This window comes from Zootoca vivipara, chromosome 6, assembly GCF_963506605.1.
Source record: "Zootoca vivipara chromosome 6, rZooViv1.1, whole genome shotgun sequence".
Taxonomy (NCBI): domain Eukaryota; kingdom Metazoa; phylum Chordata; class Lepidosauria; order Squamata; family Lacertidae; genus Zootoca; species Zootoca vivipara.
The window spans coordinates 76,280,130-76,341,077 of record NC_083281.1 but is presented as its reverse complement, the minus strand read 5'-3'; the positions used below and the strand labels follow the sequence as shown (position 1 = coordinate 76,341,077).

The following is a 60,948-nucleotide window of genomic DNA, read 5'->3' as shown; positions in this document are numbered from 1 at the left end:
GCTACATTTTAATTTTAATTTTAATGTATGGTATTTAATCTTGATCTTAAGTTGAATTTTAATCAGTTGTTTTATATTAAGCCTTGGAAATCTCAGGCCAGGAAGTGCACACAAGCTGGCAGGGGATGTTTTGAACTTCATTCAACAAACATGCAGGGTTTGTAAAACTGAAGAGCTTTACATGGAACTGGATGATTCAGTGGCTGGACTTGAAATTCCTGAATAGGAATTATGCCACCGTCAAGATCCATGAAATTGCTGTTGGTATTCTGATTGATATCACATCTACATGGAGGTCTGTGGTCTAATTGGGAAATAGTTCATCGACCAACCTACAACCGGCTGTGTATAGATACCACTGGTGGAGTTAAACAGCAGCCAATGGTGACAGTTTAGGCTCAGTGTTTGCATCTCCCTCTTTGGAACGGAGAAATGGAGCTTCTTCAGAGCCTCCTGCTGGGGTTGATTGGAGTTATAGGGATTCCTTCCCTGTTTCTTCTCTCCTGGGTGATTTATTATGATCTTTCCAGGAGTAAAATTCCATCTGGATTTGACAGTCCATTAAAACTTCGAGGTCTTCACTGTTTTCCATAATGGCATTCACTGTGGTAAGTTGGGGACTGGATGAGCCATTAGTTGAGCCAGCAGGTCCTTATTATGTTCTTATGGGAAAGGTGATTTAGAAATGATTATATTATTATTATTATTATTATTATTATTATTATTATTATTATTATGTATCTGTAGGTACCCGGCAAAAACATTTCTGTATCTTTTAAAGGTGTTATTGATTTGCTTTGTTCTTGCTTTCATTGTGTATTTTGGGTTTTTATCTTTTTTGTTGTTGTTGCTGTGAACCACCCTGAGATCCTTTCATGAAGGGCAGTATATTTAATTAATAATAATAACAGTTTATGTATTTAAGTTATTAATATACTGTTTAATCTAACATGCATAATGAAATCAGTAAAATCAATGAATTCACTTGATGATGATGTGATGAAGATATTATCTAATTCAACAAGGGCTTCCTTTAAGCCAGGGGTCAGCAAACTTTTTCAGCAGTGGGCCGGTCCACTGTCCCTCAGACTTGTGGGGGGCCAGACTTGTGGGGGGGCGGCGGCGATTGGGCCGCATCCGGGCCCCGGGCCTTAGTTTGCCTTAAGCCTATAGTGGGACACACATAGAGAGAAATATATTGCACAGTCAGGCAGAGTCCCCCCTAGCCCCCAGGGCAGCCCCGAGCGGAATAATGACACAAGGCCACATTTTATGGGATTAAAATTGGCCACAACTTTATAAAAATTCAGATGTAGGAAGACCTTGGTGCAGGCATTGGGCGTATATCCCTCCCAGCCCCCAGCCGGGGGTGGGGTGATCTTCAGGGTTATCCAGCATGTGTGGGGGTTGGGCTAACTCTGGAGAACATATGTTCAAGCAGATAGCCCGCCCCCCTCGATCGCCGCCGCTGGAAGGGGAGGGCAATAACTGCCAATTGGCATCACCAAATGCCCCCCCGGCGCCCCGTTTATGGGAACCCTGTTATTGCCGCCGCAATAGGGCGGGGGTTCACCGCCCCCATGTCCCTCCCCTTTATGTGAATGATTAAAGGATTCCGCCCAAAGCCTGCATCCGCCAAAGTTGTGACGGATTGCTACGGGAAAGGCGAAACCTGCCAATGCAGGGAAATTCCTTTCCAGCCCTTTAACAGCAGCCGGTCGTAGCAGCGCCTGCGTGTGTGTACACCTGTGGAAGTAAAAACCTGTAAATCAAGCATAGAATTAGGGAGTGGAGGGTGGGAAAGCTCTGAATCCGTCGGCTGCTTCCCAGGAATGGCTCCTCTTCTTTGTGTGCAGGTAAGCCTACCTGAACCTACCTGGTCAATCCCCCTGGCACGCCTCCCCTTGGCTGGATTGGTCGGCTAACTGAGTGGGCGGCGACTCCAGCCTCCGGCCTCAGGTAGGCAGTGCCAGCTTCCAAACTCACAGAACTGCCTCAGGGATCCCAGGGGGGCTGCACGCGACTGCGCAAATTGCGCCTCCCCTTTCATGTTGGGGAAACGGTCATTATTCACACTAAGCCATGTTTTGTTTACATCCTGGTTTCTTCAGGAAAGCACATATTGCCTCATAGGCAAGAAGCAGATTGTGGATTGTATCTCCAAAGCTTAGCTTGTTTCCCAGCTTCTTTTGCCTCTGTAGCTTGGCGGGTGTTTGGGTTGGCATGACCAATTCTAAGCTGACCAATTGAAATTATTGGACATGGTTAACATGGGCTCCTTCTACTTTAAATAGGACTTAGTTGGATACCACCCCTGGTGAATAGGCTTCAAACGTGGGCACTACTGGTATTTTCATGAGACTTTTCCTTGGCCCAACAGGGGAAGTGTCTTGAACTGCTGGGTGTCTGCAGACAGGTTGCTGTTATCTGCTTCCTCATGAATTTCTGGAATGCAAGAGTGGATCCCAGCCTCTCTGCCAAAGATCTGCATTTCGACGAGGTGCCTGTGAGGGTTTATCAGCCCAAAACGCCATCTGCTGGCCCAAGGAAAGTATTTGTGTTCTTTCATGGAGGTGCTGGGATGTTTGGAAGCATCGGTAAGAGATTAAGGATGTGAGCCTATGAACAAACAGGCCAAACCCTACGCCAAAGGATAAATGGACATAAATCTGACATCAGGAACCAGAAGACAGAAAAACCAGTAGGAGAACACTTCAGTCTCCCAGGACATTCTATACAAGATCTCAAAGTAGCTGTCTTACTACAAAAGAATTTCAGAAATAGACTGGAAAGAGAAGTTGCTGAATTACAACTTATCACCAAGCTCAAAACCATGGAGGGACCTGGTTTGAACAGAGACACTGGATTCTTATCTCATTATACATGATAAAGCGATCTCCAGCCATCTCATTGTCTCAACCCTTGCCTTTTCATGCAAAACCATTTGCAGTCGTTTTCGGTCATCAACAGCTACCGGTATCAGTCAGTCAATCACCCACTTCCACCACCCTTCTGAGTGATACCCCCTCCCCTCCCCACCCCTTCTCTACATAAGCGCCTGGGGACTCCTATTTCAGTGTATCTGAAGAAGTGTGCATGCACACGAAAGCTCCTACCAAAATAAAAACTTAGTTGGTCTTTAAGGTGCTACTGAAGGATTTTTTTAAAATTTTACTTCGACCCAGACCAACACGGCTACCTACCTGTAACCAGCCTATGAACACTTATCTAGAGTGAACTCAAGTAAGCCCATAGAAATGTTGTGAAACCTCAATTGTCAAACCTCCAGTCAAAGAGAGCCCACCACTTTCCCTGTCAAACAACTCTTACCATCAGAAAGTTATTCCTAATCTTTAGTTGGAATCTCCATTCTGGGTAGAAGTGTTTAAAATATCATTGTAAGAGAGGTTTACAGGGCTGAAATACAAGAGTGTTGATGGTAGTTCCTGAAGAGACAAGGGGCACACGTGTGCTTTGAATTTGCATATGTTAATTTATACACATGGACCCTCTTGTTGTCATGGCTTCCCATGGCTTCTAGTTGTCAATGGTCAGGGATCCGGGGAGCTGCACTCCAGCAAGCAGCCCCTGGGGGAGGGACAGAGGCCCCCCACTGCTGATACTGACTCATTCATTTCATAAAATTCCAATAACACTTGATTTCACAGAACCTCAAAGAGGTTCACAAATATGTATATAATAGGTAGCTGTTCCTGATCACTCTGCTTACCAAACCAGCCACCTTCCCACCCCCAGCGACCCCCTCTTTTGCACCTGACCAAATCCCACACTCACCCACCACACACACATGTGCTAATTTATCTGCATACTGTGACAAAAGTCCTCTACTTTCCGTCTTTATTGTACAACCTACTTCTCAGTTTGTGTAAGGCTTTAATGGGGATGTCCTGAGGTAAAGTTCACCTCCCACTATCCCAGTTATTCTCCTTATAAACCCCCTCACAACGCTTGCGGTTTAAAGTTTAAATGAAAGTACTCTTCCAGCCCAAAACGTAGCCCAGTGTCTTTTTAAGCTCTGAGGTGGATATGAGACTATTCCTAGTGTACACACCAGTAAGGGGTTCTCCTCTCTTGAGCTTTCCCCACTCCAAAGCTTTCCTCCCTCCTGAGGAAACTTTGTGTCACCCTTGAACCAGTCTCCCTCTTCCTCCTCCTCTCGGTGCACTCAAGGGACAACAACCTATCTTTCCTGCCTTAGATAAGGGGTTTTGTCCTTTTAATGAGTATCCCCACCAGATGAGCAATAGATACCTCTGCTGGAAAGATCACACAGACGATGGTACAGATGGAACTTTAATTTAACCTTTAACGTCTTATTGTTGTAAGCCAAAAATGGCTTATCTTCTGAGTTAGCCAATAAAACTCAGAGACAAGAGGAGTTAGGAGTCCATTATGTTTATTGCAAAGCAATAAGGTTACAGTCGAATCTTTTCGCAAAACTGCAACCCCGCCCAAAGGTTGGGCAGGAATTTATAACATTTCAGACAAAGGATTTTGATTTAACCAATCACATAAAGCATTACATCATTTAATATTTTAATATTCATTATTATCTCATTTCATATTCAATACGTATGTCATTACCTAATCTAATACGCATGCGCAATAAGCATTGCTAACTAGGCCAAGGATTGCTAACTAGGCCTTTGATTCTCAATAATATGTTACATTGTGAGATAGTATGCGTGTTGGGAACCTGTGTTACGTGTACTATGTAACAATTTGTGTTCTAGCTTATGAATCACAAATCTTTGTGATTTGCGTGTTAGCTGACCTTCTGTTCTGGTAAAAGAACGGCATCTTGCTAGATCATCAGTTTCTTAAAGCAACAAGTTCCCATAATTCACTATTATAAGCATATTCTAGGATTTATAGGGATTTACATTATCACCTTAATTGGGGCCCTTTGGGCCCCTGCTACATTATGAACTTAACGGTTGCATTCAAGGTTCATGTGTACAAGCATGTGGTTTCAATGGAACTGTTCTTGTTAAACATATAACTTCAAACCTCACCCATTCCTCACCTAACACTACTCTATAAACCTATTCTACCATCACCCAAGCTCACACTCCCCTGCTTCATCTCCCTCACTCTCCCAACTGTCAACTGTCACTGTTGTTGTTTAGTCGTTTAGTCGTGTCCGACTCTTCGTGACCCCATGGACCATAGCACGCCAGGCACTCCTGTCTTGCACTGCCTCCCGCAGTTTGGTCAAACTCATGTTCGTAGCTTCGAGAACACTGTCCAACCATCTTGTCCTCTGACGTCCCCTTCTCCTAGTGCCCTCAATCTTTCCCAACATCAGGGTCTTTTCCAAGGATTCTTCTCTTCTCATGAGGTGGCCAAAGTATTGGAGCCTCAGCTTCACGATCTGTCCTTCCAGGGAGCACTCAGGGCTGATTTCCTTCAGAATGGATAGGTTTGATCTTCTTGCAGTCCATGGGACTCTCAAGAGTCTCCTCCAGCACCAAAATTCAAAAGCATCAATTCTTCGGCGATCAGCCTTCTTTATGGTCCAGCTCTCACTTCCATACATCACTACTGGGAAAACCATAGCTTTAACTATACGGACCTTTGTCGGCAAGGTGATGTCTCTGCTTTTTAAGATGCTGTCTTGGTTTGTCATTTTAAGATGCTGTCTAGGTTTGTCATTTTTAAGATGATGTCTAGGTTTGTCACTAACTGCCAGTTTTCTCCTCATAGAATGTTCGTAACCCCGCCCCCACAAGCATGTGATGTAACTCAGGGTAGGAGATGCATTAACCCTTATACATCCAGGCTGTGACCAAATATATCATCCTAGGGTTATTTCGTTACACATACATAGGTCAACTTTCCGAAACCCATAACCCAAAACTGGACCTCCGCCAGGTTTCCATCTCACAAAACCAATCACAAAACCAATCACAAAACCAATCACTGTCTAATAGCAGTGCCACTTTCAGAAACACAAAACAACAAACTTGTTATCGGAGTTCCCAAAATCGCAAAACAGCTCTGAAAAGAATTAACGAGCCTCTGGAAGATTTATGTACATTTGTTTACAGTTCAAAATCACAGAGCACAGCAAATACCTGTCATTCCCTGATATGAAGTGCTCAGTCTGAGTTTCCATTTCTCAGACAGCACAAAGGACGACAAGATCCAGTCCTTCCCCTTTTCCTCTCACTTAGCATTTTCACCTTCTCCTCCATCCTGCTGCAAGGAGAATTTGGGCGCCCTCCTGCCTCGCTGTCCAGCAAAGATTCCTCTGAGAGCTCTACCCTCCTTGGTTGCCTAGCTAGTAACCTCTTCCAGGGCAAACTCCCTGCCTTTGTTACTCTGACAGCTTCATAAGACTGAGAAGGAAGGGGGGCTAAGTAAACCCACCCTTGCCTTTCCTGAGGGTGCGATCTCTCATTCTCAGAGTCAGCCTCATTCTCAGAATCAGACCCCTCCCAAGCATCTGACCCTACTAGATCCCTGACGCTGTGCCCCATACCTCTTAAGGTCAGGAATTTTTGTGGTGTTGGGGGTGGGAGGTTGTAATTTGATTTGATTTGTTGTTATATGTGAACCTATTTAATTTGCATTTTGCGAAGCAATTTATAATGCAGCACTCTAGAAATGGGATGTGCACAATGCTTAAAAAGGCTTATGTCAGTGAATATCACATGTATCAATATCTTATGTAAGGGAAGATTACTTTGCAAAAATGTGCTTTTTAAGGCAAGATTGGAGGCAGCTGTCCTTCTGCATAGCAGTTGCTGGAAACCCTGGATGGGTAGAGAGCTGAAGGTAAGTGTGGAAAAATGAGAAAGGATTCACTCATCCCTGCCTGTGACTAATGGGAGTTGCAGTTTCACAGCATGTAGAGCAATGGAAGCCAAAGGTGTCACCCTTCGGGTTCTGCTGTGACTTATGTCCATGCAATAATAATAATAATAATAATAATAATAATAATAATAATAATAATAATAATAATTTATTTATACCCCGCCCATCTGGCCGGGTTCCGCCAGCCACTCTGGGCGGCTTCCAACAAAATATTAAAATACAGAAATCCATCAAACATTAAAAGCTTACCTAAACAGGGCTGCCTTGAGATGCCTTCTAAAGGTCTGATAATTGTTGTTCTCTTTGACCTCTGGTGGGAGGGCATTCCACAGGGTGGGTGCCACTACCGAGAAGGCCCTCTGCCTGGTTCCCTGTAACTTGGCTTCTCGTAGCGGGTCTTCTCTGAATGCATCTTAGATAGATACAATCAGCCCTGGGTTGTGAAACACCTTCTTTTCATTAGGTATATCTTTCACATAACTGCTTCCCAATTTTGAATTTCCCTCCTAGCTTGCTAGCATTCTACGAAGATGTCTGCAGCAAGATTGCCAAGGAGACTGATTCAGTGGTTGCGTCTGTTGGGTAAGTAAACACGACCACATGGCCTTTCTTAGGGAAAGAGTGTAGGGGCCCAGCATGCTGCTGTATTTGTTGGTGGCATCCCTTGCCATATTCCCTGCTGGCAGGGCCGTCTTAAGCACATCCAGTGCCATGGCATAAAGATCCCTCTGGCGCCCCTCCCTTTCCCAAAATTTAGAGCTTGGGGCCCAACTTGCTGACACCTCGCAGCCCCGGGAGCCGCCACCCACAGAAGACAACGCAGATGTGGTGGCCACAGCGCGGCTGGCCTTCTTAGCAGAACCTATAAAAACAATTAAAGGGAGAGGGAAGGGGGGTTGCTTAAGAGCCTCAAATACTCCTCTGTGCAGGGGGGAGGGAAAGAGGGGGCTCATGAAAGAAATGGTGAAATTGGCAAAAATATATAAAGGTAGCAATAACACATGCTGGAGGTGCCATGAAGAGGTGGGAACATTCATACATATTTGGTGGCAATGCAAAACAATCAAGAAATTCTGGGAGAAGATCTACATAGAAATGAAGAAAATATTGAAATACTCTTTTATCATGGGTTAATCTATCACTCCCAGTATAGGCAGGTGTTCCTTGGGAGGCGGAGCTTGAGGGGATTCTAAATGGCAGTTGGCAGTTGGGAGTGGGCAGTTGTGGGGAGTAGAGTGTTAGAGGAGCTGTATTAACAAGTCTGTGTTATATGAAAAGAAGATGATGAACGAAGAGTTTAAAGAAATGAAACCATAAATAAATATATATGTTCTCCAGTTAAATAAAGCTTTCATCTATGTTGTGTCAAATTGGATGTTCCTCCTTATTCCAGCAACATATTTGAACTCAAAAGGGTGGTGACTGAAGAGGGGAGATAAAACTAAGCCTGAGGAGCAGGTGGATAGTTTGCATCTCACAGTCACGCACAGAGGAGGCAAGTGGAGGGGAAAGAGTGCCTTGCAGAGGCTAAAGTGCTGAGGCAATAGCTGCTGAGCTGAACCTGAGTTGAGAGGGAAACCTTACTGAGGGCACAAGATTGTTCCTGTAACATTTGCCTGGAGTTTTTAAGGATACAGAGCCACGTTATTTGGAAAGCTGGAACTGTACTCTATGTACTAGCAAACCCATATAAAAAAACAGGGAGTTTATTTGGGAGAAAGAAGGAATAGTGGGTTGTTTGAACAATAACTGAATTCCTTCGGCACACTGCTAGTAATAGAGAAAGGGAGTACAGTATCGTCACACACCATTGCCACAATATGGGTGTATCCTGAGTCTTTTTAATGCCCTCCCAAGTAACTCTGGATTACACTTCACATGATGGACATGCAGATAAGGTAAGAACATAAAAGCAGCCCTGCTGGATCAGATAAAAAGCCTCTCCCAGGAGCAAGACAAACTCAGCTGCCCACTTCAGCAGAAAAATGTGTGTCAAAAGTGGGTGTATGTAGAAACATTTTACTTTTACTGACGGACCGACACTTGTTGTGCAACCTACTATTTTAAAAATAAATAAATAAATAAATACTGTATATTCCTGCGTATAAGACTACGTTTTAACCCAGGAAAATCTTCTCAAAAGTCGGGGGTTGTCTTATACGCCGGGTCGTATTTCTTATACGGCGAGTATATCCCAAACTCTATATTTTAACTGGAAAAGTTGGGGGTTGTCTTATACGCCCAGTCGTCTTATACACCGGAATATACGGTACTGTTTTAATTTCTTTTCATGGTATAGAACATCAGGTTTGAGAAAACAGTTGTTTACAACTGTAAAAAGAAATCACTTGTCCTGATAAATTTACAGATTTATTTTTTATTTTTTTAAATCATGCCACGTGTTAAGGTTTCGTTTGATTGCTCTTAGAAGATCACACCGCATTTCCCCATGAATGCTGGGCAGTTTCCTGCCACAGTCTGAGCAATTTCTGTATTCAATAAACATTTGCCATATGTTATAAAAGGAATATGGGTTGTGTTTGCCTTTTGCCCTTCTCGTCTGGCATGTTAGTTTCTCAGCCAATGCTATACTAGTGAAGCTTCTGCCAACCCTGTCAGGTGGGCACCACTGCCATTCTATAAGAGCAAGGGAGAAGTTTGTGATGAGCTCTGGCACCCCCTTTTCCTAGAAAAATGCAATTGATTAAACCCAGATTAAATCCTAACTCTCTGATGTAAGGCACCAAACATTTTAGATCAGAAGGAACATGGAATTTTAAGAAAGTGCTGTAGCTGTCAGTCACAAAATGAATGCCATGGAAGTGTAGCCAAAAAAGAAAGAAAAGAAAAAGGTCACCACATTTAAATGAACAGAAAATATAGAGTTGTATCCCATACTTTCCAACATTGCTCAGTTGAAAACAAAGGCCTTCTATTCTACAACAGTATCACCACTTGAGCATTTCCTCCAGGTAAAGCACAAAAATCATTAGAAAAAACAAACAAAACAGCAGTATTTTAAGCACAGAAATATTTGAATTTATGTACTGCATTGAGGGAAGCCTGCAGGAAAAAGAAAACCCCAAACCAATTATAACTAACTATACATGTGTTTGTGTATACGCAAACACAACATTAACAGTAAATACAACATCATAAAAATAAGCATTATTATAATATAAATGAGGACACACAGGTGAAAAGTCTTCATTACAAACAGTCATGAAACCCAGCACACAAATGCTCTTCTGTGGAATTGCTACCACTTTCAAATGGAGTTTTTAAACGACAAGTCTTAGAGAACATTTAAGCTACAACTGAAGGCCATAATGTGATAATAAACTTGGGTGTGTTGAGAAATGTGCCGTTTCTTGCCATCAAGCCTCTGTATGAAGCAGATTTTGCTTTGTGGATCAGATCACTGGTGGGTAACCAGTCTGTGCATTTGGAACTGTGCAAAAAAAAAAAAAAAACCACACAACATTCTTGGCTTGTTGTTGCTGCTGTTTAGTCGTTTAGTCGTGTCCGACTCTTCGTGACCCCATGGACCAGAGCACGCCAGGCACTCCTGTCTTCCACTGCCTCCCGCAGCTTGGTCAAACTCATGTTCGTAGCTTCGAGAACACTGTCCAATAACATTCCTGGCTACCTTTCTTAATTTCAGGTGTCTTAATTTAGTGAGGGAACAAATTTTGCTTGGTCCTGTTAAAGAACAGAATATACAAAACCCTTCTGTACAATCAGCCCAAGATCTACTGGTAGATATTGGCCTGCCATTCTTATTAACCTTGCTATATAGGGCACAGTTAGGTGGTTCCCTTAGGAACATTTAGAGCGGCTTCGCTTCACATGGCATAGCAGTTTTACATACCCTGCAACCGTCGTGAATTTCCCAGGACATTCTGGGAATTACAGAAGACACCCCGGCTTTTGACTGGATCCTGGAATGTCCTGTGTTTCTCGCTCAGCACTGCTGCCACTGAGCTCAGGGATGAGGATGAGTTTACAGCCGATGCTGGTGGAGCCACACTTTTCTGCAAATCAGCTGGTTTCTGCAATAATGCAGCCCTGAAAAACTCGTGTCCTGGTTTTCTCCAGTGGAAGGGTGCAGGGTATGGTTTTCTAGGCTTCCATATGTCCTTCTTACCTCCACAGCCTGTCCAGGCTTTACAGCATGGTTTCCACAATTTAACAGGAGACAGAATATTCCAGCAAACACTGATTAGATAAATGTTGCACCACCCAAATTTAATCCGTTGATATGATGGCATATTGATATGATGGCATAAATGAATGTTTCCTAATATCTGTTCAAGTTGGCGCCATATTATAATCTGATTTTATTGAAGGTTTATATTGTAGAACCAACAACTGTTTGACATCTTCAATCAAAGCGATCAAGTCACTAATCCTAAAGACACTTTGTACAAATAAATCCCATAATAATAAAGTTAATATTAGTCCACTTCACATATTAGAATATAAGGATGCAGCCACAGGAGTAACTAGGAACAGCAATTGTTTTCTGTAATATATGAACATGATAAAAACTCTATATGGTCATTTTCTACCCGTTCACCAACAAGCATTTACATTCAATGAAATAATTTGATCTCTAAACGATTCCCCTGCTGCCTTGAAGGCGAAACCCAAGGCACAATATTTTTGACAGACTGTAAATGAATTGAATAAATAAATAAACCCACACGTAGATAATCCCCCACCCTACCTCTCCTGACAACAACTCCCAGCAGCTTGATAGAGATGTTTAAATAGCATGAAACACCAAATTCCAGTTTCAGCAATTGTAAACAACTGTGTCATAAAATCTCTATATGACAAATTCCTACCCATTCACTGACAAGTATTCACCTACAATTAAATCATTTCATCTAAATGACACCCACTACCTGGAAGGCTAACCCCAAAGCGCAATATTGTTGACAGGTGGGAAATGAATTGAATAGATAAATTATTTTTAAGCAATCTTCATCCAAATATTTGCTATACAGTTCCCAATAATCTCCCAGTAGCTCAATGGAACAAAATGAGAGTGCACTAGCTCATACATCCTGATGACTCACATTGCTTCAGTTGTTTATGTGGTTCCACGATACATCGTGTCCTCTCTCAAAGACGTTGAGTGTTGCGGTGAGACCTGGAGACCGACCTCCTGTGTTGTGGGTGGGTAAGACTGGTCAGCCCCAACACCTGATTGGTAGGTCCCTCGATGTTGGGTTCAATCTGGCCAATGGGGCGCAGTCCAAATGGATCGAGGGAGCTATCTATACCCATGCACGTGACCCAGAGCTTCCTCTTTTGGTGCGTGCATTCAGAACACCTGCCCACCTCTCCCTACTTTTAGGGTTTTGTTGCGCTTGACCTTGCTATGCCGGCATGTGTCGTGTGTCATTGGGACAGGGGCACGGCAGGAATTTCCCCCACTTGGCTGATTGGCTGTTGCCATTTGGGTTTCGCCTGCCATGTAGCAAATCGTTACAACTTGTAAGGTTGCGGAAAGGCACTGGTTCAGGAGATAGGGATGGGAGAATGCTCTCGCCATCCCTATGTGAAGGGTATTCGCTTAAAGGAATCCAGTGACTCAAATGGTTTGGTCAACCCCTGTGAGGGGGTTGTGCCCGTGCCTGAGTCCAGGGGGACATCTGGGTGGTGGACATAGCCTGTTCCCAGCTTTCCGCCTATCCAGGTGTTCACCCTTGGCTGATCTATGCTGGTGCCCTGGGTCAGCGCTACCTGCAAGGGTGCAGGGAGCAAGTCGAACCACAGCCTATGCAGCCACTCACTTTCTGTAATCAATAAAGTTGTGGCTTAAATTCTGTCAAGAACCAAACTAAAAATTGAGTCAAGTGTGAATTTATTTAGGGTGGAGGTCTCTGGGTCTGAACACGCAAATCATAAACTTGCGAAAACATTGTAAATCCATAGACTGTATTGAAGACTGTCTATCTCCTGCTATTACTCCGAGAAATGCTTTTTGCCATGTCAAGTGAAACACGTAGGCTTAACCTGGTTTGCCTCCTGTAATCAGCCAGTTAGGCATTAAAGAAATTAAATGGATAAAACCATTCATTAGGATGGTAACCTGTATGTCATAATTACCCTTCACAATGCCAGTTAGGGCACTTATGCCTTCGGCAAATCTCACCCAGCTTTCTGCTCCAGAACGATGCACGGTATTAAAAACAGGTTGGGTTTTGTTTTGTTTTTTTTAAAAAAGCTTTTATTAAGTTTTTGATTTTACATCTTAAAATAAACATTTTACATACTGGTAAATATCCAACAACTTCCGTCCTTCTCTTTCCTTGGTTCGTTTTATGAGTCTTTCATTCCTGCATATTTTGCTGCAACCATATTAGTCAACCCTCCAATTTTACATCACTCCAACATTAATTACACTGTTGGCATTTCCAGCTATGTACAGTGATTTTCCATATACTCAATAAATACTTTGAATATATATTATGATTTTAAAGCTAGTATCACTAGATCAAGTTATTCAGTTTTGTTACAAGGATAGAAAGAAACACCACGGACAGAATAATTGCCACACAGAGAAAGAACAAGGATATAGTTTAAGTGCCTCGCCTGCAGTTTCATAAATCATTCAATGTGTCCACATGAATAGAAGTTATTAAAATTGCAGTTGTTGTATATGGATTATTTTGACCAGAATAAACTTGAAATTAATAAGATTTTGGAACACAGAAATAAAGAAAACCATCAAACCATTGATTCTAGCACATGAGGGGCCACCTAAATTATATAATTTGGCATCTGAATGATTGGTATTAGTAATTGTAATATAATTTGGCATTGTTATAATGAGGCTATTATTGGACTGTAATTGAAAACCAATAAAATTATTATCCCCAAAAACAGTCATTCAATTTTGTTGAATTAATTAAATAGTTCTAATTAGATTTTGAATCAATGTGCAATTAATTGTTACTGTTCTGAATCATTCTTTTCTAGGGAAGCATATGGGGCACTGGGGATGAGTTTATGGAACCAAGGGGACGGTGGCCTGGAAAAGAAAGCGGGAGCCGCTGGGTTAGGGCAGCAGCCCACATCCTGCTTCCACTGCTCATTGATTCCTTTACAGCAAGACACCCTCCCATGCTCCTGTTGGAGGCTGGAGAGAGCCCTGAAGGAAGTAGTCCAACCCAATTACCAACAAGAATTTATTTCCAATGAAATAATTTGATCTAAATGACATCTGCTACCTTGAAGGCCAACCCCAAGGCCCAATGAATAGGTGCCATTGCCAGAAGACAACCCTGACTGGGCAGAGGAAGAATGGTGGAGACAACCTCCCCATCCTGACCCAGGGAAGAGGAAGAAGAAGACAGTATAGGTTTACAACAGAGGTTTGAGGGAGGTCGCAGCTCAGAGGCAGATGAGGGGAAAAGCTGGAAAATCATGAGAAAGCCAGAACAACACCTGGCTGACATGTTGTCATTAAAAAGCATTCCCTACCCTTCATCTCCCAGAACCCAGCGAGCCTTAAAAGTAGGAGAGCAAAGAGCTCAAAGACAGAGGGCATGTACTGTAGCAGCACCTGTAGAAGTGACAAATGAGGAAGTGGGAGATAGGGAGGTGTGTGGAGATTCATTCAGGATCAAGAGTCAGCAACCTTTTTCAGCCGTGGGCTGGTCCACCAGTGGTGGGCCAGACTATATTTGGGGGGGGGGGGAATGAACGAATTCCTATGCCCCACAAATAACCCATTGATGCATTTTAAATAAAAGGACACATTCTACTCATGTAAAAACACGCTGATTCCCGGACTGTCCGCGGGCCAGATTGAGAAGGCGATTGGGCCACATCCGGCCGACGGGCCTTAGGTTGCCTATCCCTGTTCAGGATACAGTAGTGCCATTATCGAAGAGTCTGGGTTCTATAACCTCTCTCTGTAAAGATTTGGGGGGGGGAGTAAAAAACTTTTTCTACTTTACTGGGCAACCGGCCAGGAGCTGCTGACAGCATCCTGACAACCCACAACTTAAGCCAAGCACAACTGGGATTTGTAGTAGCAATCTACAATGAAGTCTAGAGGTCAACATGAAGCAACACAAAGAACTGCTGGGATCAAGCAGTTCAGCACATCAACTGCTAGGATGAAAGAGAAATACAGGTACAAGATTAAGGGAAAGTGAAACATGTTCAGTATCTTATCATAACCCAAAGCTTGACTCACAGAGGGAAACTCTCATTAACTGCACACCACATAGCAAAGATAGACAAGCATTTGCTTTTGATCTAAACAATTTCAGGCAACACCTAGCTGGAGGAGTTAGTTATGTAATGCAGCCCATAACGGCCAGCTTAACCAGGTAGGGCACAGGGGCTTAAGTGACAACCATAGCTGCCAAGTTCTCCCTTTTTAAAAGGGAAATTCCATTATGCTGAATTGGCTTCCTCACGAGAAAAGGGAAAACTTGGCAGCTATGGTGACAACCTTCACTTAAGGGGGCAGCGGTAGGGACTGTATGATGGGATATATTAGGTCTTTCCTAGCGCCCCTTGATAGGAATTGCAGTAAAAAAGGACATGCAAGAGAAAGAGCCATGAGACTCTGACAGGGACCTAGAGACCTTCTGCCTCCTTCCCAAACCCAGGAAAGCGAGGCATGTTAGATGCTTTCTTCCCCAAAACATACAGCTTTAAAACTGAACCAACCACCCAACCACCTCAAAGAAAAGCAGCTAAGAGCATGCTGACTTGCCAAGGTCCTCTGAGCCCCTGAAGTGACCTTACCTCCAGAGTAGCATGGTCCTAGAATCCTCCTGGTCCTTCTTAAAGCCTAGTAAGTGCTTTTGCAGCTTTGGAAAGATGAAGGGAGGGCTCTAGGACCCCACCAGAGCCTAGAGCTCAAAGCCCTATGCCAGCTCTACCCCTGCCCCCTTAAGTGAGGGTTGTTACTTAAGCCCCTGTGCCCTACGTGGTTAAGCTGGCCATTATGGGTTGCATTACATAACTAACTCCTCCAGCAGAAACAGGGCGGGGGGCATAGCTGCCAAGTTTTCCCTTTTCTCGCGAGGAAGCCTATTCAGCATAATGGAAAATCCCTTTAAAAAAGGGATAACTTGGCAGCTATGGTGGGGGGGGGCGCCGGAGCGATCTTTGCACCACGGCGGCAGATATGCTTAAGATGGCCCTGGGCCGTAACATCTGGAGGACCACATTTTGGGGATGCCTGGCCTAGGGCTTGCTGATCAGAAGGTCAGTGGTTCAAATCCCCATGACGGGGGGAGCTCCCGTTGCTCGGTCCCTGCTCCTGCCAACCTAGCAGTTCGAAAGCATGTCAAAGTGCAAGTAGATAAATAGGTACCACTCTGGCGGGAAGGTAAACGGCATTTCCGCGTGCTGCTCTGGTTCGCCAGAAGAGGCTTAGTCATGCTGGCCACATGACCTGGAAGCTGTCTGCGGATAAACGTTGGCTCCTCGGCCTATAGAGCGAGATGATCGCGCAACCTCAGAGTCGTCTGTGACTGGACCTAACGGCCAGGGGTACCTTTTCCTTTCATTGGACCCAACTCACAGACTGGGGTAAGAATGAGGTGTTAGGCTAATTGTTGGAAAGGTGTGCAGTAGGACTACGCTTCAGTGCAAGTTAGACTGAAGGCATGGTGGGAAGACATTTTGACTCTGGAGAGCAGTTCAGATGGAAGGTGTAATGCCTACAGCAAGTAATTTTTTAGACAGCAAAATGATGGTGCAATCGGATAAACTAATTATAAATAGCAGGCATCAGCACAGAAATGATCATTAGAAATCACATCACCTTACAGCACCGAACTCTGTTGTGTAACTGATCATCTGCTTAAGTTCATCTGCAAAAAGAACATTCAGATCTTTTGGACTTCTCAAGGTAGAAGATGGATCTCTCTCTTGTCCTGCTGCTGACATCCGTGCTGGTTCTCTCCCTTGTCCTGCTGACTTGTTTTCTAATCTACCTGGTGGTGTTAATTTCTTATGATATCCGAAGAACAAATTTTCCTCCCGGTATCTCCAATCCTGCCAAATACCTGTTGGTCGTCGTTATTTCACGGCTGTTTTTTCGTGTGGTAAGTTGATTGGGCTTTAAACTAGGAGACAATGAAAGATTGAACTAAGAACATATAGGGATCGATTTTTTATTTAATATTGTGGGGGTTGGGGGCAGTTGCCTAGCCCCTTTTAATCTGAAAGGGAATAAGCAGGGTTTAACATTGCAGCTTTTGCCACCTCCCTGTGTGTGTCAAAATGTTTTAGGAGGTGAAACCCCACTACATCAATCAATAAAAGCAGGACCCTGCATGGAGGATGCATGGAGGAGGACACTCAGCACCAAAGCCTCTCCAAATTTTCCATCCTTTTTGTCGACAAAAAAAAAATGGATGGAGTGAAGCACCCCCAATTTCTCCAGTGGGGTGGAACAAATGCCCATTTCCCCTCATATCATTTAGCATTGAGTCATTTCTCAGGTTCAATGCTAGCTGTGGCAGTAGCACAACTCTCCCCCAAATTCACCCCAGTTACAACTTGCCACACACTCTGAAAACAGCTCTTTTCTGCTATCTGAATTTAGAGGTGAGTTTAATGGACTTGGAAGTGATGGCAACTCTTCTAGTGACAGCTAGAATCTGCATCACTAAAGTGTGATGGATCTTTTTCATCAGCTATTGGAATGAAAGGATTGGAGATAACATTGCCCCATGACCCATTTTAAACCATATTTCCTCTGTATATATCTCCCACTCCAAATTTTCCAACCATTGTTAAGATGACAGAAGGGAAGGTTTTTTTCTTTTTTTCTTTTTGCTGTCTGATGCAGAGAAGTATATATCCTTCAGGATATCTAAATTTCTTGTTAAGGCTCTACATATCCATGCTATTAAAGGGGGTATGAGAAATGATCTATTTTTAAAGGTTATGGAGCAGAAATCCAAATCTTTATTATTATTAATTTTTATTTTTATTATTATCTTTATCATTTTCATGTGTAAAATGGCTGTCTGCTAAAACCTGACTTGACAAACATACACATTGTTCGGTTTCTGTTAATTGGTTCTCATGGGAAACTTACAGATTCTTGCTTCACACAATTAACTCAAGGCAGTGTCAATTTACTCTTGGCAGAAAGCCAAGGTCTGCCTGACCTGGAAACTACTCTCTCTGATTGGTTAACGACCAGCACTGAACTCTGTTATCTAGGAATGCTAGCACAGTTGTTTCTTGTTAGGTGTTAGGAGTAGAAGTGCTGTGTATATGGTTGGAGAGAGAGAGAGTAAGGATTTATTTTGCTTTGCTTTGTATGCAGAAACTCTGCTGCTTTTATTTTCTTTTAATAAATCCTGTAAATAGTTATTCTGCGTCTAGCCGACTAGTCATTCCACCTCAACTAGCTTCTGCGCTGTGCAGGAAAACTCTGCTACGTTTGGGCTAAAGCCACTAGAGCTATGCCTGACACTTCAAAATTCTAAGAGGTTATGGGTATCGTGCTGCCAACCTGAGTTGTGGTGGTGTCAGCGTAAGCGGAGAGGTTCCAGTAGTTCCAGAAGTCGCTGTTCCTGTGGCGTTGGTGCAGCGGAAGGAGACTGGCTGGTTCCTGACTGTCGTGAGCTGGTGACGCAGTGGACACAAGGACAACAGCTGCAGCGTGTGAGTGCTGGGTGCTGTGGTTCCTGTTTTCTCTCGGTGGCCGTGAGTAGCTGGTTCCAGGTTCCAGGGACATCGCTCTCAAGATGGCCTCACAACCAGTTCAGATGGCTTTTGAGCGTCTGAATGACTCCAATTACTTACTGTGGTCGGAACGCATGCAGGCAGTGCTGCAGAGGGATCATCTCTGGCGAGTGGTGAGTAAGTTTCCTGCGAAGCCTGATGATGAAGACCTCGATAAAGACCAAAGAGCAAGGGCCACAATTGTCTTGGGGCTGGAAGATTCCCAGTTGCCGTATGTGAGGGGGATCAAGACAGCTAGAGGTGTGTGGCAAGCACTTAAAGAACTCCATGTGCGTGAGACAGCGGTTTCCAAGCTGTTTATTCGCAAGGCATTGTACAAGGCAATGTTACAGCCTGGGGTTACAATGCAGGAACACCTACACAGTCTGCAGTTAAAGTTTGTTGCGCTTCAGGAAAGAGACTGTGCGTTAGACCAGCAGGAGAAGGTGGCTATCATTCTGAGCTCTCTCCCGGAAAGCTGGGATAATCTTGTTATGTCTCTAGAAGCAATGAAAGAGGATGATTTAACAGTCAGTTACGTTACTGGGCGTTTGATTGAAGAATGGCAGAAGAAGCAAGAAAGGTCGTTGGCTGCAGAGGCTTCTACAAGCGGGCGGTTTGGAAGGAGTTCTCATGCCGTACCAGAGGTGAAGCAGCAGCAGCGTGCCGGTGAGAAGTCAGCGTTTGCTGTTAGGCGTTGTTTCCGATGTGGGTCTTCAGCGCATCTAAAACGTCAATGTCCGGAGTTGGTCAAGTCTCAGCGGCCGGTGCAGGAGCAGAGATGAGATCAGCAGCAGCAGCAATATAAAAAGAAATTCTTCAAACGAAAACAATCAGCTCAGCTGGTGACTGCCGAGGTCAAGATTGCTGAGGAGAAACAAGCTGTCTGGGTGGTCGATTCGGGAGCGTCTCGGCACATTGTAAATTCAGATGAATTGTTTGTTTCCAAGAACTCAGCACAGCGCAGCCAGGTGGCTCTAGCAGACGGAAGTACTTCTGAAGTGATTTCGGGGGGTGCAGTTTTTGTTCCTTGTCTGCGTGAATGCCTGCAAAATGTACTGTGTGTGCCTTCATTAAGGAGCAATCTGATGTCTGTAGATTGTTTGCTAAAAGCTGGGTTTAAAGTGCATTTTGAAGGAGACAGTTGCATGATTAAGAAGGCTGGTGAGATTTTAGGCACTGCTAAGTCAGAGGGAGGCTTGTTTTGGCTTAAAGCAGGATCTCAAGTTGCAGCAGTAGTCAGTAAATCTCAGCCTGCAGTGAGCAACAAAGCTATGCATGACAACTGTGTGCACTTATTGCACAGGGAAATGGGGCATGCTGGCTGGAAAAGTGTACTGAAAATGTCTGAATTGGCTGATGGGTGCAATTTAAAGAGTTGTAACCAGTTCCTTGACTGCAATATTTGTAAAAAGGTTAAAACCCACAGAGTCTCTTACCCCAGGAGTGATAGAGTTAGTGAGTCACCACAACAGCTAGTCCACATGGACGTTGTTGGTCCATTTGCTGTAAGCAGGGGTGGGTCGCGTTTTTCGTTAACAATTGTTGATGACGTGACACGTTACACTTGGTGTTATCCAATGAAGAATAAGGGTGACGTGTTCACTAAATTTAAAGGCTGGGTGGCATCTGTGGAAAGGTTTCTGTCCCTTAAACTCAGAAGGATTCAGACGGACAGAGGTGGGGAATTTATGTCAAATGCTTTTAGAGATTGGTTACAGAAGCGTGGCATTGGGCATAGGAAGACGAACGCTTTTCCCCCGGAAGAGAACGGCATTGCGGAGCGAAAACACAGATCTCTTCAAGAGATGATGTTTGCCATGCTTGATGATGCTGATTTGCCCATGTCTTATTGGGGGGAGAGCATGCTCACCGCGTGTCATCTCCAAAATAGGCTCTTTCATCAAACAATAGGGACAACTCCGTACTTTAAATTGTTTGGCAAGAAACCCAAAATTGACCACTTGCATGTGTTTGGGTCAAAAGCCTGGGTATTAATTCCAAAACAGATGAGAAAGAAGGGAGAACCTAAAACCAAGCAGTTAGTGTTTGTGGGCTACCAGGAGCTAGGAAAGGGTTTCCGCTTTGCTGAAGGGACAAATGGCATTGTGATCTCCAGGAATGCCAGTTTTTGTGAACATAGTGGCTGGGAGAGACTACATGCCAATACTGAGGTTTGGTTTGAACCTTCCCAGGGGCTTCGTGACTCTGAAGGTAAACATAGAGAATCAGAGTCTGAGGGGGAGGAAAGTCCAGATAAGAGCTCTCAAGAAAGTGCAATTAGCCAGAGACCAGTTGCTAAGCAACAGAAGAGAGGTCATAGTTCTGGGGAGGAAAGTGGGTCAGAAGAAAAATTTTCTCCCAGAAGATCTAAAAGACAAAACAAAGGAGTGCCTCCAGAGCGGTTTTCTCCAGATACTGCAAATGTGTTTAGTGTAATTGCAGAGCCCAAGAGTTTTCAGGTGGTGTTAAAGCTACCAAAAGAGGAGGCAGAGCTTTGGAAACAGGCAATGGAGGAAGAGATGTCCTCTCTGAATGAGCACAAGGTTTTTACACCAGTAGCAGCACCTGAGGGGGCAAAGATTGTAGGCTGCAGGTGGGTATACAAACTTAAACCACTGGTGACAGGAGGGTACAAATACAAAGCTCGTTTAGTGGCTCAGGGATACTCTCAGAGGCCTGGAAAAGATTATGACGAGACTTTTTCCCCTACTGCTAAAGGGGACAGTGTAAGGCTAATTCTAACGCTTGGAGCAAAGAGAAAACTCCAGTTAAATCATTTTGACATACAGGCTGCATATTTACATGCATCATTATCAGAAGACCTGTATCTAGCTGAACCGCCTGGTTATGAGACAGGTTCCAATAGAGTGCTGAAATTAAACAAAGCTCTATATGGGCTCAAACAGGCTGCAAGATCTTGGAACAAATGTTTTCATGAGGCCTTAGTGTCATTTGGTTTCAAGCAGAGTACAGCTGACAATTGTGTTTATGTACGTGGTACAGGCAGTAATCAAGAGTTTTGTCTGCTCTATGTAGATGACATATTGTATGCTTGCAAAACAGACAAACTAAAAGGTTTGCTAAGCAATTGTCAAGTAAGTTCAAAGTGAAGGACTTAGGCCCTGTTCGGGCATATCTAGGGTTGGAAGTGTGCTGGGCCCAAGATGGCAGCTGCCTAATTAGTCAGCAGAACAAAATTAAACAGCTACTGACTACGTACAGGATGCAGGATTGCAAAGGGGCAGCGGTACCTATGGATCCAGGTTTCATAAAAACACTTCATACAGATGAGAGTCCTGTATTTGAACATCCTGATGTATATCATTCTGTAATTGGAAGTCTATTGTATCTAGCACAATGGTCCAGACCTGATATTAGCTATGCAGTAGGCATACTAAGTAGATTGGTCTCAAAACCCACACTAAATGCCTGGAAAGGGGTAAAGCAAGTTCTGAGATACCACAAACAGACAATTGGCTATATGTTACAACTAAATTCTTCAGAAGATGAAACGTTGAGTTGCTACTGTGATAGTGACTGGGGAAATTTGCCAGATAGAAAATCTGTCACAGGATTAGTCATAATGTTTGGTGGAACTTTAATTAGCTGGCGATCGCGCAAGCAGAACGTTGTAAGTGTGTCGTCAACGGAATCGGAGTACGCCACATTGAGTGAATTGTGCAACGAGGTGGTTTATTTCAAGCGTTTGTTAGCAGATATAAATGTAAATTGTGGAGAACCAGTACAAGTTTACATTGATAATCAGGCTTGTATAACCTTAAGTAAAACAGAGGGTTTCAAGTCACGTTCCAAACATATCGCTGTAAAATACCAAAATGTACGTTGCAGTGTACAAGACAATGTAATCACATGTACCTATGTATCAAGTGAAGAAAATGTGGCAGATGTATTAACTAAACCATTGGCAAAGATAAAGAACAAGCAAATGTGCAAGGGTTTAGGTTTGCTGGAAAAATGAGTGAACAGTAAAAGTTCCTACACAGGTGTTAATTGATGTTAATTGTCCAGCAGAATCTGTGAGGGGGTGTTCGGTTTCTGTTAATTGGTTCTCATGGGAAACTTACAGATTCTTGCTTCACACAATTAACTCAAGGCAGTGTCAATTTACTCTTGGCAGAAAGCCAAGGTCTGCCTGACCTGGAAACTACTCTCTCTGATTGGTTAACGACCAGCACTGAACGCTGTTATCTAGGAATGCTAGCACAGTTGTTTCTTGTTAGGTGTTAGGAGTAGAAGTGCTGTGTATATGGTTGGAGAGAGAGAGAGTGAGGATTTATTTTGCTTTGCTTTGTATGCAGAAACTCTGCTGCTTTTATTTTCTTTTAATAAATCCTGTAAATAGTTATTCTGCGTCTAGCCGACTAGTCATTCCACCTCAACTAGCTTCTGCGCTGTGCAGGAAAACTCTGCTACGTTTGGGCTAAAGCCACTAGAGCTATGCCTGACACTTCAAAATTCTAAGACACATTTCCCCCTTTCTCTTGCTCTCATCTTTCTTTCTTTCTTTCTTTCTTTCTTTCTTTCTTTCTTTCTTTCTTTCTTTCTTTCTTTCTTTCCTCTCTCTCTCATCTTTCTGTGATGTCCTCTCTGATGTACCCTAACTTGCTCATTACTGTTATTACTGTTGGTTTTGTTTCAATTCACCTCTACTAATTTCCTTAGTGCATATCATACCCTCCAACTGTCCCAAAAGTGCTGGGATCATCCCAAAAAACCTCTTGCTATCGCGACTTCCAACAATGTCCCAAAGAGTCCCGAATTGCCAAGTCAGAGTGGTCCAACATGAGGCCTCTTGTTTAGTTCCAAAGTCCTGAAAATCTTGTAGCCAATTAAAACTCTATTTATCCGGAGTTGTCACTTATTATTTGTTTACCACCTTTACATCACAACTTTATTCCCAGGAGCTCAAGGTGATGTGCATGGCTCTCCCTTTCCACATGAGATAGATTAGGCAAAGAGAGATTTGTTTGGGCTGCTGATAATACGGTAGGTAGTACATCTGTAACTTAAAGAGCAACACACTGAATCCTTGGGCTGGCCATATCATTATTAAGCAGAGCCAAGTGACCACATCATTGCAACAAACAACAGACAACACGGTAATATTACAGGATGTATAGAAATAACAAAAACCGTGCATGGAAGCACTAAATCATATATATATATATATATATATATATATATATATATATATATATGCAACGGGAGGGGATGGAATACATAACACATATGCAAATGTCTCTGAACCCCAGCCATGCTAATAATTCAGGGCTGATATGGGGGGTAAGTAGCCCTGGCAGACTGTCTCGAAGACCCGCAGATTGTCTGAGATTGCCAGCTTGCATTGTGCAAGTGGCAGGACACTGGGTCACAGAGCACGGTACGGCTGGCACTCTCCAAAGCCACTCCCATAGCCGGGAATATCTGCTTTGATAAAATAATTAGATTTGGACAATAAGCAGAAATAGTCTGGACTGAAGAAGACTGAGAAAAAACCCTCCAGAATTGTACAGTCCCTGTCGTTTAAGCTAGGACTTCAAACTGATTCTTGTCATGATGTTTGGATTACCGAGGATTGGTATGTGCTTTCTTCAATACTTATAATTGGTTTTCTGCACCAAACCTCATTAAGAAACCTACTTTATTTTGAGGAGTACAGATGGACTTATATTTATAATTAAATACTCAACTGCGCAACTTTGTTTGGTTTGAAAGACTTGATAAAGAAAAGAAGAATTAAGATGGCACCTGTGACACAGCAAAAATAGAAAAATGAACGTTTCTCCCTGTTTTAAGGGAAGTGGGAGTTGCTTGTTGGCTGACTTTGTAGTGATTTGAGACAATAATTAGAGATAAAATACAGAGCATTTGTTTGCAAAACTTTCATTAAATGCGAGAGAGAAGTCTAAATGGATGTCTAGCAGACCCCCTCCTAGGGCTCAGGAGGGGGGGATTGTATGGTGCCTGAAAGCCGATCAATCGTCAAATGATTTATATCTGTGGAATACAGTTAGTTTACACTGCAATATGCCACAGAGCCTAGGGCTTGCTGATCAGAAGGTTGGCGGTTCGAATCCCTGCAACGGGGTGAGCTCCCGTTGCTCAGTCCCAGCTCCTGCCCACCTAGCAGTTCGAAAGCACATCAAAGTGCAAGTAGATAAATAGGGACCATTACAGCAGGAAGGTAAACAGCATTTCTGTGCGCTGCTCTGGTTCGCCAGAAGCAGCTTTGTCATGCTGGCCACATGACCCGGAAGCTGTCTGCGCACAAACGCTGGGTCCCTCGGCCTATAGAGCGAGATGAGCACCGCAACCCCAGAGTCGGACACGACTGGACCTGATGGTCAAGGGCCCCTTTACCTTTTACCTTTTTATGCAAACATATGCCTAACATCAAAGATAGATTTGTGTTTTTTTAAAAAAATATATTTTTGTTCATTTTCAAACAAACAATAGAAACATATAATCAAACAAAAATACACAATACAAAAAAGGAAAAAGAACAAAAACATAAAAAGATTCTTATTTCTCTTCTAACTTTCTTTAACAATATTAAATGACTTCCCTCGATCTCTTCCTTCTGCGTTTCACTTTAAATCATCTTTAGCAGTTTAGTTACTCATGTTCCCTACATATTAATATAATATTTACCAATAAACTAATATTTCCCTATAATAATCAAAGAATATCAATTCTATACTAAAATCTAATAAACTTTAAATCTTCCTCCACCGTCTCTTCTTTCTGGTCGCATAGTCTCCCCGTCAGTTCAGCAAGTTCCATAAAGTCCATCATCTTCATTTGCCTCATCAAAGCCAGATTTGGACAACAGCCCGGATGGGAATAATTTAACAACTTAATAATTAGGGAGTTGTTGTGTCATTAAACTTCAAAAGGTTTGGATAACAGCCCAGATCGGAGATTTGAATGAAGAAGGAGAAGCTGCGCTGCCAAACAAGTTGGAAAAATATACTCCCCCACTTTTTCTTTTTTCTTTTAAAAAAGCTTTACTTGATGGATGCAAGGATATATGATTTTGGACACGATTGAGAATCGCAGAGCCAGGGATGGAGAACTTTAAAGTGATAAGATCGGAATGTGGAAAACAGGAAAACAACAAGAAGAAGCAGCAGGAATGAGACATCGGAAATATGCTTCAGAGGTCGAGACTATGGGGAGTCTGGAAAAAATTTATAATTAACAATTTTGACTACAATTTGGTTCTTTTTTTTAGTTTATTGTTTTTAATTGGAATATTGTTAACTGTCCATGCAATTAGCTCTCTTTAGCCTGGAGTGCAACCAGTGGTGCAAAATCTGTTTAAAAAGAAAAAGCTTCCAGGAAAAGCAAGCAACGAGGTGGGGTGGGGTGGGATGGGGTGAAAGTTTGTTCTTAACCTACAAAATGAATGACTCAGCCTTATATTAAATAATATTTTTTAAAACACCATAAACAAACAGAAGTAATACTAAATAACAGTTAGGAAGCTGATCCATATCAGAATGAAACGATGATGATGAAAGTTGAGGAAAGTGCTGTTTGAGAAGAAATAGAATTGCCATAGGCTGGTGAGCATATTTGCATTAGCTACAGCCACCCAGCAATGCAGAAAGTCTAATCTCAAATAAGGAATTCACAGGGACCAACAACAACAACAACAACAACAACAACAACATACCACAGAACAAGACTGAACAGTAAATTTAAATTGCAGTGATAACATGCAGGGGCACTGACTTTTGCTGTTGTTGCCAATTGTCCATTTTCCATCATTTTAAACAAATTCATACAAATTGATACAAATTTAATACAAATTTAAAAGCTGACTCTCCCTCCTACCAATGTTCCCTCTATTTTCCTCCCTCCTTTGATCCTTCAAGTACAATAACTTTTCCAACTATCATTTCAAAATACATTCACCCCTTCTCCCTATAGATCACCTGTTCGATTTACCAATCTCTGCTAGGACTTTTATAGGTCGTTATAAGCTTTCCTCAAAATAGTCGGGTAGAGGAAATCCTCTTTTAACTATCTATAATAATCATTAATCCATTTTGAAACATACCCCCTCCGGTACCTCTTAAGTATCGCAAGAGAAAAACAGCAGGATGGTTGGATTCTGCCAGCTACACCAGTGAGAACAACAGCTTTGCGTCCTCTTCACATTTCCTCGATGTTTAATTGCCTCAGTTTGTGGAATACAATCTCACCTCTCACGCACAGCCCAGGGAATGCTGCATCCTCGGATTCATTCCACTAAAGAAAAAAAAGGGGGTGGGTGGACGACTTTTCCTCAAGGCTACTGGGACTGATGGTCAAGGTAAAGTGAAGGTTGATTGTACAATACAGGCAGAATTCCACCACAGTGATACAGCTCTCAATATGCTGAGCTAGAGCTTCCCTCTGATTGGTACAGCTAGCCAGAAGCAGGTGGAGACATGACTTTGAGTGGGAAAAGGGAGGGGAAGTTTTGGTTCCTGGCATTCAGCTTGACAACAGCATAAACTCTGAGCCCAGAGGGAAGGCTTGCAGTCAGAGAAGGCAGTCTCAAGGCTGGGGATTAGCCTGAAATACATGGTTATTGTCTTTTAAGGGTATACAGACATGAAAGAACTGGGAGGCTGGATTTTGGGTGAGGAGAAGTGGAGTTGTGAGGGAATACTCTTCTTTCATCCCAGCTCATTAGGAAAGGGATAGCTCTCTCTAGTGAGAGAAGAATAATCCTAAACCAGTTAAAATGGGAGTGTGTGCTGATCCCCTACTCTGACAGACGGTGTCTAATAGAGGAGCCTCAGGTGTGAAATTTCTAAAGGTTGGGAATATGAAGGATATTAGGCAGGTTACAGGTAGGTAGCCGTGTTGGTCTGCCATAGTCGAAACAAAATAAAAAAAAATTCCTTCCAGTAGCACCTTAGAGACCAACTAAGTTTGTCATTGGTATGAGCTTTCGTATCTGAAGAAGTGTGCATGCACACGAAAGCTCATACCAATGACAAACTTAGTTGGTCTCTAAGGTGCTACTGGAAGGAATTTTTTTATTTTGTTTCGATTAGGCAGGTTAGTACTTGCCTGTTTTGTAACCTACAAGTTGTTGAAACCTAAGATCTAACTCCTCTGTGATAAGCTTAAGTAACTGAAGTAAGCCTATGCTGTAAATTGACGATCTTAGCATCTTTTTTAAAAAAGCTTGTGCTATCTAATGAATTCAATATACCATATATAGTTTACTGATTCTTTAAAGATTTCCAACTCCTATTTTCACCTTTCTTGTTGTGAAATAAATCCCTATCTTATGAAAGACTTTAGGAATGTTCCTAGAAACAAGAGATTCTGCAGATGTTCTATGAATGTCCCGGACACTGTAGAGCATATTCTCTTTCATTGTCCATTGTACAGTATGCTCCGCCAATGTGTGCTGTCTCCCCTTTTGGGTAGTCTAGAACCCCAGCAAGGTGAAAGTGTGGGATTCTGCCTATCTGACGTTGACCAAAGGGTAATGGCAGGGGTAGCCGAGTTTTTGGTAGCAATCCTCCAAGGAGCAGGTTAAGAGGGGAAACCCCAGATTCTCTCTCTCTCTCTCTCTCTCTCTCTCTCTATATATATATATATATACACACACACACACAATCAGTCTATGTAGCCAACTGCTGCCTTTTTATATATATTTCAAGGCTCTTATATGTGATTTTCTCTTTTATGGTTTTATTTGTAAAATGCCTAATAAAGGTTTGATAAGCACCTATGAAAGACTCAACGTGCTAGTTTAAAAGGGGGGCACTATGTTAAGAACTTTTTTCAGATATGTTTTATTAACTTTCAATATTTATTAACTTTCCATATTCCTCATCCAGCCAGTCCCTGACATTGGGCAATTAAGGGAATTCCTCTCAGATTTTTGAACTAATTCAGTAAACTTCATTCAACTGAACTAGTTCCTTCCAAACTCTGGAAAAGGCAGCATGCAAATAACTGATGATGATGGAACAACCCTCTCTAACTTCATTGTAAAACAGTTAGTGTTGCGGCTGTTTTCCCACCTCTTTTTGAATTTAGATTAAGGGAGGGTCGTCTTCCAATTTTTGCTTCAAGACCAAACATGTTATACCGACAAAGATGCATCTTAAACTTATTTCCTTTGTATGTCTTGTTAAAAAAAACAGGCGTTACTTACGGAAAAACTGGGCATTTGCCACTTACATGAAACCCTTCGAATTCTCATAGAAGGAATACCACCAAAGAAGAACTCAAGGCTAATCATCAAAGATCTGGTTTTTGATGAGGTGCCAGTGAGATTGTACTGTCTCAATTCACCACTTTCTGAGAACAGGAGAGGAATTGTCTATCTGCATGGAGGTATTGGAGTACTCGGAAGCATCCGTAAGTTCTTTGGAGGGAACCTGCAAATGTTCATTTATGTGGGTTTATAATAAATTGGCATGGCATTTAAACATATAAGTTCATTTATCAGTACGTTTATATCCCACTTTTCCTCCAAGGAAATCAAAATGACATTCATTGCTCTCCCCCTTCTCATTCTATCCTCACAACAACCCTTTGGAGTAGGTTAGGCTGAGAGAGCCTCATGGCCGAGTGGGGTGTGAACCCAGTTTCCCCAGATCCTAGTCCAAAAGCTGCCCACTAAACTGTACTGTTTGTTCCCTGGGGATATATATTAAAAAGGTGGAAATGGCTCATGTTTCCCCCGTGGGCATGTCAGTTTCAGTTTGCAGTGCAGGAGGAAATTCTGTGGGTGGAGAATGGGATAGAGGCACCCTGTTGTAATGGTGACTATTTCAATCGCATGCTCAAGTATCACAGCCCATGAGCAACCCACAAAATACAAGGAAATCTGATATCTCAGAAGTTCTTTAACTTCTGAAAGCATTATCAGACATGATGAAAAGGAACCCAGAAAGGTGGACTGAGGTTCGGTTCTACCCTGGCACCCCTTGATCTCAATTAGTGAGTAGGAGACAAGAAAATTCACACAGCTACATCAATTTGCAACCCCTTGTTCACATCGTATTTTCTTTGGAAACAGTGATGGAATTTTGCCATGGAAGCAACCAAATGATCTCTCTCAAGGGGTAAATTTGCCTTCTTGTTTTTAGGATCAAGTGAAAGATTCAGTCGCTGCCTTGCCTTAGAAAGTGACTCAGTGGTTGTGAGTGTTGGGTAAGTGTGCTCACTCTCATTGTGTATCTGGGGGGCGGGGAGTATTTCGCTCTTGCAATGGGGTGGGACCAAAGCTCTAACCCCACACCAGCTGCCCTCTTCACCTCCAAACTTGTCCCTAGCTGCCCACACCAGAGAAACCAACCCCTGGAGCCAGGACAGAAAAGCGGAGGCAGGATCAGGCAGGCGGTTGAGGGAGGTGAAAGGCTTTTTAGACATGCCCTGCAAAATCAAATGGTCTTTCATTTCTCTTGTCCTTGTGTGCTCTATAGTGGCCACTTAATGGAAAAGACCTACTGGATCTATCTAGTTCAGCATTTTGTTCTCATGGTGGCCAACCAGATGCCCATGGGAAGACCTCAAGCAGAACCTGAGTGCAGAAGCACTCCACCCATTTGTGATTCCCAGCAGCTGGTATTTAGGAGCATAACAGCTCCAACAGAGGAGGGAGAACAGAAGCATCATGGCCAAGAGGCACCGATAGCTTTATCCTCCATTTCAGCCCTTTTATGGGTTAGAGCTCTATTATAGGGAAAGGAATTTGCCCCCATACATAGAATGAAGAGGTGGCATGCATTGTGGTTGAAGTCACTTGGCCCCTGAGTCAGATGTTTCCCTGCCTCTGCTATAAGCCAATGGTGAAGAACAGAAAGGAAGAAAGAAGAGCAGTAGGCCTATAAAGGAGCGAGACACTTGAGATTTACCATAAGATGCATTTACACTGCGATGACAAGAGGGAAAGATTAGTCCACAGTCACTGAAAATAACTGGGAAATTGTGTACTGGGAAACCCTATACAATATTACACATGCAAAAACCATTTAAAGTTTCAACTAGTATTAGTGTTAGTATTTAGCATTTTAGTATTTTAGTACTTTAGTACTTTAGTATTGGTAGTGCTTTTTTCTGGGGAGACACAGCAGTACACATACCCCTAAACATTGTGTGAATCTAAGTTTTGCCTCATTGTTGGGCAGTATTTCAATATAAGTAGGAAAATGAGAGTATCCCTAAACATATTTTTTTAAGAATAAAAGCACTGAGTACAGTGGTACCTCTGGTTAAAAACTTAATTCATTCCTGAGGTCTGTTCTTAACCTGAAACTGTTCTTAACCTGAAGCACCACTTTAGCTAATGGGGCCTCCTGCTGCCGCCGCACGATTTCTGTTCTCATCCTGATGCAAAGTTCTTAACCTGAGGTACTATTTCTGGGTTAGCGGAGTTTGTAACCTGAAGCGTTTGTAATCTGAAGTGTCTGTAACCCGAGGTACCACTGTGTTAGTGTTATTTATACCCCACCCATCTGGCTGGCTTACCCCAGTCGCTTTAGATTCCATAGCTCAAAGGAACATATTGTGAGAGTGCTTCATTTATCAGACGGATTGAAAATGTTAATAAACAGGAGGTTAATTTTTTTTTAAAAAAACAAAATAACCAAAAACCTGATGGTCAGCTTAGTAAAAGTCGAACAATAGTCAGAAGGATGGCTTTTTACCATGGAATGTCCAACAATGAATTTAGAAAACCTCTGTCTTTCATTTAAGCTTCCGTTTAGCTCCTGAGCACCTGTTTCCAGTCGCAATTCAAGACTGTTGTACTGCTGCAACCCACTTTTTGAAGAATGCAAAGGAATACGGGGTGGACCCCAGCCGCATTGTTATTGGGGGGGATAGTAGTGGGGGCACTTTTGCAGCTGCTGTTTGTCAAATCTTGGTGGCAAGAAAGGATATCCCAAGAGTGCGAGCTCAGTTCCTGATCTACCCATTCCTCCAAGCAGTGGACTTCAACTTGCCTTCCCATCAGCAAAACCATTCAGTTATCTTGTTTTTCAACAAATGGGCTATCCGACTTGCTACCCAATTTTTCACAGGGAAGAGGGCCCAGGATGTGGATGGGATACTGAAGGGCTCCCATGTCCCTGATGACATGTGGGTGAAGTACCGAAAATGGATTTGTGCTGATAACATCCCAGAAGAATTTAAAGTTAGGGGCTATAGGCCAATAGGACGTGCTCCCTTTTCAGAAAAACTTTATGAAGCATCCAGATCAGGTTTGGAGGCAATGTTCTCCCCACTTATAGCAGAAGATTGTGTTATTCAAGAGCTCCCCGAGACATTCATTTTAACCTGTGAATATTGTCCCTACCGAGATGATGGGTTGTTGTACAAGAAACGCCTGGAAGACAATGGTGTGCAGGTGACGTGGCATCATATTCCGGATGGATTTCATGGAATTCTTTTGCTATTTGGTCAAGGGCCACTTGAATTTCCGAGTTCAAGGGCATTCATGCAACATTTAATCAATTTCTTAGAACGGTTTTAGAAGGGAGCAAAGTGTTTCTTTTCTGCAGTTCTGGTCTTCCACTTCTCTGGAGTTATACCTCCCCTCTGTTGTTCAGTTGGGAGGCTGGATTTGTGCCACCCCCTTAGTGGAAATCCCAGTGACTTGTATTGTGAAACTAAAATAGTTCCCCCCCCCCAACTAGAGTGAACCTTGCATTGTGTATGACAAACTATTACTTGAATTCTGTATGTCCTTAAAATTCTCTCTGACTCTCATGAGATGTAGGGAGGGGAAGCACAATCTCTGGGTACCTGAATAAAGAGCTAAAGTGAATTTGAGCATGGCTTTTATTTCCGCAACTGGTGTTCTCTCATTCAATCACTTCCCTCTCCATAGAGACTAGTCAGCTTCAAACTATACTTAAGTCCCAGATTTGCACACAGCTCCTACCAAACACTTGGTTCCAGCAACGATCTCAAGGATCAAACCTGAATTTCACCAGACCACAGACCAGCGGCGTAGCGTGGGGGAGAGCACAGGGTCAGTTGCCCCAGGTGCAAAATTGTTAGGGGGTGCAAAATTTCAACAGCTGGTGCTGCCTCAAGACAGCCGTTCGCTTCCATTGCTGGGCTCTGTTGAAAACAGTTTCTCCAAGCGAACCAGGAAGTGACTTCTCGAGACAACGGATCTTGTAGGATCTTATAGGAGAGAGATTAACTATTAACTCTTGCAGAAGGTACAGTTCTCTCATCCTTGGATTTGCCCTGTTATTGTTTCTAGATCATGTATGAGAACTGCATAAAATAGTTTCAGGCACATTTGGTAATAAAGATATGAGACCCAAGTTCTGGGTGAAGCAAGGCTTATTGAGCTGCTTAACAGGATGTGCAGCAGGAAGCTTTCTGCAACCTGGTACCCTCCATTAATTTTTTTACATGTATATCTGGGATTTCTTACATCATGGAACTCAAAGAGGTATACGTGGCTGCTGAACTCCAAATATATGGAGAACCTGATTTGGCTCATCAGTATACAGTGGTTCTCCAATCAATTTAAATACTTCTTAGCCCAAGGTATACCTTCCACACTTACTGATTTGTGGACAACCAGGAGTCCAAATTAGACAACTCAGCTTTCAAGGATCCTCCTGGCTTATCAAGACCTATTCCCTGTTTCCCGCAGTAGTAAACCCTCAGGTCACAAGTGCAAAGCTTTCTCTCTCTACAACTCAAAGGATGTTGCCTTTGATCCTAGGGATACTATATATACTATATATATAACATTGTCTTCCATGAATATCGCCTTAGCAATGTGTCTGTAAGTGACTGCGGAGGCCACTTCTGGATCTGCACATCCTTCCACAGTGGGGACATAGGTTTCCGAGCAGGTGTTGATCACAGTGAGGGTTTGCAAAATGTGCCTTCCTCTTAGCATGCTTCTCCCTTTCGTCCTGAGTTCATGCTTCTTCAAAGTCCATGATGCCTTTGGTAGAGACTATTCTCCAATGGGAGCGCTTGCAGGCCAGTGATTCCCAGGTGTCAGTGTTTATCTATATATATAAAAATGGAAACTGGCCATGTGGGTGTGTCTCCACTTTTCTCCAAAACCACTTGCGTTCAAATTTGGACACAATGTCCCAAGCGAATATACGAAAGACCATAGACAGTTCACGTAGACAGATGTCACACCTGGGCCAGGTAAAACCCCAAAAAACCTGTGTTCCGGAACTCACAACTGAGATGAAAGTGCATGCTGGGATATAGAAGCCAGAAGCTCCGTCTCCAAGGCCGAGGCAATGATGTCACCAGCCAACATTCTATAACCACCACAAAGGCTGACACTGGGCTCATGCCCCTAGCCCCTGCGTCCAACTGTCACAGACAGAGTGCGCCTCAGGCTTCCGGTCCAGCGCCAGCGCCGATCGGCGGGGTTTTGTCTCGTGTCCGAGGCGACCCGTCTTCGCTGGGGGGGGGGAGAGCAGCGAGAGCGATGCTGCGCCCCTAAGAACCCAGGGTAGAGCGTCCCTGGGGTGAAAATGCTCAGCAGAACCCCAATTCGGACTCCCCAACTCTCCTGCAAGCTCTAGTAAGAGCCCCGGAGCGAGGAGGGTAGAAGTCGCGGGGGCCATTTTGAGCGACAGTGTTACCCTAGCGGAGAGAAGCTCCGAGCCGGAGGCGGAGAGCGCTGGATTCTTCCAAAAGAATAAATTGAAAAACAAGACTGTAAGTAAGATTGGAAATTATTTTAATGGAATTTAATTTGGAATTGGGAGAGAGAGAAAATAAACGGAAGCCATCTCCTCCCACCGGCAATTTAAGAAACAGTAAATAAATACCCAAAGCCGCGATTATAAGACTTTACAAAGACATTTTCAAAGACGTAAAAGAGTTCTCCCCTAGAAGCAGGGTAAAAGGGGAGAAGGATATTGGATATTAAAATTCCCTGCAAAGAGAGGAAAAAGATCTGGAAAAACCCTACTCATTCCTGGGAGCTGACTGGGAGTTATAAAGGAGAATGAGAGGAAATTTTTTTTTTTTTGACTTTCTGGAACTTATGTATTTTAAATATTAGTTTGGATTTTTATATAATAAGATTTGGAGAAAGCAGCCAGTGTGTTAAAATGAGACTGGGAAACAAGCAGCGACCATTTCACACCCCATAAGATAAGCACTGACCTTGACAGGACTGAACTATGTCAACAAGAAAGTATTCGCCTGAGTTTCAACAGATTGTTTTGACAACCTTGTGGGAACTAAGAATAGGACTATGTCAAGACGAGACGCAATTGCAAGAGCTAAAGCAACAATTTCAGATGGTGGTTTTTGAAAATGATCTTTCAGATGAAGAGTGTACTGAAACTGATGGGAAAGACAGTGACAGGGACAGAGATGCTGAATGGAAAGATAATGATAGCGACAGCGTGATTATAAAACAAAATGACGTCCACCATGAAGGAAAAGAGGTTCTTCTACTGCAAAAGGATATGAGGACTATCCCTCTTTTGTGGAGGGAATGACAGGAGCTGGTACAACTTCAGAAAACCCACAAGGGAAAAGAAAAGGACAATCAAAAAAGGGGGGAAACTCAGGGGGGCTGCAATGAAGTTTGGATTGCAAAACAGTCGAAAAAGGGGGTGGGATGAAGGGAGAATGGATATGTGGTAAACAGGATGGATAAATAGGATTGAAACTGGACTGCTGACTATGAAGCTTGCTGGAATGGAGGGAGGTAGCTGGTAACTGGGGAAGAGAGGCTATACTGGGAATAGTTATATCGTAAATTAGATTCGGATATGGAAAAAAGGTTTAAAAGTTAAGGAGGTCTATTGAGGGGGGAAACCAGGCAAGGGAAGAAAAATAGGCTTTGAAATAGTTGGAATTAAGATATTTTATCAAGGTGATAATAGTTAAGTTTAGAAGTTGTAAGAGAAATAAAAATAATTATTATATTTAAATTAAGGTTAGGAAATTGGATAAAGAGTAAGGAGATATGGATAAGGAAACTATTAAAGAAGATTTGAAAAATGAAAACCGGGGAAGGGGGGAGGTTGGGGAAGCCCTCAAAACATGGTTATGGTCATTGAATTGAAAAAGTATATTGAATTGAAAAAAAAAAGTTTTTTTCTTTTTTTTCTTGTCTCTCTTTTTTTCTCTTTTTTTTAGTATAGTTTTTCTTTTTGCATGTGGATAAATAGTTGGGTGGACACTTCCCTTCTTTCTGCCCTGTATCCTGGAACTCTCTGGTGGCGGGGGGGCTCTCTGGGGCAGGGGAGAGGGAGGGGAGCATAAACCCAATTATATAATGGACCACTCTCGACTGTTCACCTGCATGGGATTCTCTTGTGGCAGGAGAGGGCCCATGGAGGGGGGTGGGTGGGAAGAGGGTGGAAAATGTGATATGTTTGCATTGTTTTCTATTGTGTAAAATTAATAAAAATTATTTTTTTAAAAAAAAGACAGAGCGCACCTCACCGACACCGCGCCAAAAACCACCCCACTCCCCGCCGTTGCTTCCCCCTCCCCAACACCAAATACCTGACATACAGGCTGGGATACACCGGCACCGGGGAAATCGCAGGGATGCGCCAGGGTGGGTGGGCGGGCAGGGGTGTGTGGGGAGCCACAGGGATGAGCCGTGTGGTGGGGGGGGGAGAGAGAGAGGTGCAGGGAGCCACAGCAACGTGTGTGCAGGCCAGCTAGTACTATATATTTTTAGATAGGACTTGTGAGTGTCTTTAAAACTCTTTTGTTATTCATCGGCATTTCGCTTTCCATTCTTAAGCTGGGAATAGAGTACAGCGATACCTTGATCTACCTCAGGTTACAAACGCTTCAGGTTACAAACTCCGCCAACCTGGAAGTGTTACTTCAAGTTGAGAACTTTGCCCCAGGATGAGAATGGAAATTGTGTGCCGGTGGCGCAGTGGCAGCAAAAGGCCCCATTAGCGAAAGCACGCCTCTAGTTAAGAACAGTTTCAGGTTAAGAACGGATCTCCGGAACGAATTAAGTTCGTAACTAGAGGTACCACTGTAGTTGCTTTGGAAGACGATAATCAGGCACCCAAACAGCATGATAAGTCCAACAAAGTTGATGTTGAAGAATCATTGCTTCCACACTGGTGATCTTTGCATCTTCAAGATACTATAGATACTATACTACTACTTGGTAGGTTTCTGGATGAAACATCAGCTCTGGATCCATTTCAGTCTGGCTTTCGTCCTGGTTATGGGACCAAGATGACTCTGGTCACCCTAACAGATGATCTCCGTAGACAGCTGGATCGAGGCGGGTCGGAACTGCTGATTCTTTTAGATTTGTCAGCAGCCTTTGACATGGTCGATCACAAACTTTTGGACCACCGCTTTGCTGACATGGGGATTCAGGACACAGTCCAACAATGGCTGTGTTCCTTTATCTCACTCAGGTTTCTCTGTCTTGTAATTCCTGATATCAGATTTATGTCCATTTATCCTTTGATGTAGAGTTTGGCCTGTCTGCCCAATATAGAGAGCTGAAGGGCACTGTTGGCATTTGATGGCATACACAATGTTAGAAGATGAGCAATTAAATAGTCCTGAGATGGTATGAGATCTGCAATAAACCCAGATGCCAACTTTGCTGCCACATACACGCGGACAACACCGTTACTGGCCCCAACAACATCTAACATACCATCTCAATTCATTTGCCACTTGGCAACAATATTTCATCTTGGTGTTAGCCTTCCAGGTAGCAGGTGTCACTTATATAAAATGATTTAATATAGAGATTTATGATGCAATTGTTTACAGAAACAATTTGCTGTTCCTGGTTCCTAATGTGACCACAGCTTTATGCTCTAATTTGTCAAGTGGAATTATGGCACCTTTATTAATTAGTGTCTTTAGGATTAGTGTGTTGATAGTTTGATTGAAAGTGTCACCAAGGCATTGACTATATCAACCTTCAACAAAATCACATTCTAATATTCTTATTATTAATTATGGGATTATGCTCATAATATTACAATATGCAACTAATATGTTGCTCCCTTCAAAGAAAGAAGGAATTGTTTCTTACACATTTCAAATGACTCAAGGTTTTAAAGTCAGGATGTCAATATGAAAATAGGCTTTGAAGTATTCGATTCAGGTGTTCTGTGGTGTACAGATTCTCTTTATTATGGTCCTGTGTTCGGCATACACTTTTTTGTTGTTAAGTATAAATTGCTGCCAACACTCCAAAATGAAAAGTAGCTCCTTCCGGCTTTGGATTGTTAAAAATTGAAATTGCATGTAAGTGAAGGCAAGACCAATGTGTGCTTTCATTGTGCAAGTGCTACGCTGAGACCATTGGTAGAGACTTGCAGGCATCATTTTCTTATGTAGCAATGCTGCATAAGAAGAAAAATAGATTTGATGGGAGGTTTTGATATCTAATTTGAAATTCTATCTAATGGCAAATAATGAATGACACATGGGCACTTAAGGGGGATGGTGGACACCAGCAGGGATATGGGTGTGTGTGTGTGTGTCATTGCCACACTTCTATATGATTGACAGGATGCAATCATATCAATGGATTAAATATGGGTGATACCACATTTTTCCAATCAGTGTTTAGTGGATTATTGTATCCCATGTAAACTTGTGGAAACCATGGTGAAGAACTTTGCAAAGGTTGCAAAGGGAAGAGGGGCATTTGGAAGCCTAAAAAACAATACCCTGTGTTAGAGACAGAACTGAAGAGTGGGAGGAGTGGTGGGGGTCTCCCCTCCTTCTTTGGCTTGCAGAGAAGAGGAAGACAGTCTCGAATTACAGCAAGAAGTGTGCATGCACACAAAAGCTCATACCAATGACAAACTCAGTGGGTCTCTAAGGTGCTACTGGAAGGATTTTTTTTTTATTTTACTTGATTTCATAGAACCTCAAAGAGGTTCACAAACATATATATACGTAATACGTTGCTGTTCCTGATCATTCTGTTTACCAACCCAGCCACCCTCCAACCCCCGGCCACCCCCTCTTTTACACCTGACCAAATCCCACCCCCACCCACCACCCACACATGTGCTAATTTATCCGCATACATAGGTCAACTTTCCGAAACCCGGAACCCGGAACTGGACCTCCGCCAGGTTTCCATCTCACAAAACCAATCACAATTTTACAAGCTGGCAAATAGCAGTGCCACTTTCAGAAACACGAAACAACAAACTTGTTATCAGAGTTCCCAAAATCGCCTGCCATCACACCCGAAATTTCCCCCTGCAGGTGGAGCAGAGTGCTGTTGCAGCCAGGCTCTCTTTGTGGGCTTCCTGGTGACATCTGGTCGGCCTTGGGGAGAACAGAAGGCTGGGCCAGGTGGGCCTTTGGCCTAATCCAGAACGGCTCTTTCCCATCTCTCAAGGATAACGATATGAGTGGTTGAGAGAACGGGACTTGCACCAGGTTTCATCTCACAAAACAAATTGCAATATTATATGTTGGCAATGAACAGTGTCAGCTCTTGGGCACAGGTCCCATTCAGTAGCCTTCCATTGCAACAGCCTAAGCAACTCCTTGCCTTTGTTACTCTGCTGGCTTCATAAGACTGATAGGGAAGGAGGGCTAAGTAAATCCGCCCTTGCCTTATCCAGAGGTGTGATCCACAAGCATGTGATGTAACTCAGGGTAGGAGATGCATTAACCCTTATACATCTAGGCTGTGACCAAATATATCATCCTAGGGTTATTTCGTTACACATACATAGGTCAACTTTCCGAAACCCATAACCCCAAACTGGACCTCCGCCAGGTTTCCATCTCACAAAACCAATCACAAAACCAATCACTGTCTAATAGCAGTGCCACTTTCAGAAACACGAAACAACAAACTTGTTATCGGAGTTCCCAAAATCGCAAAACAGCTCTGAAAAGAATTAACGGGCCTCTGGAAGATTTATGTACATTTGTTTACAGTTCAAAATCACAGAGCACAGCAAATGCCTGTCATTCCCTGATATGAAGTGCTCAGTCTGAGTTTCCATTTCTCAGACAGCACAAAGGACGACAAGATCCAGTCCTTCCCCTTTTCCTCTCACTTAGCATTTTCACCTTCTCCTCCATCCTGCTGCAAGGAGAATTTGGGCGCCCTCCTGCCTCGCTGTCCAGCAAAGATTCCTCTGAGAGCTCTACCCTCCTTGGTTGCCTAGCTAGTAACCTCTTCCAGGGCATCTGCCCCCATATTCTGAAGCTGCAAACTCCCTGCCTTTGTTACTCTGACAGCTTCATAAGACTGAGAAGGAAGGGGGGCTAAGTAAACCCACCCTTGCCTTTCCTGAGGGTGCCATCTCTCATTCTCAGAGTCAGCCTCATTCTCAGAATCAGACCCCTCCCAAGCATCTGACCTTCCTAGATCCCTGACACTGTGCTCCATATCTCTTAAGGTCAGGATTTCTTGTGGGGGTGGGAGGTTGTATTTTGATTCAATTTGTTTTTATATGTGAACCTATTTAATTTGCATTTTGTGAAGCAATTTGTGAACCCAAAGTCAGTCTCTGAAGCTTACAATGCAACACTCTAGCAATGTGAGGTGCACGATGCATAAAAAGGCTTATGTCAGTGAATATCACATGAACCAATATCTTATGTAAGGGAAGATGACCGTATTTTCCCGTATTTCCCCTCAGCACTACCCGTGTATAAGATGAGCCCCAATTTTAAATCTAATCTTTTGGTTAAAAAACCCAGTCTTATATACGGAAAAATATGGTACTTTGCAAAAAATGTCCTGAGCATCTTCATCCCGCTCAATACAAGGACTGCCTTGCTGCTACCATACACTTAATTCAAAATGCAGCTTCCCTTGGGGTGGATCCTTCCAAGATCATCGTTGGTGGGGACAGTGCTGGGGGCAATTATGCTACTCTTGTTGCTCAGAATCTGGTGGAGAGATCAGACCTTCCAAAGCTACGGGCTCAAGTGCTGATCTATGGGACTTCCCAGGCTATGGACTTCAACCTGCCTTCCTATCAACAGAACAGCTCAATGCCCCTCTTGTTCCGGGAAAACGTTGTTTACTTTGGCCTGAAGTCCATTGGAAAGGACCCTTCTTTGGCAGGCCAGGCCCTGAAGGGCTCTCATGTGCCAGATTCAATGAGACTGAAATGTGGGAAGTGGGTGAGTTCAGACAACCTTCCAGAGAGATTTAAGGGGAGAGGCTACAAACAAGTCCCACTTGCTCCCTATGGACCTGAAGTCTATAGGCAACTGCCGGAGATATTAGAAGCTGCTTTTTCTTGCCTTTTTGCTGATGATTCTGTCATCCAGAAGCTTCCTGAAGCCCTAATTGTGAGCTGTGAGTACGACATAATACAAGACGACGGATTGCTGTACAAGAAACATTTGGTTGACCATGGGATGACAGTCAGCTGGTTCCATGTTGAGAACGGGTTTCATGGGATGATCAACTTCTTCAAAGGATTTATCTTTGCTTTCCTCGCTACAGTTAAATTACTGGACAGCATCATAGACTTTGTCAAAAACTTATGAGACGAAATCTCTTGAATTAGTGAGTCAATCATAAGGAGGGGAGAATCTGCCAACTTCAGCTTCTGATAGTTTCTCATTTTTCCAATCTTCTATTCAGTTCTCCACAATTCTGTAGAAATATGTGGTTCTTGGGGGCAGCGGGGAATTCCTCATGAAAATTCACCAGCACTTTAGTGTGAAATTTCCCTAAGAAACACGTTTACTTTGTATGGATTACAAGCAATATGCCCTAATATATTGTATTTCTATATTATTTTCACTAATATATGCATTTTATGTACATTTCCCCTTCATTTTAGTACACATTAGTTGGCTGGAGATCTGCACTTCTAATGCTGTTCTAGCATTAATGCTGAATCAACAGAATTATTTTCCAGATTAAGAGAAGTAATAGTTCTACTCCATTTTGCCTCGATCAGGAGAACTGTGTCCATTTCTGGGTGCCACAATTTAAATAGGATAATTGATAAGCTGAAGTTTGTGCAGATCAGGCTGATCAAGAGTCTGGAAACCAAACCTTATGAGGAATGTTACAGGTAGGTAGCCGTGTTGGTCTGAGTCGAAACAAAATAAAAAATTCCTTCAGTAGCACCTTAAAGACCAACTAAGTTTTTATTTTGGTATGAGCTTTCGTGTGCATGCACACTTCGTCAGATACACTGAAACAGAATCCACCAGACCCTTATGTATATTCAGAGGGTGGGGGTGGGGGTGATGGGTGATGGGCTGATATGAGGAATGGTTGTTGCAGTTGGATATGTTTAGCTTGGAGAAGAGACAGAGAGGTGATATGGTAGCCATCTTCAAATATATAAAGGGTGTCACATGGGAGATGGAGCAAGCTTGTTTTCTGCTACTTCCGAAGGCTGGGCTCGAAACATTGTTATGGCTAGTGGCTAATGCAAGTAAAGTGGCACCATCCACAGAACGTCATCCAAAGTACTAAGTGACCAGGGTTGGATGGGAGAGGGAAGAGCTGTCTTCTCATACCCTGTCCGGAACCATCCTATAAAGTACTTTGTGGAATTTAGGGCTTGACCTAACCATCCCCACCTCCAAGGCGCAGTCGAACACCTTGACTGCCTTTCTTAATTTAGATCCAATAAAGTGATAGAGATGGGTGTCACCCACATGCCGATGATGCTTCACAACATCTCTCCTCATAACAATTCCCAGCAGCTTCATAAAGATGTCTAATGGCATGCAGAACAATAGATGGGTGTCACCCACATGTGGATGACACCTCACACCTTTTCTCCTGATAACAACTCCCACCAGCTTAATAGGGATGTATATATAGCACGGAGCACCAAGTTCCAGTCCCTAAGCCACCAGGCAGTGTCCTCCCATAACTAGTTTCTAAAAATGGCTTTCGGGGTAGGAGCAGCACCATTGACACAAAGTGCCCCTAACCCACACCTCCTTGATATGCTCCAAAAAATACCATGGTTATCAACAGTATCAATAGTTGTTGGAAGATCAAGGAGGCTTCCACTGCCATTATCTTTCTCGCAACAAATGCCATCAATCAGGATCTCCAATGCCATGGCTAGGCCTGAAGCCAGACTGAAATGGAGGCAACAATCTGTTTCTTCCAAGAATTCTTAGAGCTGCACTTCCGCCAGCTTCTCAAGGACTTTGAGCACAGAAAGTGTATTCAGCACTGGGCCACAGTTGTTTACACCTCAAATCTAGCTCTGTTGAATATTGCACAGAAGAGAATGTGGCACGTGGGCTGGGAAAAAAGTTCACCACCCCTGATCTCGAAAGCCATGGGCTAAAAAGGGGAAAGGGTCCCCCCCCCTAGTATATTTTTGTTTTGTGTCCATTTCATGCATTTTTAGCATAGATAATTTTCTCTGCAACATCTTGACAGGTAAGGTGAGGACCGTGAACAAAATTGTGTAATAGCTTTTAAAGACTTTAGAAACCTCTTAGCCAAAGACTACCCCAAAGCATCACACAAGTATCACAGAAAGTGATACTGAGAGCGTGACACAAGGGATTGGGGGGGGGGGAATGAGAACTCATGCACAATCTCTTAGTAATCAAGTACTGCAAGGAATAGTTTATCAGGTCATGGAACAAAGGCCCATAATAAAGAGAATTTGTACATCACAGAACACTCGGATCGAATACTTCAAAGCCTACTTTCATATTGACAGCCTGGTTTTAAAACCTTGAGTAATTTGGAATTCATAAGAAACAATTCCTTCTTTCTTTAAAGGGGATGGGAGCAACGTATTAGTTGCATATTGTGATAAGATTAGCATATTAGAATGTGATTTTATTGAAGGATGATAGAGCCAATGCCAGCACTTTCAACATGCTCATCCTATGGACAGTGGCGGAGCTTCATGCTCTGGCACCGGGGGGAGGGGGCGGAAAGCAGGTGGGGCGGGGCTGACACGCGTGCTGGGGGTGGGGGCATCACCTGTGGGGGCGGGGCACCCAGCGTGGGTGCGGGGGCAGCCACAATGGCACCCTGCCAAGATCACGCTGCCGGGGGGGGTGTGCTCCCCCCGCCACTCCTCTTCCTCCGCCAGTGCCTATGGACACTTTGTAGAAGTAAATCTCTTAATTAATAAAGGTGGCAGAATTCCACTTCCCATATTAGAGCATAAAGCTGCAGTCATATTAGGAACCAATAACAGCAAATTGTTTCTGTAAACAATTGTATCATAAATCTCTATATGACAAGCATTTACCTTCAATGAAATCATTTCATCTAAATGACACCTGCTACCTGGAAGTACAATTTTGTTGCCAAGTGGCAAATGAAAAGAATAAATCAATTATTATTATTTTCAAAAAAATTTTTTACTAAGATTCATGAAAATATTTGTTACATAGTCGACAATAAACCTTGAATTTCCGAGCACAATTCCAAGTTTTGGTTTAATGCCCTAAAAGGCCTTGGCCCTGTATACCTGAAGGTGCATCTTCTCCCCAGTTCTTCAGCCGGAGATGGAGGTCCAGCTCTGAGGACCTTCTGGTGGTTCCCTCGCTGTGAGAAGTGAGGTTACAAGGAACCAGACAGAGGGCCTTCTTGGTAGTCTCGCCCACCCTGTGGAACGCCCCCCCATCAGCTGTCAAGGAAATAAGTTAACTATACAGCTTTTAGAAGTCATCTGAGGGCAGCCCTGTATAGGGAAGCTTTTAATGTTTAATGTTTTGTTATGCTTATATATACAGTATATGTTGGAAGCCACCAAGATCGGTTAGAGTCATCCATTCAACTGGTTGGGGAACAAATAATAAAATTATCGTTATTGTTATTATTATTCACATTAAGCAATTCAATGTAAGAAAATAAACGTACTCTATCTCATATATTATCTGAAACATCATGATTGCTCACATCAGTTCAAATTTTAATGTGGTTCCATGAGACATCTTAAACATGCCCTGACTCTTGCCAAGACATGCACCAGTTCTACCATACAACAGCTTTTCAATACCTTGTGGAGAGTAAAGACCTGGATAAGGTGAATAATGACAGTGAAGCACAGACATAGGTTATACTTACTGAGTGTGCATGCAAAACTGCATAGGAAAGAAAGGAGGAATTTGAGAAAGAAGATTTTTTTTTAAAAAAAAGATTAAAAAGGCGTGTTCTTTGTAATTTTGCAAAATATACTCATTAACTACATGAAAGGTACCCCCTGATGTTAAAGTTTCATTTAACTTCCTAGTTTTCAAATGACTGACGATTTGGATAGATTTTTCTGGCAGGAAGCTTTTTCGAATATCATATGCACAGAAATGGCAATATGAGGCAGTACCTGATAGAATATGTAGAAGTGGCAAGTTTGATGTGCAAAATCAGAGATCAGAAAGACCGATTTTAAAGATGATTGGAAAATGTGTGCAGAATACTTAAAAACTCAGTGTAAATATTTTTATTATTTTTGCTGAGCACTTTGCATCAAAAGAAAGTATTTTAAAACAACTGTTGTTGAGACGCATCATTTGGAATCTGCTAGACAGAGCAAGACAGAGGATGGTGGCAAGTGGGTGTTCTGTCCCCCCAACATAAATTCTGGCTGCGTCCGTGCTCAGATATACTTCATGTCAACATGAAGAAATCTTGGAAGTGCACGCAAGCCCTCTTCCACTTTGGGCTAGAACACCCACCATTCCTGACTTAAGCTGGCAGGGGATGTTTTGAACTTCAGTCAACAAACACCCAGAGTACGTAAAACTGAAGAGCTTTACATGGAGCTGGATGGTTTGGTGACTGGACTAGAAATTCCTGAATAGAGCACCACTAATTATGCCACCGTCAAGACCCATGAAATTGCTGTTGGTATTCTGATGGATATCACATCCATCAGATGTGAAATTGGGAAATAGGGAAATAGTTCATCGACCAACCTACAACCGGCTATGTATAGATACCACTGGTGGAGTTAAACAGCAGCTAATGCTGACAGTTTAGGCTCAGTGTTTGCATCTCACTCTTTGGAACGGAGAAATGGAGCTTCTTCAGAACCTCCTGCTGGGGTTGATTGGAGTTATAGGGATTCCTTCCCTGTTTCTTCTCTCCTGGGCGATTTATTATGACCTTTCCAGGAGTAAAATTCCATCTGGATTTGACAGTCCATTAAAACTTCGAGGTCTTCACTGTCTTGCCATAATGGCATTCACTGTGGTAAGTTGGGGATTGGTTGAGCCAGTAGGTCCTTTGTATGTTCTTTGGGAAAGGTGATTTAGAAATGTATTATTATTATTATTATTATTATTATTATTATTCTGTAGGCACCCGGCAAAAACATTTCTGTATCTTTTAAAGGTGTTATTGGTCTGCTTTGTTCTTGCTTTCATTGTGTATTTTGGGTTTTTATCTTATATACTTTTTGCTGTGAACCACCCTGAGATCCTTTCATGAAGGGCAGTATATTTAATTAATAATAATAATAGTTTATATATTTAAGTTATTCATATACTGCTTAATCCAACATGCATAATGAAATCTGTAAAATCAATGAATTCACTTGATGATGATGCGATGAAGATATTATCAAATTCAACAAGGGCTTTCTTTAAGCCTATAGTGGGAGACACATAGAGAGAAATATATTATTCACACTAAGCCATGTTTTGTTTACATCCTGGTTTCTTCAGGAAAGCACATATTGCCTCATAAGCAAGAAGCAGATTGTGGATTGTATCTCCAAAGCTTAGCTTGTTTCCCAGCTTCTTTTGCCTCTGTACCTTGGCGGGTGTTTGGGTTGGCGTGACCAATTCTAAGCTGACCAATTGAAATTAATGGACATGGTTAACATGGGCTTGTTCATTTCCATGGGTCTACTTTAAATAGGACTGAGTTGGATACCACCCCTGGTGAATAGGCTTCAAATGTGGGCACTGCCGGTATTTTCATGAGACTTTTCCTTGGCCCAACAGGGGAAGTGTCTTGAACTGCTGGGTGTCTGCAGACAGGTTGCTGTTATCCGCTTCCTCACGAATTTCTGGAATCCAAGAGCGGATCCCAGCCTCTCTGCCAAAGATCTGCATTTCGACGGGGTGCCTGTGAGGGTTTATCAGCCCAAAACGCCATCTGCTGGCCCAAGGAAAGGATTTGTGTTCTTTCATGGAGGTGCTGGGATGTTTGGAAGCATTGGTAAGAGATTAAAGCTGTGAGCCTATGAACACTTATCTAGAGGCAAGCCCCATTGAACTCAAGTAAGCCCATAGAAATGTTGTGAAACTTCAATTGCCAAGCATGGGAAAACAATCAGAATAGGGCCTTTCACAACGGGGGGGCGGGGGCGGGGCACAGGGATGAGGCACAACAAAGGGAAGGGGGAAACACATAGCCATGGGGGGGGGAGGACCCTGAGTCAGCCAAAGCAGTGGGGGTGGGGTGGGACAGGGAAAAATGAGTAGGCCGACTGCTAAAACGGCCATTCCACCTCCAAAGCCCAAGCCCAAAGCCTCTCCCGGCGGCTGCATTAAGAAACGCCTGGCAGCATTAGGCAGTCGTTCATCATTTCCCCTAACACGCACTTGGGGGCACGGCAAGGGGTTTTTGCTTTTTAATTCCGTGGGCGTTGTGTCACATGCGAGGCTACGGCAGCCATTTTAAGTAAGGGCAGTTGTGCCCCTTTTAACCTAGGCCTTATACTGTGACTGATTTTCAGCCTCTGCGTCTTTAAAAAAACAACAACCATGCACTTTCTCTCCCCAGTTTAAGTCCTCAAACCAACACCACATCCTACATTCAAAACACCTACTCCAAAATCAGAAAATCCAAATAACCAAAACAAACAAACAAACAAACAAACAAACCACAAAACACACAACAACGCCCAAATCATACAATACCCACCAAAATAAATGACAACCCCAAAGATAAAATTAAACAATAGTAACTTCTGCTTCTCATGTTCTTATTTAAAATTTTATATATATATGATCATGATGCGTGTGCAGTAGCCAATGCGTGCGCAGTAGCCACTGTATGGAGATACAGGGGGGAGGGGACAACACTTCCCAGGGTACAACAGAGGGCTCAGACAAAAGTGCATGCTGGGAAATAGAACCCAGAAGCTGACAGTTCCTTCTCCAAGTGGGGGCCCAAGTATGGAAATACAGGGGGAGGGAGCAACACTCCTTGGGGACAACAGAGGGCTCAGACAAAAGTGCATGCTGGGACACAGAACCCAGAAGCTGACAGTACCTTCTCCAAGGGTGGGGACCAAGGTATGGAGAAACAGGGGGAGGGGCCAACACTCCCTGGAGACAACAGAGGGCTCAGACAGGGGGTGGGGGAGGGGGCTCAATAGCTCATGAGTCAGGACAGGGTGGGGCCAGTCACAGGGATGAACCAGGGGTTGGGGGAGGAGGGGGCAGGATAAGTCATGTGTCCGGACAGAGTGGGGGGAATCACTGGAAAGAACCACAGCAACGCGTGGCCGGGTCAGCTAGCTCATTTCATAAAATTCATATAACAATTGATTTCATAGAACCTCAAAGTGGTTCACAAACATGTATATAACAGGTGGCTGTTCCTGATCGCTCTGTTTACCAACCCAGCCACCCTCCCACCCCTGGCCACCCCCTCTTTTACACCTGACCAAATCCCACACCCACCCACCACACCCACATGTGCTAATTTATCTGCATGCATAAGTCAACATTCCGAAACCTGGAACCCGGAACTGGACCTCCACCAGGTTTCCATCTCACAAAACCAATCACAATTTTACAAGCTGGCAAATAGCAGTGCCACTCTCAGAAACACGAAACAACAAACTTGTTATCAGAGTTCCCAAAATCGCCTGCCATCACACCCGAAATTTCCCCCTGCAGGTGGAGCAGAGTGCTGTTGCAGCCAGGCTCTCTTTGTGGGCTTCCTGCTGACATCTGGTCGGCCTTGGGGGGAACAGAAGGCTGGGCCGGGTGGGCCTTTGGCCTAATCCAGAATGGCTCTTTCCCATCTCTCAGGGATAACGATATGAGTGGTTGAGAGAACGGGACTTGCACCAGGTTTCATCTCACAAGACCAACTGCAATGTTGTTGTTGTTGTTGTTTAGTCGTTTAGTCGTGTCCGACTCTTCGTGACCCCATGGACCATAGCACGCCAGGCACTCCTGTCTCGCACTGCCTCCCGCAGTTTGGTCAAACTCATGTTCGTAGCTTCGAGAACACTGTCCAACCATCTTGTCCTCTGTCGTCCCTTTCTCCTAGTGCCCTCAATCTTTCCCAACATCAGAGTCTTTTCCAAGGATTCTTCTCTTCTCATGAGGTGGCCAAAGTATTGGAGCCTCAGCTTCACGATCTGTCCTTCCAGGGAGCACTCAGGGCTAATTTCCTTAAGAATGGATAGGTTTGATCTTCTTGCAGTCCATGGGACTCTCAAGAGTCTCCTCCAGCACCATAATTCAAAAGCATCAATTCTTCGGCGATCAGCCTTCTTTATGGTCCAACTCTCACTTCCATACATCACTACTGGGAAAACCATAGCTTTAACTATACGGACCTTTGTCGGCAAGGTGATGTCTCTGCTTTTTAAGATGCTGTCTAGGTTTGTCATTGCTTTTCTCCCAAGAAGCAGGCGTCTTTTAATTTCGTGACTGCTGTCACCATCTGCAGTGATCAAGGAGCCCAAGAAAGTAAAATCTCTCACTGCCTCCATTTCTTCCCCCTCTATTTGCCAGGAGGTGATGGGACCAGTGGCCATGATCTTGGTTTTTTTGATGTTGAGCTTCAGACCATATTTTGCGCTCTCCTTTTTCACCCTCATTAAAAGGTTCTTTAATTCCTCCTCGCTTTCTGCCATCAAGGTTGTGTCATCTGCATATCTGAGGTTGTTGATATTTCTTCCAGCAATCTTAATTCCGGCTTGGGATTCATCTAGTCCAGCCTTTCGCATGATGAATTCTGCATATAAGTTAAATAAGCAGGGAGACAATATACAACCTTGTCGTACTCCTTTCCCAATTTTGAACCAATCAGTTGTTCCATATCCAGTTCTAACTGTAGCTTCTTGTCCCACATAGAGATTTCTCAGGAGACAGATGAGGTGATCAGGCACTCCCATTTCTTTAAGAACTTGCCATAGTTTGCTGTGGTCGACACAGTCAAAGGCTTTTGCATAGTCAATGAAGCAGAAGTAGACGTTTTTCTGGAACTCTCTAGCTTTCTCCATAATCCAGCGCATGTTTGCTATTTGGTCTCTGGTTCCTCTGCCCCTTCGAAATCCAGCTTGCACTTCTGGGAGTTCTCGGTCCACATACTGCCTAAGCCTGCCTTGTAGAATTTTAAGCATAACCTTGCTAGCGTGTGAAATGAGCGCAATTGTGCGGTAGTTGGAGCATTCTTTGGCACTGCCCTTCTTTGGAATCGGGATGTAGACTGATCTTCTCCAATCCTCTGGCCATTGCTGAGTTTTCCAAACTTGCTGGCATATTGGGTGTAGCACCTTAACAGCATCATCTTTTAAAATTTTAAACAGTTCAGCTGGAATATCATCACTTCCACTGGCCTTGTTATTAGCAATGCTTTCTAAGGCCCATTTGACTTCACTCTCCAAGATGTCTGGCTCAAGGCCAGCAACCACACTACCTGAGGTGTACGAGACCTCCATATCTTTCTGGTATAATTCCTCTGTGTATTCTTGCCACCTCTTCTTGATGTCTTCTGCTTCTGTTAGGTCCTTACCACTTTTGTCCTTGATTATGGTAATCTTTGTACGAAATGTTCCTTTCATATTTCCAATTTTCTTGAACAGATCTCTGGTTTTCCCCATTCTATTGTTTTCCTCTATTTCTTTGCATTGCTCATTTAAGAAGACCCTCTTGTCTCTCCTTGCTGTTTTTTGGAAATCTGCATTCAGTTTCCTGTATCTTTCCCTATCTCCCTTGCATTTTGCTTGCCTCCTCTCCTCCGCTGTTTGTAAGGCCTCGTTGGACAGCCATTTTGCTTTCTTGCATTTCCTTTTCCTTGGGATGGTTTTCATTGCTGCCTCCTGTATAATGTTACGAGCCTCCATCCATAGTTCTTCAGGCACTCTGTCCACCAAATCTAAATCCTTAAACCTGTTCCTCACTTCCACTGTGTATTCATAAGGGATTTGATTCAGATTGTATCTTACTGGCCCAGTGGTTTTTCCTACTTTCTTCAGTTTAAGCTGGAATTTTGCTATAAGAAGCTGATGATCTGAGTTACAGTCAGCTCCAGGTCTTGTTTTTGCTGACTGTATAGAGCTTCTCCATCTTTGGCTGCAGAGAATATAATCAATCTGATTTCGATGCTGTCCATTTGGTGATATCCATGTGTAGAGTCGTCTCTTGTGTTGTTGGAATAGAGTGTTTGTGATGACCAGCTTGTTCTCTTGACAGAACTCTATTAGCCTTTGCCCTGCTTCATTTTGAACTCCAAGGCCAAACTTGCCAGTTGTTCCTTTTATCTCTTGATTCCCTACTTTAGCATTCCAGTCCCCTGTAATGAGAAGAACATCCTTCTTTGGTGTCATTTCTAGAAGGTGTTGTAGGTCTTCATAGAATTGGTCAATTTCATTTTCTTCAGCACCGGTAGTTGGTGCATAAACTTGGATTACTGTGATGTTAAAAGGTCTGCCTTGGATTCGTATCGAGATCATTCTGTCATTTTTGAGATTGCATCCCATTACAGCTTTTGCCACTCTTTTGTTGACTATGAGGGCCACTCCATTTCTGCTACAGGATTCTTGCCCACAGTAGTAGATATGATAGTCATCCGAACTGAATTCGCCCATTCCCTTCCATTTTAGTTCACTGATGCCCAGGATGTCGATATTTATTCTTGTCATCTCATTTTTGACCACATCCAGCTTACCTCCACTCATGGTTCTTACATTCCAGGTTCCTATGCAATATTTTTCTTTACAGCATCGGACTTTCCTTTCGCTTCCAGGCATATCCGCAACTGAGCGTCCTTTCGGCTTTGGCCCAGCCGCTTCATCAGCTCTGAATCTACTTGTACTTGTCCTCCGCTCTTCCTCAGTAGCATGTTGGACGCCTTCCGACCTGAGGGGCTCATCTTCCAGCGTCATAACTTTTATATGCCTGTTGTCTTTGTCCATGGAGTTTTCTTGGCAGGGATACTGGAGTGGCTTGCCAGTTCCTTCTCCAGGTGGATCACGTTTAGTCAAAACTCTCCACTATGACCTGTCCATCTTGGGTGGCCCTGCATGGCATAGCTCATAGCTTCTCTGAGTTATTCAAGCCCCTTCGCCACGACAAGGCATTGATCCATGAAGGGGAACTGCAATGTTATATGTTGGCAATTAAAAAGTCCCATTCAGTAGCCTTTCATTGCAACAGCCTATAGAGTAGGAACTGCGGGAGGAAGGAAGGCTAGGATCAAGTGACACATGAAGAAATTGGGAGTCAGGAGACTGGTGACACAAGCTCTTGCAAGAGCTTGCTACTACCTCAGACATTCATATTTGGGGGGATGGGGGGCACCTGTGCCCCTCTGCTATCTTGCTTCCTGAAACGCAACTCCCATGCTCCCTCACTTCAATGGCTAGACAGATTTCTTCTAAGGTGGAGATTTGGGGGGTTCTTATAACAAGTTTGTTTTTCCTGTCTCTGAAAATTGAAATAGGTTTGAATATATGAATATACAGGTGAAACTTGGAAAATTAGAATATCGTCGAAAAGTGCATTTATTTCAGTAATGCAACTTAAAAGGTGAAGCCAATATATGAGATAGATGCATGACATGCAAAGCAAGATATGTCAAGCCTTTTTGTTGTAATTGTAATTATTTGTCATTAGGCGGGTCAATTATAAATGAAATGTAATTAATGAAATCTAATAGCAATGTTTATTTTTGTATTATTGTAACTATTTGTTTTATTACTGTGGAATTTCCAAAAGAAAGCATTTGTAAAAATTAAAACAAAAATAGAAAATCATAAGTTGCATTACTGAAATAAATGCACTCCTCAACGCTATTCTAATTTTCCGAGTTTCACCTGTAAATGATAACATGTTAATTAAATGAAAGCTTGCAACTCATGGATCTGTGTATAATGATCTCAGACAGGCAAACAGCTCCGATAAGAATTAACGAGCCTCTGGAAGATTTATGTACGTTTATTTACAGTTCAAAATCACAGAGTGCGGCAAACGCCTGTCATTCTCCGATATAAAATGCTCAGTCTGAGTTTACGTTTCTCAGACAGCACAAAGGGCGACAAGATCCGGTCCTTCCCTTTTCCCCTTACTCAGCATTTTCACCTTCTCCTCCTCGCTGTCCTGCAAAGATTACTCTAAGAGCTCTACCCTCCTTGGTTGCCTAGTAACCTCTTCCAGGGCATCTCCCCCCATATTCTGAAGCTGCAAACTCCCCGCCTTTGTTAATCTGCTGGCCTCATAAGACTTAGAAGGAAGCGGGGCTAAGTAAACCCACCCTTGCCTTTCCTGAGGGTGCGATCTCTCATTCTCAGAATCAGCCTCATTCTCAGAATCAGACCCCTCCCAAGCATCTGACCCTGCTAGATCCCTGACGCTGTGCCCCATATCTCTTAAAGTCAGGATTTCTTGTGGGGTTGGGGGTGGGAGGTTGTAATTTGATTCAATTTGTTTTTATATGTGAACCTATTTAATTTGCATTTTGTGAAGCAATTTGTGAACCCAAAGTCAGTCTCTGAAGCTTACAATGCAGCATTCTAGAAATGGGATGTGCACGATGCTTAAAAAGGCTTATGTCAGTGAATATCGCATGTACCTTATCTTATGTAAGGGAAGATTACTTTGCAAGAAGGTGCTTTTTAAGGCAAGATTTAGGCAGCAGTGCTTCTGCATAGCAGTTGCTGGAAACCCTGGATGGGTAGAGAACTGAAGGTAAGTGTGGAAAAATGAGAAAGGATTCACTCATCCCTGCCTGTGACTAATGGGAGTTGCAGTTTCACAGCATGTAGAGCAATGGAAGCCAAAGGTGTCATCCTTCAGGTTCTGCTGTGACTTGTGTCCATGCATTTCAGTGGCTCTTCTCCGAATGCATCTTAGATAGATACAATCAGCCCTGGGTTGTGAAACAGCTTCCTTTCATCAGATATATTTCCAAATAATTCCTTCCCAATTTTGAATTTCCCTCCCAACTTGCTAGCATTCTACGAAGATGTCTGCAGCAAGATTGCCAAGGAGACTGATTCAGTGGTTGTGTCTGTTGGGTAAGTAAACACGACCACATGGCCTTTTGTAGGGCAAGAGTGTAGGGGCCCAGCATGCTGGTGTATTTGTTGGTGGCATCCCTTGCCATATTCCTGCAGGAGAAAGAGGCTCCCCATGAAAGCTGTCAACATTCTGTTCTGTGATTGAAAATCAAAGCTTCATGCACTTAAGACATGAGCACGCTCACTTCTGTGGGGGGACTATGAGCTGGGCATAAGGCCTTGCACAGCACCTCTAACCAGGGCCTCCAGGTCAGCCTCACATTGGAGACCAACATAGCTGCCAAGTTCTCCCTTTTTTTTAAGGGAAATTCCCTTATGCTGAATAGGCTTCCTCGCGAGAAAAGGGAAAACTTGGCAGCTATGGAGACCAACCAACCCAGATCCAGCCTGGAATCAATTTGGGAAAGGGGCTAATGTTCAGTTAGGGCTTTTAAATGTACAGTCAGGAGGAGACTGGGAAATGCTCCCTGCAACTAAACAGGAGCAGGAGAGAAAGTTGCAAGTGGCAAATGGTCTTCCACCAGCTGGATCCAATCTTGCAGAGTTCTGCTTCCCTAGCGTTCCCTCGACTCTTTTGCTAGCTGGTAAAGTCAGTTTTAAAAGGGCATAAGCCAGCTGACTTTCACCTGCATTTTATCTGCTATAACTGATCCAGCAGGCTCTTCTTTTAATCCTATGTGATCATGAATGTGTTTGGAAAATATTCTGGAAGCTTACCTCTTTGCTTCTGTTTTATTCATCAGCTACCGCCTGTCTCCTGAGCATCTTCCCCCCGCTCAATACAAGGACTGCATTGCTGCTACCATACACTTAATTCAAAACGCAGCTTCCCATGGGGTGGATCCTTCCAAGATCATCGTTGGTGGGGACAGTGCTGGGGGCAATTATGCTACTGTTGTTGCCCAGAAATTGGTGGAGAGATCAGACCTTCCAAAGCTACGGGCTCAAGTGCTGATCTATCCTTTTACACAGAATATGGACTTCAACCTGCCTTCCTATCAGCAGAACAGCTCAATGCCCCTCTTGTTCCGGGAAAACTTTGTTTACTTTGCCCTGAAGTACATTGGAAAGGACCCTTCTTTGGCAGGCCAGGCCCTGAAGGGCTCTCATGTGCCAGATTCAATGAGATTGAAATATGGGAAGTGGGTGAGTCCAGACAACCTTCCAGAGAGATTTAAGGGGAGAGGCTACAAACAAGTCCCGCTCGCTCCCTGTGAACCTGAAGTCTATAGGCAATTACCGGAGGCTTTAGGGGGCTATTTTTCTTGCCTTTTTGCTGATGATTCTGTCATCCAGAAGCTTCCTGAAGCCCTAATTGTGAGCTGTGAGTACGACGTATTACGAGACGACGGACTGCTGTACAAGAAACGTCTGGCAGACAATGGGGTGAAAGTCAGCTGGTTCCATGTTGAGAACGGGTTTCATGGGATGATGAACCTCTCCAAAGGATTTATCTTTGCATTCCCTGCTGCAGTTGAATTACTGGACAGCATCATAGACTTTGTCAAAAACTTATGAGAGGAAATCCCTTGAATTTGAGTGTCACTCATAAAGAGGGGAGGATCTGCCAACTTCAGGCTCAGAAAGTTTCTCATTTTTCTAATCTTCTATTCAGTTCTCCTCAATTCTGTAGAAAATGTGGTTCTTGGGGGCAGCGGGGAATTCCTCATGAAAATTCACCAGCTCTTTAGTGTGAAATTTCCCTAAGAAACACGTTTACTTTGTATGTATTACAAGCAATTTGCTCTAATATATTACATTTCTATATTATTTTCACTAATATATGCATCTTATTTCCCCTTCCATTTTCATTTTAGTACACATTAGTTGGCTGGAGATCTGCACTGCTAATGCTGTTCTAGGCTGAATCAACAGAATTATTGTGTCCGGGTCAAGAGAAGTAATAGTTCCACTCCATTTTGCCTTGACCAGGAGAACTGTGTCCAGTTCTGGGTGCTACAATTTAATTAGGATAATTGATAAGCTGGAATTTGTGCAGAGGAAGGAGATTGAGCTGATCAAGGGTCTGGAAATCGAGGTGACAGCAAACACCACCCCAAAATCAGTAGAGGCAATTACAATAAGATCTATGATTTGATCAACTTTCGATGCAGAGGGAAGAGCTGTATTCTCAGATACCCTGTCCAGAACCATCCTATAAAGGACAGTGTATCTCCTCACTTTGTGGAATTGAGGGCTTGGAAGACATAACACCTATGTCTTTGAATCTGTTTCAACTGCCATTCTTAATTTAGATGCTATGGAGCAGGGGTCCCCTAGCTTACCGTGCTTCGGGCCGGGCCAGCAGTGCTGATCATGCGGTGGGCCAGAGGATGGGGAGCACCCGGGAGCACGCACCCTACGTGTGCACACATGCTATTTCCAGCGCACTTCCGGGTCGCGGGAGCACTGGAAATAGTTGTGCGCATGTGCACGGGCCTCATCAGACCTGAAGTGCAGCGGAAATTACGCTTGCGCATGAGCGCAAGATATTTCCGGTGCCCCTTTTGCCCCGGAAGTGGGCAGATGTGCCGAGCCGGTCAGAGCAGGCAGCGGCAGCGGGCAGCGGAACGGATAAACGAGGCCTTTGGGCCGTAGTCTGGGGACCCCTGCAATAGAGTGATAGAGATGGGTGTCATCCTCATGTAGATGATCCCTCACAACATCTCTCCTCATAACAATTCCCAGCAGCTTCATAAAGATGTCTAATAGCATGGGGAACAATAGATGGGTGTCACCCACATGTAGATGATAACAATTATGTTACATTTTAACTTTTAAGGAAGACAATTCCAAAGAATTGGCAACGTGAGTGCTCCAAGCTCACAGTCCCACCATGTTGTATTGCAGGGATGCATGGCACCATCAACACATCTTCATCCAAAGTACATCTCTCCTGATGACAATTCCCAGCAGCTTCAAAAAGATGTCTAATAGCATGGGGAACAATAGATAGGTGTCACCCACATGTAGATGATACTTCATACCATTTCTCCTGATAACAACTCCCACCTGGAGGAAAAGTTGACAGAGTTTATGGATCAAAAGATAGTGCTTATGGGTGATTTTAACGGAGTGACAGTGCCAGAATTGGATAGGACAAAGAAAAGGAAGAATGAAGGTAAATTACCAAAATCCTTTTTTGAACTAGTAGAAAACCTGGGCCTAGTGGACATTTGGAGGTTGAAGCACCCTATGACTAAACAATTTACGTTCTTCTCCGAACCAAATCAAAGTTCTGGAAGGATAGATCATATATGGATCTCCAAAGAACTAGTGCCCAGGGTGAATAAAGCAGAGATAATACCACGAACACTGACAGACCATAATTCAATATTTATGGAATTGAAAGGCAAAGACCAAAATTCTTTCAGGTGGAGAATGAATGAAGAGCTTTTTGAAGATAAAGAGGTGGTGTTGAAAGCAAAGAATGTCCTGAAAGATTATTTTTACTGGAATCTACATAAAGACACTGGACTTGACATGGTATGGGATGCAAGTAAAGCAGTGATGAGAGGCTTTCTAATACAGCAAAACAGTTTCCTGAAACGAAAGAAAGAAAAGAAGAAGGAAGAAATTTTGAAATGTCTCATGGAAAATGAGAAAAACCTGATAGACAAACCAGAGAATCAACAAATCAAAAATAATATAAAGATGTTACAGACGCAATTCTCTATGTTGATCAATCAGGAGATTGAGTGGAAAATAAAACAAATGAGACAAAAAAAATTCGAATCAGCTAATAAAACAGGAAAACTGCTGGCCTGGCAATTAAGGAAACGTCAAAATCAAAATATAATAACTAAGATAAAAATGGAGGGAGGAGTGACGGAAGATTCAAAGGAAATTAAGAAAGCCTTTCAAAAATTTTACAAAGACTTGTATTGCAAAAAGAAAGAAGAGGAGAAGAAGATCAGTGATTATTTAGGAAGATATGGCTTGAAACAAATTCCTGAAGAAGAAAGAAAGAGACTTAACAACAGGATAACAATGCAAGAAGTACAACAAGCAATAAAGAGAATGAAACAGGGAAAAGCTCCAGGACCAGAAGGACTTTCAGCGAAATATTACAAAGTTTTAAATGGACAGATGGCGCCAATTTTAGAAGAAGTGATGAATGATATTCTTGCAGGAGGAAAGATCCCAAATACATGGAAGGAAGCGTATATTACATTGATTCCAAAGCCGGGTACAGATGGTTTAGAAGTCAGAAATTATAGACCAATTTCATTATTGAATAATGATTACAAACTTTTTGCAGATATAATGTCAAAGAGGTTGAAAGAAGTCCTAAATGGAATGATACATAAAGACCAAGCTGGTTTTCTTCCTGGCAGACAGTTAAAGGACAATGTTAGACACATAATAGACGTGATAGAATATCTGGAAACCAAGATAGATAAACCAGCAGTTTTAATGTTTGTGGACGCAGAGAAAGCATTTGATAATATATCTTGGCAGTTTATGAAGAGGAATTTGGAATCAATGGTGGGGAAAGATTCATTTTTGAATGGGATCGAGGCGATATATTCAGAACAGAAAGCAAGATTGATAATTAATAATACATTAACAGAATACTTTGACATCACAAAGGGAACCAGACAGGGATGTCCTTTATCTCCTCTATTATTCATCATGGTCCTGGAAGTATTATTGAACAGATTAAGAGATCTTCCCTCAATTAGAGGAATCAAAGTCGGTGCAAAACAATTTAAAGTGAAAGCCTTTGCAGACGATTTAGTATTAACATTGGAAAACTCTAAGGAAAGTGTTGCAGAAGCTATAGAAGAAATTGAGAAATTTGGCCAACTTGCAGGATTTAAATTAAATAGACAGAAAACAAAGGTTATGGCAATGAATATGATGAAAGAGGAAAAACAGGAGCTACAGCTAAAATACGGATTCGACGTGGCAAAGAAAGTAAAATACCTGGGAATATGGATGACAGCAAAGAATATTAATCTATATAGTGATAATTATGAACCAGTATGGAGAGAAATAAAGAAAGACCTCAAAAGATGGACTAATATGAACATGTCATTCTTGGGAAGAATAGCAGCAATAAAGATGAATATATTACCTAAGATGTTATTCCTATTTCAAACAATACCTGTCGTGAAAGGTACAAGACAATTTCAAGAGTGGCAGAAGACTTTGTCAAGATTCGTCTGGCAGGGGAAAAAGCCCAGAATAAAATATAAAATTTTGGTAGATAGAAAAGAAAGAGGCGGATTCTCTCTATCAGACTTGAGACTTTATTATGAAGCGTCTTGTATGTGTTGGATAAAAGAGTGGATAACTCTAAAGAATACGGACCTGCTAGACTTGGAAGGGTTTAATAATAGATTCGGATGGCATGCATATCTATGGTATGAAAAGAAAAAGTCTCATACAGGGTTTACAAACCACGTGATAAGAAGATCTCTGTACGAGGTATGGGAAAGAAACAAAATGCTGTTAGAGACTAGAACACCATGGTGGGTTTCACCAGTAGAGGTATTAACAGTTAAGAAAGTAAATATGGAGGGGAGGCGGGCCACGTACGAGGAAATTTTGATAAAAACTGAAAAAGGCTGGAGACTGAAACCCTATGAAGAAATTAAAGGAGTCTTAACAGGATGGATACAATACCATCAAATAAATGATGTTCTTAGAGAGGATAGGAAAATAGGATTTGAGGACAAAAGGTCCAAATTTCAAATAGAAGTGCTAGAAGGCAAAACAAAGCTTCTGTCAAAAATGTATGACTTGTTGTTAGAATGGTATACAAAAGATGAGTTGACAAAAGAGGTGATGATTAAATGGGCAAAGGATTTTGGGCATAATATTGAATATGATGCGTGGTTGAAATTATGGAACCAAACTTTAAGATTTACTGCATGTACTGCCTTGAAAGAAAATATATATAAGATGATTTATAGATGGTATCTAACACCAGTTAAATTAGCTAAAATGTATAGAATGAGTGATAGAACGTGCTGGAAGTGTAAAGAGAGAGATGGTGAATTTTATCATATGTGGTGGACATGCGATAAGGTAAAAAGATTTTGGGAGATGTTTTATAATGAGTTGAAAAAGATGTTTAAATACACTTTCCCAAAAAAACCAGAAGCATTTTTGTTAGGAATTATAGGAGGAGAGATCAGAAAAGAAGATCAAGTATTGTTTATGTATGCGACAACCGCGGCTAGGACATTGTTAGCCCCAAAATGGAAATTACAGGAACTACCTACAATTGAGGAGTGGCAGATAAAAATGATGGACTATGCTGAACTTGCTAGACTGACTTGCAAGATCCATGACCAAGGTGAGACAAGGTTTCAAAAGGACTGGAGTAAATATGTGGACTATATGGACGAAAACTGTAGATCTCTAAAAACACTTGCAGGACTGAAATAAATCCTACGAATTGACTAAAAACTTTAAAAGGAACTGCAAAAAATGGAGTTAACAAGAAACCCGCATGAAGGGAGGGGGGGAAGTCACAGCTCGGCAGAGCAAGATGTAAGATGAAAATATAAGATGTTTTGTATAAAAGATTGTGTTTTTTTTTAATTTGATAAATTGGAAGATTGAATAAAATTTATTTTTAAAAAAAGATAACAACTCCCACCAGCTTAATAGGGATGTTTATTTAGCACAGAGCACCAAATTCCAGTTCCTAAGCCACCAAGCAGTGTCCTCACAGAAAGAGATGGTCTACAACAGAAATGTGTGACTGAGGCCCGTCTCCTGATGAGGTTTTCTGATTGCCTTATCCTGCCAGTCTGGGCCATTCTTTTGAGATGGTAAATATCTTTGTTCTTGAGTCCAGTTCACAAGCCTACCCTATTCATACATAAAATATGACCCTTTCCACAGAGGAAATATTTGGGGCCATTATGAGTCAAGATGTCTTCAGGATTGTTCTCCTGTACTCTTTATGGCACATGGTTTATGTACTTAATGTACCTTGTGCACTTATGAACATTCATTTTATTTATGACACTTTATAATTCTTATAACAATTGCCATGATGTCGGCACTCTGCTTCCACGGTTGGAATGTTTCTCAATACCAGCCACTGGAAAGGAAAGTGCTCTTGTTCCTGGGTCCTGTTCCTGGGTAGTGAACTAGCTGGGTCATGGCCCTGGTCCAGCAGGCGCTTCTTAATTTCTTGTGTCCCCCAGAACGTTTCTGAAATGACTCTAAAAATATAAGAGATTAGATTCACCTT

At 42.8% G+C, this 60,948-nt stretch overlaps 3 protein-coding genes across 3 annotated transcripts; all 3 read left to right on the top strand.

Moving 5' to 3' along the window:
- The first annotated feature begins 392 nt into the window (after positions 1-392).
- LOC132592367 (arylacetamide deacetylase-like 4) lies at positions 393-32,363 on the top strand. Its single transcript, XM_060276471.1, has 5 exons — positions 393-583; positions 21,571-21,662; positions 28,749-28,965; positions 29,700-29,763; positions 31,309-32,363. The coding sequence occupies exons 1-5, from the start codon at positions 433-435 to the stop codon at positions 32,084-32,086; spliced, it is 1,302 nt and encodes a 433-aa protein (XP_060132454.1). The 5' UTR covers positions 393-432; the 3' UTR covers positions 32,087-32,363.
- Positions 32,364-40,275: 7,912 nt separating this feature from the next.
- Positions 40,276-41,230, top strand: LOC118086817 (arylacetamide deacetylase-like 3). The gene has a single exon (XM_035118810.2). It carries the CDS (start codon positions 40,276-40,278, stop codon positions 41,056-41,058), a length of 783 nt encoding a protein of 260 aa, XP_034974701.1. The 3' UTR covers positions 41,059-41,230.
- A 4,220-nt stretch (positions 41,231-45,450) lies between these two features.
- LOC118087753 (arylacetamide deacetylase-like 4) lies at positions 45,451-55,512 on the top strand. The gene is made up of 4 exons (XM_035120706.2): positions 45,451-45,712; positions 46,468-46,684; positions 53,666-53,729; positions 54,476-55,512. Exons 1-4 carry the CDS (start codon positions 45,536-45,538, stop codon positions 55,248-55,250), a joined length of 1,233 nt encoding a protein of 410 aa, XP_034976597.1. The 5' UTR covers positions 45,451-45,535; the 3' UTR covers positions 55,251-55,512.
- Positions 55,513-60,948: the final 5,436 nt, after the last annotated feature.

What these genes read in the sequence shown, in the direction of transcription:
- LOC132592367 (XM_060276471.1), top strand. Translation starts at nt 433, where the DNA reads ATGGAGCTTCTTCAGAGCCTCCTGCTGGGGTTGATTGGAGTTATAGGG. An exon ending in AAAACTTCGAGGTCTTCACT is followed by an intron (nt 584 to 21,570) that starts GTTTTCCATAAT and finishes TACGTGGTACAG; the next exon opens with GCAGTAATCAAGAGTTTTGT. An exon ending in TCAGTGGTTGTGAGTGTTGG is followed by an intron (nt 29,764 to 31,308) that starts GTAAGTGTGCTC and finishes CTTTCATTTAAG; the next exon opens with CTTCCGTTTAGCTCCTGAGC.
- LOC118086817 (XM_035118810.2), top strand. Translation starts at nt 40,276, where the DNA reads ATGGTACTTTGCAAAAAATGTCCTGAGCATCTTCATCCCGCTCAATAC.
- LOC118087753 (XM_035120706.2), top strand. Translation starts at nt 45,536, where the DNA reads ATGGAGCTTCTTCAGAACCTCCTGCTGGGGTTGATTGGAGTTATAGGG. An exon ending in TGGGATGTTTGGAAGCATTG is followed by an intron (nt 46,685 to 53,665) that starts GTAAGAGATTAA and finishes CCAACTTGCTAG; the next exon opens with CATTCTACGAAGATGTCTGC. An exon ending in TCAGTGGTTGTGTCTGTTGG is followed by an intron (nt 53,730 to 54,475) that starts GTAAGTAAACAC and finishes TTTATTCATCAG; the next exon opens with CTACCGCCTGTCTCCTGAGC.